The sequence below is a fragment of the Dermacentor variabilis genome, chromosome 2, assembly GCF_050947875.1.
Source record: "Dermacentor variabilis isolate Ectoservices chromosome 2, ASM5094787v1, whole genome shotgun sequence".
In the NCBI taxonomy this organism is placed as follows: domain Eukaryota; kingdom Metazoa; phylum Arthropoda; class Arachnida; order Ixodida; family Ixodidae; genus Dermacentor; species Dermacentor variabilis.
In genome coordinates this window covers 180,294,018-180,366,106 of record NC_134569.1, presented here as the reverse complement: position 1 = coordinate 180,366,106, position 72,089 = coordinate 180,294,018, and the positions used below count along the sequence as shown (strand labels likewise).

The following is a 72,089-nucleotide window of genomic DNA, read 5'->3' as shown; positions in this document are numbered from 1 at the left end:
CCCCCCCCACTCCCTATCGCGCGCCCGCCGCCCTGCGGTACATAGCAGGTCGGGTTGCAGGGTGGGGTCTCAGCAGTGCATCGAGAAAGCGGAGCTTAATGACCGTATTATCAGCCACGACCTCCGCCGTCACCGATATTCCTGCCTCCGTACAGGGCGCGCCCCTTCCTATATAGCAGGACACACCGCCCTCAAGGAACAGTTATCCGGGCACCCACCACAAAAAAAAAGGGGGGGGGTCGCAGGCAAGGCGAGCTGCGTGCGTCACGTGATGTCTCTTCCCGTCTCGTTGCGTCGCGAGCGAGTGGCAAAGCTGATCGCTGTCGCGGAGAGAAGCCCACGTATATGTGCCCCCCCCCCCCCCACCCCGTGCTCGCCCTTGCAAGTGCAAATCGCTGCCGGGGTTCCCTAGTATAGCAACGCGTACCGCCACCTTCCTATGCGTGCGACTCAGCTGCGCGATCCGCTATCGGTCGCAGACATCGCGTAAGTGTGTATGCGCTCTAAGCGGTCTCTGGTGGCAGAACGCGAAGAAATAAGCAGTACAGCTGTGTGCATATGTCCTTGGCGCTTGCGTGCCCTTTCTTTTTATTTTCTTATTTTTTTTAAACAGCGCGCATGGTGCGGAAGAAAAGAAAACAATGAAGGAAGTACTAATACGCAAAGGGGAAAAAAACACTTGGGGAAAGAAACAAAATAATCAAGACCCCGAAGCATTTGTCCCCGTGTGCCGCACTTCTCGGATCACTGGATCCGGAATATTGAGATCGATGCGATGCGTGGCCCGTGCGCATAGTCGTGCGAAAAGCGAAGAAAAAAAAAAAAAGGACCTCGCGGAAGAAGGCCGCGGAGGGCGCCGCGTCGAACCTCTTTTTGTTTGTTTGTTCACGGTTTTTTTAACATAGCTTCAAGGGCAGCCTTCATAGCTTCATAGCTACAAGCTTCAAGGGCAGCCGGGAAAAAGAAGAGAAACGGAACGTGCCTCTCGTATCATTTCATCCTTATAGAAGAGCTTCGAGGATCATCAGTTCGCGTGACAGGCGCTGCATTGTGAGAATGCGCGAACCGCCAACTATTAGGCTGTGCACGTAGAATTCGTGAAATACGGAGATGCCGGTCAATGTTCCTGACCCAATGGCTCCGGCGCAGCACGCCTTGGCACCTGAAGGTAATTAAAGCAGATGGGCGGGAAAAAGCACGAGCGCGAGTCTTTCCGTGACGTCTGTTTACCTACGCGGGTTTATTTATTTATTTTCAACTCTCGCTACGCTCGTCGAGAGCAAGTGCAACCTGATCTCGGCTCTATACCTGCCGTCTTTCAGCGCGCAGGGACCGCGGTGCTGCCAAAAAAAAAGAAGAAAAGAAAGCTTGGCCGATGCCTAATGATGACGGAGCAGCTGGCGACAAAGCCTCGAAGAGCGAATGCAGGCGGCAAGATGGAGTGATGAAGAGGTGAAGCGAGTTTTCGCTGTTCGTTCGGGGACTGCATGCGGCCAATTCCCGCAGTCTCCACCAAATAAGGCCACCTTACGAATGTTACGAGTTGGCCTTTATCGAGGACACGGGCCCTGCGGTTTTCGTCGGCAGTCCACTTCTGGAATCCAGTTACTGCAGTGTTATAGTACTTATGAAAACGGGATGTGTTATGATCTTATTAGTTTTTCACGTGACTGCACGCTATCTTTGTTTACATCGCTGACCGCAAGTTTGGGCAGCGTGTAATAGTTCAGCAAAGAAAGAAGACAGATAACCGGTCCGCGTGGTGGCTGGCGCAAAAAAGCCGCGACTGCCAAGCCACCCGGTTAGCGCATTTGAATCGATGAGCACTGTACATGGTAGCTGGCGCTGGTCTGCTTCCGCAACTTCCTATAGCTTAAGCTTAGCACGGACAAATCGTTAGCTATAAGCTTTAATGAAGAGACGAGTAATGACGTGTTATCAATACAAAAGGAAGTCACACCCAATTGTCAAGCAATCTAAATATCTGGGCGTATCCATAAACGCAGAAAAGACCTCCAAATATATATGGCTCATAATGAATCTGATTCGGGGAGCAGGAATACAATGGGGGGGGGGGGGGGGTCTTCGAAAGAACACCTACGACAGTGAAAGAACTTGCTGCTTTGTTTTTAAAGCTGAGTATTAAAAGCTGAGCTGTAAAGCAGAGTAGGAATAAGAATGGGCTGGGGTGCGTTTGGCAGGCATTCTCAGATCATGAACAGCAGATTGCCATTATCCCTCAAGAGAAAAGTTTATAACCAGCTGTGTCTTACCAGTACTCACGTACGGGGCAGAAACCTGGAGGCTTATGAAAAGGGTTCCACTTAAATTGAGGACGACGCAACGAGCTATGGAAAGAAGAATGGTAGGTGTAACGTTAAGGGATAAGAAAAGAGCAGATTGGGTGAGGGAACAAACGTGAGTTAATGACATCTTAGTTGAAATCAAGAAAAAAAAATGGGGGGGGGGCATGGGCAGGACACGTAATGAGGAGGGAAGATAACCGATGGTCATTAAGAGTTACGGAATGGATTCCAAGGGAAGGAAAGCGTAGCAGAGGGCGGCAGAAAGTTAGGTGGGCGGATGAGATTAAGAAGTTTGCAGGGATAACATGGCCACAATTAGTACATGACCGGGGTAGTTGGAGAACTATGGGAGAGGCCTTTGCCCTGCAGTGGGCGTAACCAGGCTGATTATGATGATGATGATTAATACTGATAACATGGATAAGAACCTAAGCCGTGAGCTTGGCTCACTTAAGCATTCTACATAGTTTATGAGCGAAAGCTTCGATCAATTCAAAAAAGTACTTGGTAACGTACAGAGGGAATTAGGTGAAGAGGGAACATAGTCGGACTTAAAAGCGAGAACAGCCGCCTCTGTAAAGGCTTGCAGGCTACTAGGCATGAACTGCTAGAACTACAGCAATACAGTCGCAGAACCAATCTTGAAGTGAAAGGTGTCGCCAGTGTGCCTAACCAGTAACTGTCGGCAATTGTTACCACCATGGCAGCAAAGGCTGCTGCGCAGGTAACAATAACTGTTATTGATGTCGTACACCGCGTTCCAAAAAAATAAAACAAGTCAATTGGACATTATTATCAGATTCAAGTCCTGTGCACCCCATGACAATTTGCTTCAATGTGGAAAAAAAAAGCTTATCTTACTGCTGCCGATTTTAGCCTGACAGAACGTACACCAGGGTTCATTTTTGCTCTCAGAGGTGATTGTCGCAAATAAACAACGCAGCTGGAAATATGCTTGGGTGTCGAGATGACGAATATTAATGAGGAAAGTGGAGAACTCCGATGTACTCCCCGATGTACTCATACAAGGGGTCTACAAGCAAGCACTTGGCCTCCCGCATTACACCAGCACTGAACTCTTCAATCATCTGGGAGTTCACAACACCCTTGCCGAACTCATTGAAGCCCAACAACGCTCTCAGCTTGAACGGCTCACCCTTACTGAAACGGGACGTTTCATTCTATCCGCGCTGGGCTTCACTTACCATCAGCAACAGGTCCCCAAACAATCGCTCCCGACTGGCATCCGTAGCTGGATTTACACAGAGCCTATCCCTAAAAACATGCACCCTGAATATAACAGGGCCCAGCGCAAAGTTCGGGCCGGAGCTATCATAAAAGCCCTTGCTCACGTACTTGGCGCCACATTTGTTGATACAGGTCAATATTCACATGGCACACGATTTGTGGCCGTCGCCACACGCGTTGGAGTCCTACACCACGCCTCGAGCGTCGCTACCCCCACTGCCGAGACGGCTGAAGAAGTGGCCATCACCATGGCCATTGTAGATCCCACCTGTCACACCATCGTGTGTGACTCTCGCTCAGCCGTCACTAACTTCAGCAAAGGCCGCATTTCTTCTCAAGCACTTCACATCCTCTACCAGGCACCACACCCTAAATACAGCATGATCTCCCTGACATGGATCCCGGCCCATGCGGGCCCTGTCCACCCACAACTCCCCAACCTCAACGAGGTCATCCACTCCATTGCGCGAGGCCTAGTCAACCACGCCGGAGACTCTGGAGACGAGTTGGATACCAGGGACAATCTGACCACTTATAACGATCTCGTTAAGGCCTTTTACCTCAGTCGCCGAACCTTTTCCCACCTCACCCCAAGTTCAGCTGGGCGCAGGCTACCACCCTGCGTCTGCTACAAACACGTACCCCTCACCCTCCCTCCTCCACCTTATATTCCCAGACGTTTACACTGCCCCCAACTGCCGATGCTGTGGCAGTCACGCGGCTACGCTTCCGCATATGCTGTGGGTGGGAGTAAACACACACACTCACACCATGATCCTCTCGTCGAGGTTGCATGAGGCTCTGCGGAGCTCCGCCCTCAACGAACAAACCTGGGCGACCCAGCACGCCCATGGGGCGGCGGCGAGGCAAGCCCTCGACGTCCCCTCAAGGGAGGCTTATGGCTGGTCATCATAAAGTGCGGGTTCTATAATAAAAGTTTTTGCAAACCTTTATGTCGATGGATGACAGAGAGCGTGCTGAACCCAATTAAAGCGCGAGATTTTTGGGATATTTAAGTAAAACAATATCGAGGAAACACGTACAACATTAATCAATATAAGGAGCACAGGAACAAAGCCTTGGCAGGAATGCGAGTACAGAAGTTATATTACTATACTCAAATCATCGCGCCATCTCAAAATCTGCGGATATTATGGGCTACCATAAACTCTGTTACTTCAAAGCGAATTATCCCATCGATAACTACAGGATGCAATGCAATGCAATGGAATCGAAGTTGGGCATGCAAAGCAGGTTCGAGCCATCTCTGCCTGCTTGGAATTCATGTTCCTTTGACTGCATAAATATTTGAATCCACGAAGTTATAGCAACTACAAATTTATTAGACAGAGGAAATGCAGCTGGTTTCGATGGTATTGCAGTGTCCGCACAGAAAAAAATGTAAAAATCATGGCGCCTGCTATCGCTGCATTGTTTAACAAACCTTTTTACACGGGCACATACCCGGATGTATTAAAAGTAGCAAGAGCCACGCCTATTCATAAACGTAGCGATCCTAGCGATTTAGGTAATTATCGACCTATATCACTACTGAACTGCATAAACATACGTAATCTTTTGCAAGTGTAAGACATGGTACAATATCGCGATAGTGATTTTAAATACGAAAGTTAGCATCGACATAAGATAGGCAAAACGCTAGATGATATTGCAAAATGTGGGTGCGCAAAAAACAGAGACACGGAGGCGAGACGACAAGGACGAGTGCTGAACTTCCAACCACTTTTATTGTGAATGGTTCACGAATATATACGCGTTGTCCGAGCCAAGGGTCGGAGAAGAAGCAAAACGCGTGTGACGCGGGTAATCGCCGATTCCAAACAGATTTTTAGATTCAGGGAGGGATGTGTCAGCAAGGCATCTATCAGGCTTTCAGACAAATAGCTGGAATATTAACGCCTGCGCAGGTAACAACACTTGACTCGGGCCGCATGTATATGTTCTTGAATCATTCACAATAATTGTTCTTGGAAGTTAAGCGTTCGTCGATGTCGTCTCGTCTCCGTCTGTGTATTTTTTTTTTTGCGCTGCCGCGTTCTCAAATATGTACCAACCCGCCCAATTCACTGCATTGTATAGATATGGATGTAGTAAAACCTGATTTAATCAAGCAGGCTGGAAAACTATTTGTCCCCGCCGAATTTCAAAGGAGATGTCAATAAACATCATCATCATAAGTTGTGCAGGACAAAGCAGGCAACTCGAAGGCGCGCGAAGGTAACTTCACTACGCATATCTCCACTTATATCTTCGCATACAGACGGTGTGGCAGTCGAACTCTTGGAAGCGATACCTCCGCTTTTCGGGTGCAGCGACGCGGAATATTAGAACCATGGGAAGTTATGAGAGCTCGCGTGGTGTACCGAAATGTTTCCTTGTGAATTCGCAATGTTTAGCGTGTGAAAGCTTCAAAAAGGACCATCGGGTATTCACCTACCAATCCAGTACAGGCAACAGCTGCAGCATCACGAGCGGGTACACTAGACCTTCGATTCAGGCAGACTCAAACAGGGCGTATACAGGCCACCGCGCAACGGGTAATGTCCATCACTACACACTAAATAGACGACGCAGGGAGCGAACAGCTTGCGTGGGGGCGGTGTGTGGAATGAGGGTGTGAGTTCGACGCCCCTTGACGAGAGACAAAGGGAGGCCAGATTATCGTGAAGAGTGACTAGCTCTATCTGTACCAAGCTCACGGGAGTATTCAATGCATAGAAACTCTTCTTGTTAGCAGCCTGTGCAGGAGAAGAGGGTAAACCAAGCAGTGCCGAAACGTAATTAGGCATCCAACTAAGCAGTTGAAGTCTAGTTTCTGAGTTGCCGTATGAGCAAGCATGGGTGTGGTTGCGTTCTCGGAAATCGAGGCACGTTTAGGAACCGAGTGAACGCACGCCAGTGACTCGTTTTCAATCACTTGGCAGTGTCCTTATGAGCGGGACTAAAATTTTATCCACCAAAGGGACTGATGGATTCACGTAATTCATTAAGGCTGCGGCCACGGCAACGATACTGTCGTTCGGGTTGTGAACTTCGTGTGTTTGATAAATGAACTCATCAAATATGTCACGTTTGCTTCGGCTTGTTGTCTCCTGACCGACGTCAGCCCCGTAGTCACGCGCATGGTTCCGCAACTAAGGGTTTCTACGTTGTGCCCATTACGCTTTGATGATACGCTGGAACTCTGCTTGACGTATCAATCGAGGCTGGACTATAGCGAGAAAATGGCTCCTAAGCAGTACAAGTCTGAGCCAGAATAGAGTAGACTAAGGAAGGCAGGTGAACGGGGCATGTTCGGTGTCGAAACGGGTCCAACATTTTAAATTGTGGAGTTTTACGCACCGAGCCACGCTATGAGTACGAGGCACGCCTTATGTGGGAGAACTTTAGATTAATTTTGACATCCTGGTGGATGTTTGACGCGCACCCGATGTCCTAGACACGAGCGTTGTTGCATTCCACCTAGATCGGAATGCGACCGCCGCGGTCGGGATCGAACCCACGACCTCGAGCTCAACAGCCCAACGCCATAATCGCCGGGCTACCGCGGCGGTTCCCCTCAACGTTATACTAATCCAAATCAGAACACTTTCCTAAGGAGCAGAATATGAACAAGCCCCAGAAAACCCTCCCCCAAAACAGCCGCTTTCGTCTCGCGCACTCGCCCTTTTGGTCAAAAGCGATGCCGAGTAAATTTATGATAACATCGGTGCAAGCACAGTCAGAAGTATACATTTTGAGCTCACGGCACCCAGCGATCATCTCTTCTCGGTTGGACAACAAGAAAGGGGTTTAACCGATTGCTACCAAATGATGGGATAATTTTCCTCGTGCAATGCCATCGTGCGTGTTTTGTTTGCCGCAATATTGAGCACGTGCCCCGCTTTCTTGCCGCGTTCGTCCTCCGCGTGAAGCCAACAGGCGTGTCGAGCGAGTATATAGCTTCGTACCAGTGCTCTGACATTCGCGAAACAGAAACAGGCTGATAATATCCATCGAAATGAAGAGTCCCGGCACTGGTGGGACTTTGCTGCGTTGACTTGCCCTCTACGCTATGCGTGAAGGGCTCAGTGATTGCTTGGGGCCCGAAGGCACCTGGTTAGGTAAGGAAAGTTGCTGGTAGTGTTCGTGTAACGAAGCCTTCTCACCAAAAAGCAAGGGAAATGCTGCGACAACGTCTTCCTTCATCATTTCTCTTGGTTTACCTGCATGGTGCTCGGCGGCCTGCAAGCCCGAGTCTTCAGTAGCAATTTTACGTATTGCTTCGCTTTTAGTGCCTAGGTCCGGCATAGCCGCCGCGGTGCCTTAGGGGCTATGGTGTTGCGCTGCTGTGCACGAGGTCGCGGGATAAAATCCCGGCCGCGGCAGCCGCATTACGATGGGGGAGAAATGCAAAAATAAAACCCTCGTGTATCGTGCATTGCGGACACGTTAAAGATCCCCTTGTGGTCAAAATTAATCCGGAGTTCCCCACTACAGCATGTCCCATAATCAAATTGTGGTTTTCGCACGTCAAACCCCCAGCATTACGGGGTCCGGCATCTTGCTCATTCGGTTGGCGTGGCCTCGAAAATTTTGAAATCTTCAGCGATGCAGTTCACTCCACGGATCGCCGAGCTCGGCGATTGCTCGACACTTGATCGGCGGGCAAGTTGCGCATACAGCACATCGGCACTGCAAATAGTTGAGATACGAGCACCTTGCAACGACAGAGACACCGCGTACTTACATGTGAAGCCTCCAGCCCGATTGCGCAGCCTTAGCTGCGCAATCGCGCATGCATGGGCGCCGGTAAGTCAACAAGGTTTCAAGATGGCCAAGTTGGTGCGTCACTGCGCGTCCTTTCACTACGCAAGTTTCCCAAGTCACATGTTAACACGTGTGAAGACTGCGCTGCACCGGTCTCTGTGTAACGTGCCCGTAAGAAGCAAACATCCTGTGTCCGACTGCCAAACAAACAAAACACGCCCTTATTTTGACTGTGCCTGACCTTAGCACGACCGTGATCATTCCAACCCCGCCGCGCAAACACACCTTCGCTTTCGTTTTACAAGAAGGCCAAGGATAAATGTTGCTAGAGTTAACAATATCGTCAAAACGAAAAAAGAATGTTTGGTGCCAAATATCTTCAATCTACTAAATATGAGAAAATGGCTCCACTAGTTGCGGTCGATAAGTTAGCTGTGCCTCAAACAATCGTTCGAGTACAACTACGCGACTTTGTACGCTTCGGCGAAGTTTACACCTTGCAGGTGTATTGTTGTGCTTGCGCAAGTTTTCTTGAATACAATGGTGAGCGCAATGGTGAATGCGTTTAGAATCAACTTTTTTTGGTTCTGTTTCCTTAAAGCCGCGGTTCTCTTTCGCGTATATTGTTGCAGAGAAGCGCATTCTGACTCACTCTATCTGCAACATTGTTGCGGTTCTTTGTATTCTTTTTTTGGTTCTTTCTTTACATTTAATTTACTTCAGGTACACCTGCATAGGGTCGACTAATTTTCCTTGTAGCACTTTGAAAGTACTCAATTGTTTTGGCTTTGAAATAAAGCAGCGAATTCCAGTATGCCTTTGAGACGCTACAAACTACGCATTCTCTGGAAGCCTGTGCGCTCCGGCCAACAACACACAATTTTTGCAAATGCATCATGTACAACGTGATGTATTTCTACCGGTGAGCGTTATCATCATCGATTGAGCAATTGTTCAAATTAACTCTGTGGATATCTGTAAACATTTTGCGCAGTCTGCTCTCGCGTAATGAGCATGGCCACCTTGCACACAATACGTCAAAGGACACTTCGTGAGCGCTGAGAAAGTAATTGAGACCAGCTTGCGTACAACTTGCAGATTTCTGCAGACCGTGAAGCGGTAACCTTCTCGGGATACAGTCCACCTAGTTCCTTCTCTCCCTCTTCCTTTGTGGCGTGGCTTCATTGTATGGCCGCCGGGTCCGCAATAAAAGCGACGTTTCTAAGTGCATCTAGCTGCATGTTTGCTGCGTCGATCGTGTCGCGTGCTCTAGGCGGGTGGGCCTCCCCCGAAAACAGGGAAAGAAAGAAACGCTTTCGCGTCGTCTGCTACAAGGGCGCTCAACAGTAAAACCAAAGCCACGACAGCAAGAGAAAAGCAGACGATATATAGACACCGCCGCGGGACATTCATCGTCTGCTGCTCCGCCACGCAGGTTGATTCAGCCGCGTATCGAAGCGCCGCGTGCAGCATCGCGCAGCGTCATTTCGAAGCCCTAGACGAACGCAATTACGGTATGGCGGGGCCCTCTTGTTGGTTTTCGCTGGAGGAAGAGAGATCGTCCGATGAGCGCGTGCAGCAAAAGGGCGAATCTACTAATACGTGCGCGTGCCGCGCTCTTTTGCGGCGGGCCGCGATAAACGGCATATTGCGCCCTCGGGTGCCTGTCTCGCGGTGGGCACAGCCCCGGCTGATCGCCTACCTTTTTATTTTTTTTCGTTCACTTCAAAGCGCTTCATGAAACACCGCTGCCGACGCTATAGACCAGCGCTCCCTCTAAGAGTCGGGGTCATCCCGCTCTTTATCTCGACCAAACGCACTTCATTTTGAGTCCCTTCATCTGCTTTCGGTTTCGGTTTTGTGCCATCGCTTCGCAAGTCAAGTGGTAGTAAAAGAGGACGGTCGCGGCCCTTTCTTTGTTTCTATAAATGGCGGTCGCACCGCATGCCCGCGATGAAACGCAATTAGCGTCCGTTGTCGTCTTTCCTCGACCAAGGGAGGCGTGTGTTTGTGCGCGATCGCGCGCACGCTTGTCCACTGAAAGTCAGAATAGGCTAGACGTATTTTTCTTTCTTCGTTTTCTTTCTGCTGCTCTATCTGTATGCGCCGAAAGCGGCGCACCTTGTAATATGAGGGCACAAGTTTCACCACATCGGCCGACCGATACTCGTTGGCCTTCTCTGAACGATGTCGTCTTTTCTCATTGATCAGCGCACATAGGTGAGTCCTCAGTGACTACTGCATCTACGGGAGAACAACTCGAGAGTGGGAAGATACTTTTTTTTCGGTGGTGCGAATTATGCCAGGACTCACCGCCTGTGGCTATTTGACGGACTGCAGCGAGTTTTCTTCCTCGGCATCAGGTGGAGGAACACTTCTAGGTACAGCGGTTCATTTGTATCTCCGTCCTGGCCAATAATTCTGCTTGCACGTCATAAAGCCTCACGTAGGTACGCATTTAGAGCATCGTAATCAGCCAAGGTCAGGCGACCGCGGAGACGTCAGTATCCGAACAAGAAAGCGCTGTTATATGTAGTAATCAAAAAGTGCCGGTCATGAAACTGACTACTTCGAGAAGCAGTTCTGCAGCGATATTTTGCAGTACCCCCTATAATGCATCGTTAGGCGGATGGAAGCTGTACTCATTGTGCAGTAATAGCCAGGGTTCAAGTACGATGACTGAAATTTGAAAAAAACATGCTTTCGCGCAGTATGCATACAAACGTCGAGATATCATCCGAATACACAGGCGACCTTTCTTTCTTTGGGAACTGGTTTACCTAACGTTACGCTTTCTTAAACCATGTTCAATATATTTAGCTAGCATACACTCCTTACACTCCAGAAAAAAATAAAATCTTGTTACGAAGTTCAATGTGGGAATTATCGTGTATCGCTTATCCCGTATTTGAAGCCTATAACCGACGATTCACTTACAAACGCCAAACTTCTCACGCAAGAAGTTTCCGCTATGCGCATGTGGGTCTGAGAGCTGTCAAGCCATACTTTCAAACTGTTCTACTATTAAGAAATCCTTTGCTATTGCTAAGGATGCACCGTGTACACTGACAGTCTACACACCTCCACAGACAACTAGCAACACCAGGTGTCAAGATCCCAAGCAGAAAGTCTCCAATATCATTGCCTCATGCGAGGAGTGGCCACCATTGCCATGGCTAGACCATCCAGCTTAGCAGCAACATGTAGCGCACTTGCCGAATCATGCTTCACCTCCAGACATCAGGCAAGACGACGACGAACAAGTAGTCCCCATGACAAGGCCCTTATGACCATGCTCCGAGTACTACTGAGTGTCATAAACACTCCGGCAGTTCGAGGTGCACTTCAAATACTGGATACCCTGAATCAAGTACTGTCCAGTCTTGAGAAGCACCATGGAAGCACCTCGGAACTCTTTCCTTAAATAAGTCAAGGAAGCCTCTATCTTCCAGTCCAATCATCGTCATTTGCTAACCAAACATTCGGAGCGCCATCCGCTTATCAGCATATGGAGCTTTCTTGTATGAAACCTGTAGTGACTGCACCAAAGTCATCGTTCACGTGATATGCGATTTCACTTATGTTTTACCCCCAGTAGCACCTGATGACGACAATCACTACGTATTCTTGGCTATACAGTGCAAGAACGTCGCACTCATGCTTGTAGGTGCCCACATTTCATCTTCCAACCGATTTAACAACGCGAAGCTGAGCGCAATTTTAACAAGAACACTTGGACCATGAATTATTACGGACGATTTCAATGCATATCATCCGCTATGGAGAAGCCTAAAGATGGATTGCTGGGGAAGACGTGTGCTACCCTCCACGTCGAACCATGAACTCTGCAGCGTCGTCGACGCAGTTCATTTGCCGGCCTCCTGCCATCTGCCGTGAGCGTCTTCGACACGCCTAAACAAGGAGCCGCTCCTAGGGCAGCGCATAGCAGTCCACTGCAGTACTACCGAGTTTCAACCACGTTCGGAGGAAAAGCGGGAGAAGATGTCGACGAGTGGCTCGTCCACTACAAACGAGTGAGCAAGTCCAACGGGTGGTATGCAACCACTCAGCTCACCAATGTGGTATTCTCCATGACCGTTACCGCATTAGCGGGATACGAGAACCACGAGGACACGCTTACGACGTGGAAAATTCTTGTTGACCGATCTAAAGGCATATTTTGTGGATTCAGTCGGCAAAAATAAGCGGGTTGAGCACCCACTGTCGCAAGGGGCGCAGCTACCAGGTGAGACGCCTACCACATATATTGAATAAGTCTTAAAGTTGTGTAAGGTGGTCAGTGCTGTTATGTCGGAAGAAGATAAAGTCGGACATTTTCTGAAAGGAGTAGCTGAACTCGTGTATAATTTTCTAATCGGAAAAGAAAGCCAAGTTCTGTGCCCAACGTCATTCGGCTGGCAAGTGTTACGACGGTTGCCAGTGTGGACATGAGCCCTAGCCTCGACCTTACTTCGACCATGCGACAGATTGTCTGCGAGGAACTTTCTCGCCGCGAAGAGGTGTCGCGTTCAACAACTGTCTACCACGGCGTGTACATGTCACATGAGGCTATGACTGCACCGCATTCGGCTCCTTGGCAACCGATGGTTATAGCAGCGGCCTTGGAGTACAGCGCAGCCCCACATTCAAGGATGACAACCCGCTCTCCGAGTCCGCGCTATGACCGACGTGCTCAGCACACACCTCCTTGTCGGCCGAGGCACCGTCATGACACGCACGATGAACGAACCCACTACACGAGTGACAATGATAATATTCAGTTCATCTATGCACAACGATGGTTTCGACCTCTCGTGGTGTGTTACTCCTGCTGTGTCCCGGATCATATGTCGCAGTTTCGCAACCACCATATGACCCAATGGTGTGGCCAGCCCTCAGAGTTTTCACGACCCTGTTAATGGCCCCACGGTGTCCCGTGGTCAGCACACGTATCGTCTGGCGACGAGTATTGGCCAAGCAGCTCCCGGAATCACTCCCCGGCATCTGACAGAAGTTGGACGCCCCACCGCGTCCTCGTGCTCCCTGTTTTCCCTCACCGCTGCGTCGCACCACGTCCTGTTCATCACCGGAAAACTAGCCAGCGTGGCCGATGGAGGTGAGGTCACTGGAGATGTGCTGCTGAGAGAGATATTACAGGTTTCTGCGTTGATGCTCAGAAACAAAGTGCGCATTTTGTTTGACAATGTGCCTGTGATGGCCTTGGTGGACACACCTGCAACAATTTAGGTTATGAGTGTTTATTTTAAAGAGGTTTTAGGGCGAAAGGTTCTGCTTAAGTGACAACCTTTTAAAGTTCTATGTATGGACTAAGTGACGAGCCGTTGCTACCTATTGGTCTGTGAAGTACTGACGTGTTTTCGGGATGCCATGCTATTACGGCAGAGTTAGCGATTATTCCCCGGGAGACCCATGATGTTACTCTGGGCATGGATGATGTCAATTGCCGCACAGGGAAAGTATTCATAAATGGTAGAATGCCGTCAAGACTCCCGGAGAACCCTGGAGCTCACAAAACTACAGTGTGTGTTTGTGACGATATGGTCGTACCTGCGTCATCTACCGTTTCCGTTCCCATGGTCTGTTGTGGTGCCGCTTCCGACAACTTCGATGCCACCGTAGAACCGATACATATTAACTGTGTGAAGAAGAATGTGCTGGTTCCACATTGTGTGATATGGATCAAAGGCGGACGCACTGGCTCATGGACTGTAAACTGTTCTATGGAGCCCATGATACCACCAGAAGGCTTGACATTAGCCTTCATCCAGGAACATGCGTCCTTATCGGTGGCTGAACTTACAGATATGCCGGAAGAATCTGATGGCCGCATTTAGAAAACGGCCCTTTTGTCAATAGTAAAAAAAGTCGCTATTGACACGTGTACTTCTTTATCTTTATCGGGCGACCACTTCTCACCGCCTAACAAATGCTATCGCACAACGCAGGACGCGCCTGCATGTAAAAGAAGTTTCTGGAATGTTATCGATGGTTCCATCCGCTGTCCTTCCCCGAAGTTTGTGTAATCTGATTGCATGTATGCGCGACGGGAATAGTGTAGAACTTTGTGGAAGACACACGGGTCCCAGCGGTTACTCTGGAACATTCGACGACTGATCTATAAAAGCCGACGCGCTTGACCCGCTGATCAGATTTTCGACGATCGCCGGGTGTGTTCGCCGCTACCGTTGTTCTTTGAGTATAGCCTGCTGTTGAGGGCACAAGTTCGCCCAATAAAACGCCACTTTCTAGAATCACAGTTTGCCTGCCTTCTTCACCGTCACTACTACGTGACATCTGGTGGAGGTGCGATGTACGTTCATGTACCGGACGCCCGCGACAAGCCGTAATTGAAGCCCGGACCGCAAAGACAACACCAACGTCATCCAGGAACATCGAGCAAGCCGCCGGCCACAGAAGCTGCTCCCGGAACACAGAATTCTACCAGAGACGACCAAGGAGATCGTCCGAGAAGATCGTCGAGAGACGACCAAGAAGACAGCCCCAATGGCAGCCTCAGCGGCACCAGTAGTTCTGAAGCAGTCCAGGGAACCACCGACGTTCCGTGGTTCCACATCTGAGGACCCGGAAAACTGGCTGGAGACGTATGAGAGGGTCGCTACGTATAACAGTTGGGACAGCAACGACAAGCTGCGACATGTCTATTTCGCATTGGAAGACGCCGCCAGGACCTGGTTCGAGAATCTAGAAGCCACCTTAACGACGTGGGAACTGTTCCGAAGCGGCTTCTTGCAAACATTTACTAGCGTCGTGCGAAAAGAGCGAGCCCAAGCTCTACTAGAAACCAGAGCGCAGCTGGCAAATGAGAAGATCGCGACCTTCATGGAGCAGATGGCCCGTATTTTCCGGCACGCCGACCCGGAAACGTCGGAGAAGAGAAAAGTCCACTTCCTGATGCGGGGCGTCAAGCAAGAACTGTTCGCCGGACTTTTTCGTAACCCACCGATGACTGTAGCTGAGTTTTCTGCAGAGGCATCGACGATCGAGAAAACTCTGGAGATGCGCAAGCGGCAATATAACCGCCAGGGGGCTCACGCCGCAGTACGCCATCCAAGGAATGGGTTCCAAAGACCTTCAAGGTCCTGCCTTCGTCGCAGCCTCAAGTGGCCTCGGTCGCCGACATCGTGAAAGATGAGGATCAGAGATCACTTGGTATTCCTGAGGTGCAACCTCAATTACCGCAGCCCCAGCCAGAAGCAATCAAGTACGCCGCCGTCGCACGCCGTCATGGCCCCCCTCCGCGACCGCGCTAGGGCCCTGCAACGCGGCAATTCCATCGTTCGCCGTCACCACCGCCAGCACGCCCACCCGTCGCCCAGCGCACTTAGGCAAGGAAGACGGACATTTGTCGAGCCCCGGACCACCACCCGCTCTGCTATCACTGCGGCGAAACCAGCCATGTGTACCGCCCATGCCCATACCGCGACTTGGGACTGAGAGGGTTCGCCGTCAACGCACCGCATCCACAGCTTGGGGAGCGCCCACGTGACATCGCCGATTACCTAGCCGCCACTCAGTGGAACTCTCGACGAACGTCCCGTTCGCCGTCACCAGGCCGCTACCTGTCGCCGCAGCGCCGTCCATACACTGGTCCAGCCCGGGGCCGGTCAGCGAGCCCATATGCGGAAAACTAAAAGGAGCAACCGATAGAGGTGCGGTTGCTGTTGGTCGAACTGATTAAGATCCTCCGCCGCCGACGAAGATGCCGAAGAGACCATTTCAACAACATAATAACGACATGCCGCCGTCCCGACGAAGTCAGGAAGCCAAGACTACACCGACGAAAGACGACGCGACGTACCAGCTTCAGTTCAACACGACCCAGCCGTGATCCGATGCAAAGGCATAACTGCAACGCCAGCCAAAGAACCACCGACCTCGACGTGCTTCTCGACTGGCACGCAGTTACCGCCCTAGTGGACACAGGGGCCGATTACTCCGTAATGAGTGGACACATCGGCGCCCAGTTGAAGAAAGTTAAAACTGCATGGGAAGGCCCTCAAATTCGGACCGCTGGAGGGCACCTCATCACGCCGACTGTAATCTGCACGGCAAGAATTACCGTTCATGACCGGACTTACCCTGCCACCTTCGTTATCCTCCAACAGTGTTCACGAGACATCATTCTCGGCATGGACTTCCTGAACCAACGCGGCGCAGTCATCGACCTGAAGTCGAAATCGATAACGCTGTCGGAAGACCAAGCGATACCGCCGGCGAGGTCTCGTAGTCGCCAAACCTTGAGTATGCTCGAAAGTCAAAGTCAGCATCCCGCCTCGCTCCAGCATTGTCATTTCCGTCGGCACCAAAACACCAGCCGACGTGGAAGGCGTCATCGAGGGTGACCAACATCTACTGCTCGACTGTGAAATTTGCGTCGCAAGATGGATCGCTCAACTCCGCGGAGAGAAAACGGAAGTGATGCTAACCAACTTCAGCCAAGGGTTCAAGCACATCAGCAAGGGCATGACAATCGCGTACATCGAGGAAATTATGGAAACGAGCAATGTCTTTGTCCTCCCAGATTCCGCCGCATCTACCCCACCGACCATAGTCCCCGAACCAGACTTTGACGTAAGTCCAAGTCTCCCCATGAGCAAGCAGCAACAGCTCAGAAGTCTTCTCCGACGATACAAGGACTGCTTTTCGACGTCATCTGGGATTCGACAAATACCAGTTGCAAAGCATCGCATAATAAAAGAAGAGTGCGCTCAACCACTCCGCCAGAGCCCTTACCGAGTTTCGACGCAAGAACGTGAAACTATTAGGCAACAAGTCGACGAAATGCTCCGCGACGACATCATCAAGCCGTCGAAAAGCCCGTGGGCATCTTCTGTTGTCCTGGTAAAGAAAAAGGACGGAACCATACGTTTCTGCGTCGATTATCTTCGACTGAACAAGATCACGAAGAAAGAAGTATACCCCTTTCCACGGATAGACGACGCACTGGATCGGCTCTGCAACGCTAAATACTTCTCGTCGATGGATCTCAAGTCTGGCTACTGGCAAATAGAAGTCGACGAGAGAGATCGCGAAAAGACTGCCCTCATCACGCCAGACGGCCTGTACGAGTTCAAGGTCATGCCATTCGGACTGTGCTCGGCGCCTGCAACGTTCCGGCGCGTCATTGACACGGTGTTAGCAGGATTGAAGTGGCAGACATGTCTTGTTTACTTGGATGACGTTGTCGTCTTCGCCGTAAATTTCGACGATCACCTCAGGCGGCTTGCGACAGTACTAGAGGCCGTAAAATCATCAGGGCTCACTCTGAAGACAGAAAAGTGCCGCTTCGCTTACGATGAGCTTCTGTTTATAGGCCACGTTATCAGCAAATACGGAGTCCGCCCCGAACCGCAGAAAACAGCTGCCATCGCAAAGTTCGCGCAGCCCATCGACAAGAAAGCAGTGCGTCGATTCCTTGGCATTTGTGCCTACTACAGGCGCTTTGTCAAGGATTTTTCACGCATCGCTGAGCCGCTAACGCATCTAACCAAATCTAATGTCGAGTTCAAGTGGCAAACGCCGCTGGCCGACGCATTTCAAGAACCAAAACGACGCATGCAGTCACCGCCGGTACGTGCACATTTCGACGAAGACGCCGATACCGAAATCCACACTGGCGCCAGTAGCCGAGGCCTCGGTGCCGTCCCACTCCAGAAGAAAGACGGACATGAACGGGTGATATGCTAGCCGGTCGCTGTCGAAAGCGGAAGGCAATTATTCTACGACTGAAAAGGAATGCCTCGCCATCATTTGGGCTACAGCAAAACTCCGCCCTTACCTATGTGGCAGGCCATTCAAAGTCGTCAGCGATAATCGCGCGTTGTGCTGGTTAGCTAACTTAAAGGACCCTTCAGGACGGCTGGGAAAGTGGAACCTCAGACTTCAAGGACATGACGTCACGGTAATCTACAAGTCCGGACGAAAACACTCAGACGCCGACTGCCTATCACGCGCCCCCATCAATCGCCCGCCGGAAAACGACGAGGATGACGACGCCTTCCTCGGAATAATAAGCGCAGAAGACTTCACTCAACAGCAACGAGCAGACCCGGAGCTAAAAGGCCTCGTCGAGTATTTGGAACGGAACACCGACGTAGTACCTAGGGCATTTAAGCGCGGATTGTCTTCGTTCACATTACAAAGCAACCTGCTAGTAAAGAAGAACTTCTCACCAGTCCGCGCCAGCTACCTTCTTGTTGTTTCGTCAGCGCTGCGTCCAGAAGTACTGTACGCCCTACATGACGATCCAACCGCTGGGTGCCACGGATTTTCCCGAGCGCTGTCGAGGATAAAGGAAAGGTATTTCTGGCCGCGTCTGACCACCGACGTCGCCCATTACGTCAAGACATGCCGAGTCTGTTAGCGACGCAAGACACCTCCGACAAGGCCAGCAGGATTACTGCAGCCGATCAAACCTCCTTGCCGACCATTTCAGCAGATCGGGATGGATTTGTTGGGACCGGTTCTGGCGTCAACATCCGGAAATAAGTGGATCGTCGTGGCGACGGACTATCTCACCCGCTTCGCTGAAACTAAAGCTCTACCGAAAGGCAGCGCAGCTGAAGTGGCGAAATTTTTCGTCGAGAACATTATGCTGCGGCATGGTGCCCCAGAAGTCCTCATCACCGACAGAGGAACAGCGTTTACAGCAGAGCTCACCCAAGCCATTCTGCAGTACAACCATACAAGCCACAGGAGGACAACTGCCTACCACCCGCACACGAATGGCCTCACGGAGCGCCTGAACAAGACCCTCGCCGACATGCTAGCAATGTACGTCGACGTCTTGCACAAGACGTGGGATGCGGTTCTGCCGTACGTAACCTTTGCTTACAACACGGCGGTGCAAGAAACAACACAGATCACGCCGTTTAAGCTGGTTTACGGGAGAAACCCGATGACTACGCTCGACGCCATGCTGCCGCACGTCACCGACGAAGAGAATCTTGATGTCGCGCCCTGTCTCCAGCGCGCCGAAGAAGCCCGACAGCTCGCCCGTCTACGGATCAAGAACCAGCAGCGTACCGATAGCCGACATTACAACCTCCGGCGACGCTTCGTCGAGTACCAGCCCGGTAACCGTGTTAGGGTTTGGACCCCTATACGCCGACGAGGACTGAGCGAAAAGCTTTTGCGTCGCTATTGCGGACCGCACAAGATCATCCGACGTGTTGGCGCACTGGACTATGAGTTCGTGCCAGACGGTATTTCGGTATCACAGCGGCGCCACTCGCGACCTGAAATAGTCCACGTTGAGCGACTCAAGCCGTACTACCAGCGTTAATAAACTTCGGGACTTCGCGTAACTGACCCTTGGACTTTGTTTCTTTTCGTTGTTTTGTTACTTTTGTTTAATAAGTGTCCTTTTGTTCTTTTGTGTTTCGCTCTCTTATATTTGTAGCATCGGGACGATGCTTTTTAAGAGGGGGGTAAGGACACGTGCACTTTATCTTTATCGGGCGACCACTTCTCACCGCCTAACAAATGTTATCGCACTGCGCAGGACGCGCCTGCATGTAAAAGGAGTTTCTGGAATGTTATCGATGGTTCCATCCGCTGTCCTTCCCCGAAGTTTGTGTAATCTGATTGCATGTATGCGCGACGTGAATAGTGTAGAACTTTGTGGAAGACACACGGGTCCCGGCGGTTACTCTGGAACATTCGACGACTGATCTATAAAAGCCGACGCGCTTGACCCGCTGATCAGATTTTCGACGATCGCCGAGTGTGTTCGCCGCTACCATTGTTCTTTGAGTATAGCCTGCTGTTGAGGGCACAAGTTCGCCCAATGAAACGCCAGTTTCTATAACCACATTTTGGCTGCCTTCTTCACCGTCACTTCTACGTGGCACTATTTTAGTCATTTCTAATCAATTGTAGTCGTTACAAGTTGTCGTTAGACATATTGGTCATTTCATGGTCATTACAAGTCATTTCAGTCATTATTAGTCATTACTGCTCACTAGTAAGCAATTTAGTCATTTGTAATCAATTGTGGTCAATAAAGGTTGTCGTTCGACATATCGGTAATTTCGTAGTCATTACTAGTCATTTCAGTCATTATTAGTCATTACTGTTCACTAGTAAGCGTTTTAGTCATTTGCAATCATTTGTAGTCATTACGAGCTGTCGTTTACATATTGGTCCTTTCGTAGTCATTAGTGGTCATTACAAGTCATTAGCGGTCATTTTAGTCATTACTACTCATTGCTAGATATTTCTAGTCAGTTTTAATCAGTTGCGGTCATTACAAGCCATCGTTAGACATATTAGTCATTTCGAAGTCATCAGTAGTCATTACAAGTCATTAGTCATGTCATCAGCCTTTTTGGCGAAGGACTCGGTAAGGGGTTTGGTGCACATCCTTCTCGGTGAATACGTTGTGGTACATTGGCGCACACAATTCATAAATCCATCTCTAGAGACCGACTGCGGCGGGTTGAAGCATGGCCAGATGTTCAGTGATTTATGCACGCAAAGATTCCTTGTTGCTGGTGTATAAGCAGTGGAGTGTCGGCACATCATTAGGTGTCGTAAGGGAAGTCGAGGTGGCGTGATAACGCCGCCAGATTATCAGCTGCCTAGTTTTCTGAGATACAAAATCTGTGATGGCATCCACTAAAACACCAGTGTTATCTCAGATACCCCTCTATGGGCCCTCCTAGAAAGTTCACGTAAAGGAGAAGAGTCAGCGTTGGTGCTGGACAATCGGCTTAGAGCTCCGCGGGAGTCAATTAGAACAGTAGCCTTTGGCAATTTAGTATTTAGGATTATATGCTTCAGCGCCATACTGATCCATTGATGTCGAACACGCCTTATAATCTCAAGATACGCTGCGCCCAATACAGACAAGGATGAAGGCGTATCGACGTGGACAAGTGCAAATTTTCAACTGGAGAACACATGAAAGTGGCTGCCTTGTCTGCCTTTCACGTGGCATCATTTTTAAGCGTTATGAACGAATTGCCAAAGAACAAGTTTCATTGAGCACCGTATATTTGGCTAGAACGCTGTGCTGCGAGATCTGTATGATAAAATGCAGCGCTTCTACAGTCTTCGTGAATAGAGGCATCTCTGTAAAACTCGGTAAAATCTGAATGTGGGTTTTCTCAAAGGGATGCTGTCAGATGCATATTGCTATTTTCTTTCGGACCCCTAGAATACTTATGTGGAGGAGCAATTGAAAGGCGTTGTTTTCTCACTCCAATGGTCGCGTCAACCCCAACATTTATAATTTCAAGAAAGGCAGACATTTTACTTGTGCGCAGTTCCAGTCTACTAAGCAGTCGCTGAAAAAGCAACCTGCAGCCGTGATACTGACAAAAGCAATCTACGTGCTGTAAGGCCCTTCGATCAGCTTATCGGTCAAGAGATACGTAGTTGTCTGGCTTCGGCAAATCAAGCATTCGGTTGTGCGAATCGGGGAAGGTCTACAGGATTGCTTGCAAAGCAACTCGAATACCCATCAGTAAATATTAAAAATTGACCAAAGAATAGCAAGGAGTACTCTTCACAACCCTATTGCTTGATAAACTCGCACAGAAGTTGGTTGATCGCAGCCATTTCCGCGAGCTGTTAATGCTATCACATATTTTAGGAAATAGCGAGGTGATGTGTACACAGACCTAACATCAGGCCGCCAGCTGATGAAGTCATCAACGGTTATACCTACATATTGATGTTATTTTACCTATGTTATGGAAGAATCGTTAAGTTAAAAACGTTTCAAGCCGGGTCGTTGTCGCTGTCGATGATGGTGAGCAATAACTGCCGACTTTGACGGAAAATTTTGAAAGCCGATTTTACCGAAATATTCTGCTGTTGGATCCAGGGCAGCTTGAAACGTTGCACTTGTTTGTTGTCCAACGCTTGAAGGGCCAGTAATACCAAAGGCATTATGATTTCGTAAGTAGCGATGCTTTCCAGGATAGTCATCTCGGTCAGGTGAACAGCGACGGAGACTACTAAGTGCACAGTTGGAGAAAAATGAAATGGGGATTCAGTGTTAAATACGAGACGAATGCTTTAGCATTGCGTCATACCTCTTCGAGGTGCCGAATCCACGATTGAAGCCACGTTCACCACATTGCAAGATGCCTGGAAATAAGTCATTCCTGCGAAGTATATTAGTAAGACGTTGATTTACTATGGGTTCTCGCAACTTTCCATCATGTTATCGGAGAGAGACGGGACGACAAGACTCGATATGGTTTGCCGCACGTCCTGGTTTGCGCAAGGGTATGACGAGGGACGACTTCTGGTCGAGTGGAATCTTGCCAGAGCGTCAAGTCTGTTTGAATACATCCGAATTGCGGCGATTGTACGGTTCGTCAACATTCCTGAGTTGCTGATATGTTATTCTATGTTCGGCTTGAGCACTGGCCCGCTTCGACAGCTGAAGTGCACCTTCAAGGGTTTCAATATAGAAGTCCGCGTTGTAACTTCCCTCTTTGGTGCTTTCTCCCAATGGGCGTCGTGAAACTATATCTACACACTGCGTAGCCGTAGGTGCAAAGAAAGATGCGAATCTCTCCGCTAACGCTGTTGTTGACTGATATGCAGCGATGCGCAGCGTTACTGTAGGATTTCAGCAAATTTCGGAAGGTGAAGAATGCGGAATATCATCCACGTGTTCATTGAGCCGCTGTAAGCTTCTGGTGTACAGCCAAAGCATTGCACAAAAAAGTTTTTTGGAGCTTCTAGGAGTCCTTTCGAGTGGCTGCTTCCGGGCGGTTATAAACAGACCAATGATATGGCCGCTGTATACCTTGCCCTACCAGATGTGAACGCCACATAGCTGCCCGAAGTTGTAGAACCTTTAAGACAACAAAACTGCGGCCTGTTAGATACAGCTCCTTAAGTGGGACAGTAAGCTATTTTGTATAATATGTTCAGTGAGCAGCAGCCGGAATCTATTTCCAGTCCTGAACCGAATATCTTCTAAACTAACACGCAAACATTTGCGCTGGAGTGGGCCATATAAGATGGTGATCAGAACCCGAAGTGCCAGGCTTGCTTGACCATACCTGTTGTATGTCTTGTGCGACGACAGCAAGGTCTATCGTTACGGCGTCCTTCTCCGACAAACAAAAGTCGGCAAGCCACTGTTCGGGCATGACAAGGTCACGTTTAATTATAAGTTCATCGATGCCCTCATCTCGATTATCAAGTGAACGCGTACACCGCGATGGAGGATGTACGGTAAAGTCACCGCATACTGTAAAAGGGTTACCATCACGAGCCATTAAACTGTCCAAACTACTAACACTCCATAAACGTTTCGATGGTGGCGACAGCAGTGGCAGCCGCTGCACCCAGCAGCCTCAGAGGAGCTCGTCAAAATTACGGGGAGGTCGGGTATAGAAAGATTCATGTTAAGACCGAAGAAGCACAAATTTATGTAGATATTAAACGTGCTACGCCACCGCACTGGAATCCGTACGACGCTAACGGTGTCGTCAAAATGTTGGAAGGGACACGTGATTACGGTTCAAATACAAAAAGTTACTTGGCTTCACAGAACGGCTCGTCGTGCACGCCGATTATGCAGACCGGTCTTACAGCACGTGTTCAGCTAGCAAAGTTGTTTCTGCATCACCCGCTCGCTCGCAAGAATCTCAAATATTTGCGGCAATATATATCCAGTAAAATGCATAGATTGTTCGGCTATTCCAATAATTCCAGCTATCAGATCTCTCGAAGTTGAAACGAAATAGCAGAAGTGCATATTCTACCAGTTCTTAGGATAATTTCCTTTCCCAGGAAAAAAACTAAGCAGGAATATACTTCAGCAAGGAAGTTGCACTTTCTTGTGCTGGTTGGAAAAAAAGAATTTAAATACGACACCTTCCGAGTCCTTCTGTTTGGTCTATTTCACCGCTCTCTAGGCTTTGATTGCACCCGCCGAGAGTTAGGTAATATTCTAAGAATGCAAGAGCAAATCTAATTTTCCGTGGCACCTTGAAATGGCTTCATCGGGTAGCGCATTGCATAAAAATTATTAATGAGCACGAGCTTGACAAGCGTTTGTTCTTAACATTGAGCTGACATGTGTCTCCGCTTTGGTTATGAAAACAAAAGAAGATGTCGCCATTGTTTCGCTATTCACTACCTCCTTAGAGGGAAAAAGAAGTGTAATAGGGTTCTCAGGAAGAAGTCGTCTGCTTCAGACCAGCTCAGATAATTTGCAGCATGAGCCCATTCAAAAGTATAATTAAAGTAGTCCACCTACTATTTACTCGCTCACACGTCATTGCCGGTTTCACTTGTAAGGCAAGAGCGCTTAAGGTATCTAATTTATACGGCTCTCGACTGCTCCTCGCCAAGATTTGGGCAGTGGCTTGCGAGGCCACTGTCACGATAACATCTCGTTTCAAATTACTGGGAGCACATCAAGTCAGGCCGCTGAGAAGCTTCTCGCGACCTTTTCAAGCCCTGCGGGTTCGTTGTCCGTTGATCTAAGCCAGCGAAAACCTTCCCGCATCTTTACTTGTCCTTTCTAGTCTATTAGCAGTCAAACTGGCTTCTCACAATTGTGCGGTACTGCCATGGTTTATAAAGAAAGTGCCGAAAGGCGAGGATAGTCCAGTTGCCCGTTCGTGATTCGTGCCAGTCCTCTACAGGCTGCGCTGGGAACGCAAACGGCGAGCGCGAAGCGCTTGCGTGTGGCTGTCCCGAAACGTCTATCACTGCTCCACAGGCCCACTTTGGTCAACATGGGCCGACACCGCAAGAACTGCTCCTTCTGGGTGACCCGCCCCCCAGGGCACTCTCTCTCTGTCTCCATATCGGCTTATCCACGGCTTCGCCGGTCACTCTCTTCTAGTACGAAAGGATCCATTGTTCTCTGCATTGCTGCCCACGGCACTCTCACGCGTGCAGAGCCCGAAACGTCGGGCAAAGCGCCTCGGCCTTTTCGCATGCCGCGCGCACCCGTAGCTTCGCACGCCAACTGCCTGCACAGGGCCTCTGGTGCGTTGCCGGCGAATTTAGCGTACGCGCAGCTGCACTCTTCGTCCTAGCGTGAGCTCCGAGCCTGAGAAAAAGGACTCCCCGCTATACACTGTTAACCGCGCCCGCCGTTTAACGTGTCCGATATTCCTGTTTCTGCCTCCCTCCTTTGCATCGCGGATTCGCGCGAAAGTTTCCCGGCTCCTTGATCGCCGGTTTGCTTCGATGTACCGGCACTGCGAGCGTGATCGGTTGCAAAAAAAAAAAAAAAAAGAATAGAAGGGCGTGGGGAAGGGGGTTAGGCATAAACGTGCCTTTCGAGCACTGCCAGTGTGGTCGGTTCCCAGAAGGGAGCTGGCGTGAGCAATAAATAAAAAAAAAGTTAGCTGGCGTGCGACGCTGGAAACAGGAAAGTCGGTTCCGCGTTCGATACGCTCCTCGCACGGCCGATCAGGTGGTCGGCCAATGGCGATCGCTCTTTGGCGTGGTTGCGCAGTGCTCACGTTAGGGTTTCGTGCTTCTGCTTCGCGTTAACCTTCGTCGGCGCTCTCATCCCAAGAAAAGGGCACGGCTTCTATACTGGCGGTTCGCCCCACTGCGTAGCGCCGTGTCGTACGTGCGAGTGGTTAACGCAGAAATGATAGAGGGCGTCGAGAAACAAGCAAGAAAGGCGACAGAACACAGCGAAAGCGTGCGATTCACCACGCTTTTTTTTTTTTTTTTGCACAGCGAGAAGTCGATAGAGCACGCGATTTGCCGCGGACTTCGAGCTGTACGCTTGTAAACGCTTCCTTGTTGCGCTGTCAGATCGTTGACCCCTGCGCCTTAGGTGTACTTCTATAACAATGCCGGCTTCGATTTCCCGAAGATGCGAAGAAAAGTGTTTAAGTGTGATACTCGATCCCTAAATAAGTAGTTCAAAAGGGAGTAAACATTGTCAACGGGCTATGTGCGACTGAGGATATAGGTGATTCGTATACCACAATTTTTGTTTATAAAGGCAAACTTTAAAAAAAACCGCCTTCCTCCCCTCTGAGATGTCTGACACTGTCTGATGCCAACAAGCTTCGCGCCACTAAATCTGTCATGCGCGCCAATGATTCCAGCTTGATTCCAGCTATTATTTTTGTGCTGTCGGAGACACCGGCAGCAGCGTTTCCAATAGCCACTGCCTTCTTATCGCACATTCGCACTCTTGGCAGGCCTGGTCGCAGCAACAAAGAAACCTAGCCTCTTGCGTCGCTTATTGTTTCTATTTGGATGCGGCATTTCCTTTTTGTACATTTCGAAAGCGACACGTAGGAGCGCTTTCTTTTTCTTCTTCTATTTTGTGCTCTCGAAGGGCCTATCTCTTGTCCTCTTCTCTTCTCTAGCGTGAGGTGAGATTAATCCGGAGACGTCACGTCACTTTACTGAAGAACTGAGTCAACACGAGGACTATACCCGAAAGTGCAACCGCAAGGACACACAGGAGTAGAATATCCTGGAAGGGCCGACTTTGTTTCCGTCTCCCTCCTACGTGATTAAGATAACAGATTCACCGGTTATCCGGTTATGGTCAGATCAAAAACATCTTTTAAAGCTGTAGAATAGCGCAAAAAAAGAAAGAAGATACGGATGAGAAGGGCAGGGCAGTCGATTACTTCAAACTGACTTTATCGCAGGAAATGCACACAGATGAAATATACATGCGCGCAAGTAGTGAACACACACACAGACACACACACATACATACACACACACGCACACACACACGCACACACACGCACACACACACACGCACTCGCACACACACACACTCGCACACACGCACGCACGCACACACACGCACACACACGCACACACACACGCGCGCGCACACACACACACACACACACACACACACACAAACACACACACACACACATAAATTGGCAACCATAGCAAGGTCCGGTTTCATATGGTCTGTCTAAAGAACCACATATAAATGCTTCTGTTCCCGAAACACTTTTTTCCGAAAACTGGCACATTCTGCTCCTTTCTTAACGTGTAGTGCCTGCATTATTTATTGGGCAAGTAGATCACGGCTCCTCCCAAGAATTTCCCTGTGCCCAGGAACCTTGGCGTACGTGAGCATTTCAACGGTGTATAGACAAATGTGACCCGGACCCATCCTCAAAAGAAAGTTCTTGTTCCGGTAAATCGTCACTAACTGTCGGCTCGATCTGGACGCTGCAGCAGCTCAAAGGTATTTCGTGAGGGGGCGGTCACGGTCCCTGAACACACCAAAATACACACTATACACACAAATACAAACGCTCACTACTACATAAAAGCGCATAATTATTTAAACATGCACAATAGTTATGCATATACATAAGTACATATACGCTTGAACTATCTCATCATCATATCAATCAGTAGCAATGATTTCAACATCGAGTCACAGCTGCTTTATCCTGACCCGGTTCACATTAAAAGTATGAAACAGCAATTTTTTACTGGTAGCCCATTCGTCGGCATCTTCCCAGACTCATTGTATAGGGGAATCTGCAAAGAGATACAGACACCGCGTGTCGTGGGCTTCACACATCGCTCGATGACGTGGTTAAATGCGGCACGGAAAGGCGCATAAGCTTCCTACCTCACGATGACGGCTTTATCCGAGCTACATTGGAGCTGGAACCCCACACTTACCTCTTGTCGGCGACCGCAAAGTAACAGGTATATACCGCCATTTCTGGCCACTCGAAGCGAGAGAACTTGCGGGTCAGTCGTACCCTATTGTTTGTCATACTTTTCTTTTGATGACCAGGGAGCGACCGTTGCGATATTCTTAGGCTCAGTTCGATGGTGAGCGTCCTTTGTTGGAAGCAAAATGTAAACCAAGAAAAGAGTGTTCCCATCGTGATGCCGCAGTTTCAGGAGTAGAAGCCAGGGGTTGTATTCAAAAAAAGAAAGCTTTCTTTCCGTAAGGGCTCTTTGCTATCGGCGTACTCACGCCGCCAGTAACACGTCCAACGTCGCGATTGGTCAATGTCTGCTCTTACGAACAGTTGCGCAGAAAGAACGCTTTGTGAATACGGGTCCATTTTCTATCTCCTAACTTGCGGTTACCTCGAGCATACGTAATTCAAGCGCGAGTGACTCCATTAGGAATTTGCCCCATTGTCCCGTAACGGTTTCGGCTAGCCGCATCTCTATCAGCATCCCTAAATATGTTCTGTTGTTGTTTTTCTATCTTGCGCCTCTATTTATCTTTCTCCAATAAAAACAGTCATTCATTCCCCGCGTCAACACGTTAACCTCACGTTAGGTCGATTTTCTACAGTCAAACAGAAGATGACTTAGCGTGAAATCCATTCTTCCAGTTTTTCAAGACCGTTTCGTATCAATAAAATGAACGACTACAATGACGACACAGTCAAAATTATTTATGCGAAAAGGCATGCTGATAGAGCGGCCCAGTCTGATGAACTAAATCCTTCTTTTAAAGATGATGTACTCCTTAATTGGCGCAATGTATCATTTTTTAAGGTTGTCGCTCTTTATTCCATTTCTTTGTTGCTTTCTTTTGTTCTCTGTACTTTTCACCCCCCTCACCCCCCCCTACCCATTGTGGCCAATACCTTCGTGGGTATGAGCCATGATATGAGGCCACAATAAGAACAACAATTTAAAGCGTCAATGACGACCACAACATCATCAACTGTTCATCGCTTCCTTCATTTCCCCGTCTACAAGTGGAAAGATTAATGAAATCATATGTAACCAACGGCAATGCGCACAATTCATCCTGTTCTGCTTGCAATCTCGAGCAATATGTTTATCTGCAGCAAAGGCCACAACATGACCGCAACACTTTTGTTTACGCACTGCACCCCTCACAACATATGTCGAAATGTAAACACAAGCCCAGGCGCATGCACGTGTTTTCTCTGATCTAGTCCATCTGTTCTTATATAGGAGCGTAACCTTCATAATAAGCTACGTCGACGATTTCTACGTCTGGTTGTGTTCGCAAGTGTACGGTAAATCTCCTCCGGCCGCAGAGTGTGTGTGTGTTTCCTGGACTCCGCACAATGCAATCGTGCGAACTAGATGTTATACTTAAGCTTTCTCGTGCCGGACCTTGCAGTCGCACCTAAAAATTACACGGGGCCGCATCGTGTACGCGTGAGACACACTGCCCTTCGCCACAGAAACGGTGGCGCTCCAGCGAAGCCATACCTTAGTATTGAGACCTGAAGTTTGGGGGCCGATGCGGATTTCTATTCATAGGACGCAGTCACGGAAACAGAAAACTGAGTTGCTGGTGGCAGTTTTCCTCTGGTGCGCTACAGCGGCCACAGGTGTGGTTGTTCCCAAAGTGCGATATCGAAAGCACGTTCAACCGTGCACAATGTACCTTTGTTATTCCGCGAAAGGTATTTTCACGAAATTGCATCCGACGTTTTGTCTAATCGTTTTAGAATGTAACAGAATGGAATATGTCTGCATCCGTTGCGCTGGATGAAGAACAATTCAGTAGCGCGCGGCCCTGTTACCCGAGTGGCTTATGAGCGTCCTTGTTTCTTTTTCTTCCACAGAGGCAGCCTGTATTAATGCCAATTAGGTTTATTAGCCGTACGTCGTTCACAATCATGTAGACCCTTTGCACCCGCGATGTGGCAGCAGTGCGTTCATGACCCCGGAGAACTTCGTGTACCGGTTTGGTCACAATGTCGTTTCGCTGCTTGTGCTTTAGCAAAAGTATGTGCCGCGCAAACAAGATCGATGCTCCACGCTTATTAGTCGTGCGTGACGTGTTTGTTTTCTTAAATGGAAAGCCTTGAACCAACGTGTGCAGACACCCCGGCGTGCATACAGTATCGTTTTCGAGGCACGTTACCTCAAGCGACAACGTATAGGCAAGACAACAGGGACCGGTTCGTGCCTCGGTGACTAAGACTGGTCTGTATAAACGAGGGATTGGACACCGCCGTCGGTGCTTTCTATTACAGCTTGCCGCCTGTGCAGCATCGAACCAGAAATTGCAATGCGAGTGCTATATCGATCTTTGATTTATATTGTTTTTACTAGCTACTACTCGTAAAATCTGATTACAGCAAAGTATGCCTTTTTACAAATTAGCGTAACCGAAGCAAGCAACCTATATAATTCGAATTAACTATTGCACCTCCTTCACAAATCTTTATTTCGAAGGCGTGAACTAGAGAAAGATGTAATTTTGTGAGTGAGTGAGTGAGTGAGTGAGTGAGTGAGTGAGTGAGTGAGTGAGTGAGTGAGTGAGTGAGTGAGTGAGTGAGTGAGTGAGTGAGTGAGTGAGTGAGTGAGTGAGTGAGTGAGTGAGTGAGTTTGATAGCTTTAGAGAGAGAGAGAGAGAAAGCTCTTTATTTAATATGTAGAGTGTTTAGCTATCGTATTTTCGCCTACATGCTACTCTGCAGAGAATGGGACGAAGGAGAAGAAAGGCCCTAGAAGAACGTGGGCAGAAGAAAGAAGGAAGAAAAAAATTTCAAAAAATGCATGTCGTGCGATATTATCAGCAGTAGGGTCGGTGTGCGATGCAATCCATGTAGACGGTAAATGCAAAATGCAATAAAATCACAGTCTTGATGAGACGACGTGCGGGAGTCATATTTTAGACAGAGAACCAATTGAGTCAATATACGAGAACGAGAGGTTGAGGGCTTGGCTCTCTTTCGATGGGCAAGGCCAGGGATTCAGCTTCCGTCTCAGGGTCAAGGAGCCTTGGTCGAGCTTTTCCATGTTCATCTTATATTGATGTCGTTCCCCCGTCTCTGTAAGCTGTAAGATAGCTTTAGAAAGGAAGCGCCATGGGGCAAAATGCGAGAACACCCGTGTACTTAGATTTAGGTGCACGTTAAAGAATCCCAGGTGGTCGAAATTTCCAGAGTCCTCCACTACAGCGTGCTTCATAATCAGAAAGTGGTTTCCGCATGTAATACCCGATAATTTAATTATTCTTTTTTAAAAGAAGCGCTTGGCCGGTATTGTGCCTTGAACGGGCTTGGCGCTAGCAGGCAAAACTGAAGCAATTCAAGTGTGTTGCTGTTGCGACATTCCAGTCAATCTTATACGGCACTAAGTAAGCCCTGAAGCACTGTCTGAAGCAGGCCGCCCTATATCCACCGCGTGTCTCCGTATCATCGCACCTCTTCCGGTGCAACGCCCAGTGGTTTACAATATGTGCTCGCGTACGTACACGCAGCTCTTCTATTCCACGATCAAAGAAGCCACGCCGGTGAAGCGAGTATGCCGTCTTCTTCTTTTTCTCCCCCCCCCCCTCTCTCTCTCTCTCTGGAGCGTGAAGAAGAAACCCGTCTGCTTCTCGCCACTCGTTTCGCACCGTCTGCTTCGCATCGTCTGCTGCGAGCACGTCTACGAATACCGAGGAAAAAGAAGAGGAAGCTGACGTGCATCTAATTTAGTTAACTTAGCGTTGAGCACGACACCGCGGCTTGCGCTAACGTTGGCGGTTGCGACGTCATTCCGGCAATCTCCTAAGAGCGTGCAGGCGGGTGCTCTAGCCATTGGTCACACTGTATCCGCACCACGGCTCCCCCGCCGCATCTTGCCGGCTCTGAGTGAACGGGGAGAAACGAAAACAAAATGGAAGAAAAAAACGAAAGCGCAATGAAAAATGGCAACAAAAAAGCAGACGACAAGATTAAGAGGTAAGCAGGCGGCGAGAAAGGGTGAGGGAGAGAGTAGCAGACGACGGGCCGTGCGTACACACAGACAGCGAGCGTGTGACCCCGCATCGCCGCGATTCAAGAAGAAGAAGAAGGAGGATGGGGAGTGGCGAGGCATTGGACGGCCGAATTGGGTCTTCCTCACCGGGCGGCCCAGAAAAAGCATGGGTGCCGCGCGCGGTCCTGTCAGTCGTACACCGCGCGCGAGATCTCGCACACTGCACGAGTAGCAGCAGACGACGCACACTCAACGCATCCAGAACCAGCGGACGCTTCTGCTTTCTTTTTTTCGCAGCGACCGTCACCACTACCTGTACGAATCCCGTCGTATCCGCAGTCGCCGACGACGCCAACGCATGCAGTAACTGGCCCGGTGCATATACATATTACACGCAAGGACAAACTCGGTGTTTCTTTGGCAGCTCGCGCTGCTTGTGGTGCCGTGTGCGTGCAAACCAGCCGACTGCGCCTGCTCAAGGAGTGATTCGCCGATCTCGTTGACGCCATCGCACCGGTCTCTAGTATTGCTGTTATTCTGCCAGCTTCTGCGCGGAGAAGTGACTGTATTAGGACAGTTTAAGAGAGCGGCTCTGATTGAGTTTCCGGCACTGATTGAACACCCTTCGGACTTGTGACGTGTTACTCGCCGACCAGCTACAGAGGTCGTCGCTGCCATCTTGACCCCTCTCACCCACCCGCGTCAACGCACACCGAGGTAAGCGATTCGACGAGCATCGCTCGTTGTTGAAACATGACGCCGGTGCTATCTTTTTAAGAAAAAGGGAGAAGAGCTTCTGTGAGTAGCAGTAGGGTGGTGAAGAAAGTCGTGGCACATGCTTTATTTAAGTACCCCCTAAGTCCAACGGTGTTTTGTCACGAATGTACAAAGAAAATGGGCTATTCCCGTTCTTTAGACAAGGAACACGATTGGCATATCTGTGCGCTGTCTTTATATCCTAATGGTATCTGAGAGCTCAAGAGCGTTCAGTACTTTCTCAAGACACACACTTGCTCCTGTCGCAGAATGATTCATTTATTTCGTTAACCGCCACTACATCCCAAGGAAGTGGAAACTTTCTTGGCATTTTCTAAAGTGGCACTGTTTTTCTTTTACTTTATTTTTTTGCGCCGAGTGTTCCTGCTTAGAAGAATATGTGTGGTGTTCACTTTGCATATTTAAGCATGACATGAAAGGCTAGAATTCGTTTCGAACAAGTTATTTTCCCTCAACATGCGCGTAATTTCTAAACGTTGCCGTTGTCTAAACGTTGCCCACGAAGAGAAACGTGTTGACGCGTTTTGTTCATTTCTGACGAGCAACGCAAGAATCCCTGGATCCCGCAGGAGATTAGGCTTTTTGTTGGCGACAATGGTACGGAGTTGCAAAATGTTAACAGGTTTGGTCTCAGGGTTAAGGGATTAAGCAAAATGAATTCCATGAAATCTGCTGTTGCCGCCCGCAAAACGATCTAATGCGCCTTCCTGCGCATTGACGCGTGCCGCGAAAAAAAAAAACACTACTGCTTTATTCGGTAAACCTGGAGTGCTACTAACTACTAAATGCATATGTATAACGCTAAAACGTGCCAGGAATCTCGTTCGTCTCTATCGCATGCATTACCTTCTGGTAAAGGCATTCCTAATTATGTCGGGACACACAAACATAGCGCAGAACAAGGAAAGGTCGGGTCGAAACCGCTCCCTTCACGTCAGAGCGCTGGGAAGCGAGATAACGATTTTAAAGCAAACAAGAAATAACAGAAAAAAAATAATGAAGCACGCTTGAACATCACGTAATCATAAAAAAAACCCGGCCTTCTTGCGCAGTAATGGAGATGAACATGCGCCTGTCTTCATTTCTGGTTGGTTTTTCATCGTATAGAGGTAACAGAACGATTTCTGAGCCCCCGGCACTTCAAAAATGGACCACTGAAAGTATCAGCATTCTTTACCTGCTCGCACGTCCTCCTAAGTGATTACGCAACAACTTCTGAAGGGCGCCAAACAACAAACAATTAAAGAAAAAAAAAACACTGACGCTTACGATATATATACTCCCTAATGCGAAATTTGAGCGCAGGTCTCTACTTGATTATATTTCGCGATATGCTGAAGCAAAGAATTTTAGAGACACTTGTAGCAGAGTCGCCGATCGTCGAAAATCTGATCGGCGGTTCAAGCGCGTCGGCTTTTATACATGACTGGGCGAAGGTACTAGAGTAACCGCTGGCGCCACGTGACTTCAGTAGGTACTACACGATTCGAGCCGCACGTATACAGCCACATTACGAAACAATCGCAAACCATGACAATAAACAAGTGCGAATGAGAGCAAACCAATCTAACCAAACAAGCGCGAGTGACAGCTGACGCGAGCAGACGATAGTACGAAACGAGCGGCCCGGCTGAGACTAGATACGAGTACGCATCGAGCGGTCGGGCGGGTCCGCATGACACCAGTTTCCCGCGTGCACGTCACTCAAGGGACCGCTCTCACTGGTCTCCGCCATTCGCGGCTAGCGTCTTTAATCTCCCGGTATGCGTTCGCTCTTTCATCTTTCGCTTTGCTCGCTAGCTCGGTTACGCCGCCAACGCCGCCGCCGACACCGACGCTCGCCGCAGGAACGGGCGCCTAAGAGCTGCGCTCTAAAAAAAGTCAAGTAAATATAGCTATGTCCCATCGTGTCTTTGATGCTGAGTTTCGCATGGGTAATAAGGCACTAACCATTAAAATTTAAAATCATTACGTGAGGAAACAAGCCGCCTGCAAAGAGAGACATACACATGCTTCGGATAGAGTGGAAAGCGCTAAACGACGACGCTGTTACGACATGTTCCTCACGATATGCAAATTGCGTTTCCTTATGCACACAGATCGCTTTTTATTTTCCTTTGATTGCCGATACAGTTTCTTGGCTGCCCGAGTTACGGTCCTGAAAGCTACACTTCTGTGGCGTTAAGGCCAGTACGAGTACATGCAGCTGCAACCTAATGTCCATACAAATGCACAAACTATCTCATCGGACCAGCTTGTGCGGTATATATCTGTGAAAACAGGGAAATAAAGAAGTGCTTCAAAGACTCCGACTGCTTGCACACAATGTGCCTATCTCTGCGTGGAATCAACACTACTGTGATGTAGTCGCAATTTAAATCATGGGCGGGAAGCTCATTTCGGATATCTTTACAAGCGAATCGCGAAAAAAAAGAAGCATGCCTTGCTTTGAATTCGAATGGCTGAATCTCAAGAATATATTTTTTTTTCTCATTTCACTTGTTCTCAATAATTGAGGATGTGTTACGCCATTGCAATATTCGTTAAATAAAGGCACAAGAGGATCACTGTGTATTGCGTACATTTAAGGATGTTCAACGCAGCACTATTTGCCCTAATACTTGCGGTGTCGTACTACAAAATTAGCCAAAACATGTTACAGAAGTAATGAATCGTGAAATTCAGTCAAGGTGCAGGCGCGCTCACTGTAGCGTAGTTGCTAGTGCACATGCGCTGTTTGCCGGTTTCGTCGTAATAATTGCGCCAAAAAACATCGCACGAGCCCAGGGGACGAAAGGTAAACAGTAAGCTCCTTCCAAAGTGTACTGCTGCAATGAGTTCGACAATCTCATGAATGAGTTCGCCTTCGTGCGAACGCTTTTGTTTTTTGCCGAGCTAATGGTCACACTGATTGGCACAAGCTTCCACGTAAGCTCAGGCGACTCTTTAACAGTAAACCTTTCAGCAACCGGCCGCGCTGAGTGTGTGGCTATGACGATCTTTCGCTGAACGAGAGGTCGTAGGTTCAACTCTCGGTCACTGCGTGCGAATTTCGATTGAGGCGGATATCAAAAACGCTTGTGTGCCAAGATGTAGGTGCATGTTAAAAAATTCCAGGTTGTAGAAAATGACCCAAGCAAGCGGCTTTTTCACTTCGTGAATTGATCACACACAACAATTCACTGCGTTACACCATTCAACAATTTGCAATGATCATGCATGCAGGCGAACAGTTATTGCCTTAATTTGTGTCTAAAAATGCCGCTTAAAGATTTTGCAAAGGTAAAGCGTTATGAATAGCACCACAAGAACGTCATCAGCCCCAAGCACGAAGATTAGGCACATCCGTGTGCTAACTACCATTCTCACTGCAGTCAACCGAGCACCGCGGCAGGTAATTTTTTTATTTTCGTCCAGAACTTCATGTCCACCAACGTGGCCGCCGAGATTGCGCCAGTGATATCGGAGGCCCCGGTTACGACGGGGCACTTCTGCGCTAATACTGCTAGAGGAATGTCCGGCGCTGCCACTGTTCCTCCATCATAAGAATCCTGGATATGTACACGTACGTTTCTACGATTAGGGCGTGGATGCGTTGGCAACGCACATCGCACTTTCTTTTTATCCTGCCCTTTGCTTCAGTTGTGTTGAGCACTTGCCTACATGGGTATTTTAGAGCCGCTAAGTATCTTACGTTTAAGTCGCAGGAAATCTGGATGAGAATGAACTATAGCATTCAGCGCGATGAATTTTGCAAGGTATCCTACGCTTTTTATTGCGATAGCAATTATGTGGACGCTCCAGGAGCATTTCTGCCGTCGCCGTGAGGTTCCGTATGAGTAAAAGTACGTGAGGATCAGCCGGCTAACGCGGTTCAATATCGTGCGCGCGAGCGAGGAACGCGGCCCGAATCCGCGCCCTCTCCTGTCGCGCGCGAGGCAAGGGGGTCAGGCGAGGAAGGAGGGGCGCTCTTCTCCGGCGGCTGCTACGGTGCCTCGATGTCCTCCTCGCCCAATGCTCGGTACGGAACGGAGACAACCGCGGCGTCTTATACGGCGTTCACCACGCGAACTGCGGAAGCCGCAGTAGACGCCCTTGGCGGACGCCGCAGGGACGCATTGCCGGCGCTCGTGTGTCTTGAAAGCGATCTGCGACGTGGCCAAAGTGCGCGCCCGCACGGGCCTCATTTTCAGAGCGATCTGCGATGTTTGTAGATTGCGCGTAGTGCCGGAAGCTTCGTATGCGCTGTGCTTTCGACGTTTCGTTCGCGTTGAAACGACAGATGGACGGAGGTCAATTGACTCGCGGCTGCTGCCGCGATTTCGAACACCAACGTTTTCACATACTGTTTCCGCTGTCATCGGGCGAGATGTGTTCATGTTTACCTATGCGCGCGTGACAGCGTGTTGGTTAATTTAGCTAAAAACGCGCTGAATGGCTAGTTGGTTTGAAACCATGATAGAATGTGTAAGCGCGACTGAAAAAGGACGTAGAAGAAAGCAGACACACAAAGAAAGCGCTGTCTCTGTGTGTGTGTTTCTTTCTACGTCCTCGTTGAATTACGCTTACACATTCTATCATTGTTAACTTAACTAATAAGTGAATGTTTACAAGTTTATACGGCCGATAACACTACTCTCCATACTTCGTACAGCTATCTACTAATTTGCTATCGCAATCGGTGCTTCGCCTTTAGGGCGGAACTGCGATTTGTTTTTCAGCTTTGTCCAATTTCAACGCGAGAAGTCATAAAGCAGTATGTTTGTAATTCAGCACTAATTGTGTGTGCGTGGTTCGCAAAATAAGCTGGTTGAGCTTTGTAACATTCGCGCAAGTAATTTTTTTCTTTACTTTTCTTTATTTAAAGGATACTGCGGTCTTTCAAGACTACGCTGGTGGCGGAACACATTGTTTACAATTTAGCGCACGATACTGACAAACTCTTCAATAAGAAACCAAATCTGAACAGAAGGAAACAAAGCAATAAAAAGTAACGCTAGTTCACTAATAAAGCATGACTGATGGCAAGCAACACACAGTACCAGGATACTCCACTTGCCCTTTTGCGAGTCACCAAACACAAAGGTAATAACAAAGGTAATAGATAACACGCCATGATAACACTTCCCTGAAAATTCTGCAATTAACCTACATACACTTTAAGCTTTCCGCGCTAGTCGCCTGTAACATGACCCGTTTGCTCTTTAAATATAAAATTCCTGCGATCCTTTGGGCGTTCTCTCAGGTCAGCGAGGAAATTTTGTAAGCGTTTCACATAGCACCTGCAAGCGGGCCGGAAACTAGGTTTTTTCACAATTTTCATTCGCACCCTAATTAACCCAGACATTCCCAAATCTGCCTGCGCATTACCGCTAACATGACCCGCATTCCTTCGAAGTATAAACTTGGTGAATAACGGTTTCGAGCGCCTATAGTCCGACTAACAGATTCACTGTAGAAAAAAAATTTGGTTCCGGTAAACTGACGCTCCATTCAGTACGGCCGCCACTTCACTGGCCAAACAGTAATTTTCACAGAAACGTTGCCTCACGAAGCCATGGTCGTGTTAACACGTTGTAGAGTATACCACACAGCAGTTAGGAAACCGCAAAGGGCGACGGGGGGGGGGGGGGGGGGGAGTTGTAGTTCCAGCAGTGGTGTCTTCCCGAGGATAAGAATAAAGAGGGATCAATCAAAAAGCAGCGGTTCTGTAAACCACGTTGTCCGCGCATAAATGGGCATGTTTTCTGCAGGTCATCCTGCGCAATACAGTGCACCGCTTTGCGCGGAATAACGAACTAATTAACGTCGTCACCGCGTTGGAGTTACGGCGAAACTGCAACTCCGTACAGCTGGTTTAGCTTCTCGAGTGACCACAGAAAGGATTCATCAGCAGCGTGTTCTAACACGAACATAGAACTGGAATCAGGGCCCGTATTCACGAAAACGTCTTACGCTGCAATTGTTCGTAATAAAAAATTTAAGCCAATCCCGGTGCAGGACACATAATTAGCGAACGCGGCCAGCCAATGGCAAAGAGCACTTATGAACGAAACGTGAATTCGACCCCAGAAAGCGAAGAATCTCGACTAGGATATTAAGCTTGAGTGAAATCTTATTAAGAGATCCTTCTGTTTGGTAAAGAGAGTTCCAAATTGCATGACACACCGCATGATAATTAGCTAACAAATTTCGAATTGCAGCGCAATCCTTGAATACCGACGGCACCTATACCTGTGACCGGCGAATTGTCTTTCTAGGCTTTCAGTGAACTTACACGCCAGTATTGAAAACCATTCTTCTGTGGGGGTTGTAGGTGATCACTCTCGCGTGATTACACGACGCTATACTCCGTTCCACACACAACAGCCAACGCTGCGGAAGCTACGCAAGAAGTTCGGTCAAGAAAAGTTATCACTCCGCGGCGTTCCGTCTATGCTTCGCTGGACGTCAACAGCGTTCGCTCGCGCGAACAATCACGTGAGGCTCCTCGCGACAGGTTGCAAATAAAAAAAAAAAACTCGAGCAGAACAACAAAAATAAAAATGACCTAAAACAACGCATTAGAAGCAGTGTACCAAAGGGCGTTTGTTTGTAAGGGTTAAAACTTGTTTACTTCAATACTTATAAAAGACAGTTGCGCACAATTGCGGGCAAAAAACATCGAACTATATCCAAGTGCTAATGAAACCACTGCAACATGTCTCTCTCTAGCCTCCACAGCGTTGACTGCTGTGCGTATGGAACGCAGTATGAGCACCGGACACGTCAGCGCATAGGGCGTGACAGCGTTTCTGGCACCGATTCACACAGGCCGGTAGATCGCAAGAAGCGCAAAAGCGCTTGCACGGCCTTCTTCTGTGACGGTAGGTCCTTTCGATGTTGCAGAATTCTTTTTTCGGATAGCGGTTGGTCGTCCAGTTGGTCAAGTTCGTGGCTAAGGCATGCCCTCTGTGGACTGTACTGCGGGCAGAACGACTTTAACTGGAACGCCTTTTGTGCGTGTCTCTCCATGTGTGCGCGTGCGTTTTTTTTTTTTGCGTTTTCCTCTCTGTCATCTTTCTAACCCCTATCCCCCATCCCCAGTGTAGGGTAGCAAACCGGAGACTCATATCTGGTTAACCTCCCTGCCTTTCCGCTTCATTCTCTCTCTCTCTCTCTCTGGCACCGATTGTGCCAAGTTCTGAGACTTCGCACAGTGCCAGAAGTGCTGTCGGCTGCAAATTTTGACGCCATCGACGCCTTCAGTGCCGAGCCTCCCGAAACTGAAATCGTACTATAAAACTATCTTTGTAAAGCGATGACCTGAGAATACCGCTTTTGCAAATCAATATCGACAGTAGACTTGTATGACCCCTGAAAAATCGTGGCCCAATTTTCAGCCAAACACCTTGTCTCGAGCAGTTGCACTAAGAATTCCAGTCGCCTACAATTAGAGCACACGTTTTAAAACACTGCCCGCGCATGACTCACCCGCTTGAAACGATGTACGCCTATCAGGTGTTCGAGTGCTCAAATAAGGAATATCCTTGGGAAAAATTGTACTTCACCCACACATTCTGAACTTCGCTTGCGCATCAGCCATAATGTTTTCCCCAATTAGAACAAATTTGATCTCGTTGGCTGCGGTAGCTTTTCATGTATGGCTAGCTGACTTATGTACCATTCTGAAAACTACATATAGCGTTTTAGAGCGCTTGAATAGTAACTTACCACAAATACCTTAGTGAACTCCACACATTTTCAACTTTGCCTACACATCATGCACAACCTGCCCCATATTTCGATGAAATATAAACAAGGTGACAAGCCCAGGCGCCGAGATAATTATGGCCAAAGAACTTGAGCCGCATAGTCTGCGGGGAAAAAATCTATAGGGACGCCGGATCGCATATGCAGTCAAATATCAAGGTGTTCGGCACCCTTAGGCGCTGTAACGTAAAACTATTCCAAACTTTTCTATTCCAATTCTGCAATCAGCCCACCGCAATTGGTCAAAAACTTTTTTGGACCACCCCCACTTTACCTGTCTGTCACGCGACGTCACGAAAACCGCGATAACTTCCCATCTGATATAACGTGTACACACTGATTACGCATAATTTGACCGAACAAAACAAAAATAGTTATTTCTGATTCGACCCCTTTTTGCCATTAGCACTCGGCTATTGGTCAAGAGCTTTCGGGCTGCACCCACTTCACCTGCCTCTCACGCGATGTCACAAAGCCGCAAACAATTACCGCGTAAAAGCGACGCGTACGCGTTAAAGATGCCGAACAAAACTGAATTTTCTTCTGAATAGCTGCAGGCTGCCCCGTTCCGAAAGGAATAAAAGATGGCTGCCGCCGATCACTCAGGCGCTGGCTACTCGCACCTGCCGGAGAGCATGGGTTTATTTGCGTAAAACAAAGCTTTCTGCATGGCTGTGTAACGTTTTCGAGCACTTTCGGCACGTTTGCGACCTCATTCTACCAATGCTTCTTTGCTGAGGATCTCTTTTAGTGTAATTCTTAAGCTTTTATTGCATGCCGCCGCGATTTTCGACCAGCCATCGCAAGCTAAGTAAGGGAAAGCGGACCAATCGCAGACGCCGGCACCACCCTCTTGATCCGGTTATCGATATTCAGTGCAGTGGCTCGGCCCCATCGTATCCCTCTCCACTTGAGCATGCTCCTCGCCTCTTGTGAGCCAATTAAATAAGACAAGCCGCTCAGAGCAGGCAATGTTATTCGTTTTTCAAGCAAACAAAAGTTACCTCCTATGAACAAGGGGAGCGTTCGATTGGTTTGTTCAAACAACCCTGCGGGTGACCCCCGATGCTTGCGTCGGCGGTTACGCAAATTTGACGTCATGAGATTGCGATAAAAACATATTGGAATAGTTTTACATTATAGGGCCCGCGGTTTCGCAGTACAAAGTACTTTATGGGGCCCGAGGCATGCAATACAATCGAAGGCGCGGGTCGGCCGACTCTGATAGTGCTATCGCATTACAGTAGTTGAATGGTAGAATGTGGACCTAGTTTATTTGCCTCTTTCTGCAGTGTTGACGTCGGTGTCACAACAAGTATGACGTAGTGGGGTGTCTCACACAGCTAGGGCACGAAGAAGGAGAGCACAAAGATCATCTTTGACGTCATCGTAAAGGAGTTCGGAGAGAAAGCACTTACGTAGTGTCGCTGGTTTATACGTCCCAAATGGGGTTCTTAAAGTTCAACGCCACCGAAAAGAGCATATACCAACGAGTTGATTGTTAGGCGCAGTTGATCATAACTTTTGCAATCGGTGCAGGCGCGTTAAACGTCAAGCGTTACGAATAGGGGGTGTGTTGAAAGCCGTGACTAGTATGAATATCCTCGAATGCGATGACGATCGTTCACATCGCTAAACGATTGAAGAAGTCAGTTTAATTAGTGACTTTGCATTGCTTCAATACAAGCAATGTCAGCGCCTGCATGGAATTAACATAGCATCTACATAACGTAAGCAAGGTATCTACATAACATTACATCGTGTCTGCATTAACGTAACATCACACAAGGACAACACATTTAGTACCCACACCAACGACTTCATCGAAGAAACTTCGCGTCCACCAATTCCGGTACACTGAATGTGATATATATATATATATATATATATATATATATATATATATATATTCCTTTTTCTTCTGGGGCCGAATTCACAAAGCTTCGTAAGTGCTGGTTTTCATTGGCTCCTCACCTTAGCTAATATGTCCTACATCACTATTGGCTGGCATGAAGGCTTTTAGCGTAAGAACGCTTTGTGAATACAGTCCCTGGTTCGCATGCATTAACGCCTTCACGCATCGAGGTGCATACTTCGTAACGAAGAAAGTCTCGGCACGTAATTCCAATACGAAACCATGGGACTGATAACTCAACGGGGCCTTCGAAATGAACACGGGCGAGCCAAGACTGTCCTGATGAACCCGGTCTTTCCGCGCACCTAGTGTATGTCACTATCGTCAAGGCGATGCTTAACCCGCTAAGCCAGGCAATCAGTTTTATCACCCCACGAGCTGTACGGCTAGCCGGCTTCGGGAAAGCCGTCAGTCACGTGGAAACATTGGCGTGTGGGGGCTGGATAGGTATAACACGTGGGGTTGAAACAGTGGTTCAATGTCAGCAGATGAATTTGCATCAGCGGATGACGAACAACCCGTTCTCTTGTCTCCTCGCAGTCAATCGAGAATCCGAAATGCGTACACAACGACTCGCTTCGAGGATAAGCGTGGGGCGCGCGATTTCGTCAACCTAGCCCAGAATGAGGCAGACACAACTAAAGGCGGCCATCGTCGTCTGCGTAAGCTGTACTGAATATTGCGCAAGTAAGAACACTAGCTATACACGACTCTTTCAGCTAAACCGCTGGCTTATTTCCGCCCAATTATAGCACAGAGATAGCGACATGCGGTGCATTCAGTGTCATACGATTTTTGCGATGAATACTTGCCTGGTTCGTTCACTATAGAGCCGGAACGTGCGACGTCTGTGACGATGCTACTAAAACAATAATGACAATATTGCTTGCACGGAATGGTGGCGCCATCTGTCACCGATATGGCCAATGGCGTTTTCCACCAGAGGCGGGGCGGACGACGCCCCCTTATAATTGCAACTTAATTTATGTTTTACTGACGTCGCCACAGACGGCGCTTAACTTCGAATTTATTGTGAAGTAGAGAGACAGTACACCCGCCATGGTTGCTTAGTGGCTATGGTGTTGGGCTGCTAGGCAAGAGGTCGCGGGATAGAATCTAAGGCTACGGCGACCGCATTCCGACGGGAGCGAAGCGCGAAAACACCCGTGTACTTAGATTTAGGTGCACGTTAAAGAACCCCAGGTGGTCCAAATTTCCGGAGTCCCCCTCTACAGTGTGAGATGAGATCCTAGTTTTGGCACGTAAAACACGATATTTTTTTAGCGAGATAGTGAGAACCGTTTATTGGAACAAAATGCAGCGAGGTCGGTCTGAGGCACATTGATGTAGCCAGTTAGGCAGCGCTATGGGAAGGGGAAGAGGGAAATAAAGAGCAGTTGAAAGCGCAGTATTGAACTGAATCCGCCGCATACTGCTACTTCTGCGATAAATTCAAACGGAAATCTTCCAGCTGTCTAGCTGAAAGATTCACGTGTGGCACTCCTTCATGTGCAACCCTCAGTATATGAACACGCAATGCAAACGCAGGCAAGACACCTGCACCGCTACATCGAGCCATGAGACAACCCACGTGAAACCGAGCGTTTCCTTTCTTAGCGAACTTCTGTATATGGTTGGTTTGCAAAGAAGTCCGTAGCAAACATCGAAGAGGACGCGTTGCATGTCTTCCACGTTCCAAGATGCTGGCTGCCGACGGGACAAAAGCCGCCGTAACGGTTCGCAGAACAGTGCGCCGCTTTCGTGACGATAACGGCTTGTGCCTTGTGCATAATTACGTGTCGTTCCGGTTGTCCGTCTTTCGGGGTGACCCCCCGGCGGCTTCTAGGGTAGTTGCTTATTATTATTTTTTTTTTTAACCGCGCGCGTGCTTACACGGCTTCGGAAGCGCTACCCGCTGTGTCACACCTGGTCTTACACTCAGTGGAGGACGACGCCGTGGCAGTGAGATTCCTTCGAAGCCGCTAGACAGGCGGACGTAACAGTTTTGTAGTCGTGCTCACTTGTAGGGTGTCTTGAGCTGGAATTTTCCTCGTCAGCCGTCTTTGCCAAGCCGTATGCTCGTAGAAGCCTCCCAACTCGTTTCCATGCATCTCATATATATATATATATATATATATATATATATATATATATATATATATATATATATATATATATATATATATATAATTTTCCTCGTTGAATCATCTACGAAAATGTAAAAGGGCGCTGAGTGGAGAGAGAGAGGGGGGGAGGCGTGGCGTGGCAATTTTGAAGAAAGGCTTTAAGAAATAAATGCTGCAGTGACCTACTGTATAAACGTCGTCGATGTGTCCTTCAACAAATAAGCGGGCTTTCCATTCATTGCATGATTGATGCTCTAGTGATGAGCAGAAATCGAGAACATCTGTTATTTACCTGCGGATACCTTACGCACTGTTCTTTCTTTTTTTGTTGTTTCATTACATATGCCCCAAATACGTCCAGCCGGCCAAATATTTAACTGGAATGCGCGAGCGCCAAATTTTTGGCCTCTAGCGCTTTACGACGGGGAGAAATTACAAGACGGCGGGAGTGAGCTTAACATTCACCATCTCGCAAATTCTCTCCGTCACAAGGTGCTGGAAGATAGAACACTGGGCGCTCGCGTGATCCAGCTACAAATTTGGCTGACTGTACGTACACACAGCCAGCGCCAAACAATACGGGCAGCAAACGGGCAAGGCCAGAAGCCTACTGATTCTCCGGAGACGTTGCTGCTTGGACACACGAGTTACTTGATCGCATATCCCATTTCACTGTTACTTACGTGCATCGTCAAATTCTACGCTTAGAGTTTCACTTTTCTGTGCGAGCAGCAGCTTGGGTCCGCGCACAGTGGCCCTTAATTTTTTTCGCGCCGGCGGTAAATCGAATGGTCATTCGAAGGGCGAGCTCGCGTGCTCGTGTCGCACCTCTTCCTTTCCCGCCAGGCTGCTCACTTCCCTCGATTTGGCACGCTTCAGTTCACGCCCGTTGTTCTCGCGCTGCTTCTCTTTCTTTGTCGCTCCCTCTGTCTCGTGCTCAGTCAACACGCGCACGGCACGCGTACCGGTTTTCTTTCCCAAGCCCCGCTCTCCGGGAGCGCATAGTGAAACGAACGGAGAAAACACAACTCGCCCAAAGAGGAGAGGTCCAAGTGAGGGGGCCAGCGCTGCCCTCTTTTGCCACGGCTCGTTAAGCCAGCGGACGCCGGTCCGAGAAGCGCAACGCGCGGTCGGCCGCGTAAGCGATGGAGCACCGGTGGCGGGGCGTTTGGGATCCTTGCGCAACGAATTACGTCTGCCGCTGCGCATCCCCTCTCCGCCCACCCTACTCTTGTCATCTTCCTTGCGAGTCCAGCTAGCGTCGTCTCAACCTCGCGTAGCTTTCCTGAAAGCGACCCGCGCCTCCCCGTCCAGCTCTCGTTTACGCGACCGAGTGCGCATGCTCGTCTGCATTTCTTCCTTTCTTTCTTTCTTTCTTTCTTTCTTTCTTTTTCTCTTTCTTTCTTTCTTTCTTTCTTTCTTTCTTTCTTTCTTTCTTTTCGGTTCGCTTTTTTACGCGGTGACCGACGGTTGAGTATGAGGATGTTACTGGACACGTCAGTTGCCTCGGGCATTCTTTTTTCTTTGATATTGCTCAATTTCTGGTTTCTTTCTTTTCCTTTCTTTCTTGCTTCCCCCCACCCTTTTTTTGCTTGCTCTCTCTCTTTTTCTTATCTCTTTTTTCTTCATGTTGTCGCGAATGTGCGGGAAAATCGTCAGGCCCACTGGCCACGAGTGCACTGCACGAGTAGCATTGCTTTACGCGCGCGATCAGCAGACCATGTGCAGTGCCGTAGGCGAGCCTCAACGTAGCGTAAGGGTGGCCTCGTTAGTTTCGGCGGCGTGTTGCTCCGTAACAATTGGGCGCTGTCTTTTCTTTTTTTTTTTGACAGTGCGAGATGCAATTGAATATTGCATAAGCAGTTACCCCAGCAATAAAAGAAAAAAAATTACCGACGATTACGTTACTTCCTAATGCGAAATTTGAGCGCAGCAAATAAGCTGTTTCACCTTTTGGATAGATTGAGGCAAAGAAATCGAGCAACACATGTATGCGCTATCACAGAATTTTTTTTTTATTTTTCACACGTATTCCTTTAACAAAGACTCCACTAACAGTTCTTGACAGTCATGAAGGAAGCTTTGTGGTCGGAGAAATAGACTGATATATGTTCGACTTGGTACACCAATGCTTGATTCTCAAAGACGAGATCTATACAAGTGCCTCGCGAGGTTGTCACAGCCGTGGGGGAAGCAGAGGCTAAGCGCCGCCGCCGAGAAGACCCTGCAGTTCGCGCCGCCGAAGCGGAGGCTCATCGCCGGCGTCGAGAGCAACCAGCAGTAAGCGGAAGCGGAGGGGGGCGGCGTGTACACCCAGCGGCAAACGATGGGGGCAGAAGCGCGCGCAGCAAGCGGACAACACGATAAAGGGAGGAGGGAAGAGATAGCAGCGACTGACTGATGCCTTTGACTGATACTCTTTCTGCATGGCGGCGACGGTGTTCTATGCAGTCACGTTATCTTGACTCTCTAGCGGCGTCAGCGGCATCCAGCGGTATCAGTCGGTCGCTGCTAGCGCTGGGGGGATGAAAGGGGGGCGGAGCTGGTTACGAGGCCGACGCCGACGACAACGCCGACGACGACGCGAAACCCAGGAACGGACGCCAAAGAGCTGCGCTCTAAAAAGACCTTGCCAAAGCTTCTTTCTTCTTAGAGGGCATATTTATCGTTTGGGTTTTGTACTCTTTGTAATTCGTTCGAGAACTGTCACTCTAACTACTAGGGGAAATTCTTGGTTTGAGCTTGCTCATCTGCCTTTCAGGAAGCTGCGGAGTCCATCTGTTATAAAACCGGTTAACTTTTGCGAGCCGCTTATTGGCGCGTGTGGGTATCTGTGTGTCCATCGTAGTGCGACCAATTCTTCTTTCTCGGCTGGCGTCAGCGTCGTACGAGAGTCCTTCGATAAGTGTGGTAAAAATCAATTAAAGATACCATGTTTGCAGAAAACAATATTTTATTTTCAGACATCATTCCGTTCCAGCTCCACATATTTCTTCCAGCGGTGCTCCAATTTTTTTTATCCCCTCAGAAAAAAAAGGATCGCTCGAGGCCCTTGAAGAAATCATTTACCACTGAGATGACCTCTTCATCTGAAGAAAATTTCTTTCCATCGAGCCAATTCTTCAGGTTTGAAAAGATGAGAAGTCATGGGGCCAAATCCAGAGAACAGGATGGAGAGGCACAACCTCGAAGTCTAACTCGTGCAATTTGGCCTCAACAAGCGACCTGTTGGACAAAGCATTCTCATGGTGAAAGAGGAGTTTTTTTCGTGCTACCCCAGGTTGTTTAGGGAGCAATTCTTCCTTCAGTTGATATAAGAGTGTTGCATGATATGTCCTGTTATCATTTTGTTATTTTGTAAGTAGTCTACAAAGATTATTCTTAGCGAATGCCAAAAGACACTCGCCATCACCTTTCGGGCTGGACAAACAGTCCTTGCCTTCTTTGGAGCACTTTCATCAAGCCTGGTCCATTTCCTTGGCTGCTGTTTAGACTCTGGAGTGTAATGATGTGTCCACGTCTCGTCAAATGCCACAAATCGACACTAAATGTCCTGCGGATTGCAATCCCGCACCAATAAACACTGCTTCGACATGTTTGCCCTCATGGGCCTTTGGTCGATCGTCAGTAGTTGCGGCACCCAGCATGTACAGATCTTCTTCATCTGCAATTTCTCATGAAGAATATTGTGAAGCCTCTCTGTCGAGATGCCTAAAATTTCAGCTATCTCATGTAACGTCACTCGGCAGTCTTGCATGATAGTTCCATGAACTTTCGATACCATTTCTGGCATGGTGACCTCCACTGGACACCCAGGACGTACTTCATCTTGCGTCGAAGTTCGGCCGCGTTTGAATTCATTTATCCAGCAGTAAATGGTCTTCAGTGATGGTCCAGAGTCTCCATGAACTTCATTCAAGTCGGCTTTAATTTGGGCAGCCGTCCAGCGTTTTAAATAAAAATGCCTGATCACTGTTTGAAATTCACCTTTTTCCATTTGGCGGGAATCATCACACATCTCACTGCCAATGGCTCTCAGAAGCTTACTAACTGTCGGTACCAACGTAAACAAGTTCTGCTTTCATATGAAGGGTGCTTCTTGCGCGCCACCTAGAAGAAAACAGAATTGTAGAGGCATCTCTTGTATTTTTACCGTACTTATCAAACGACCCTCGTAATGTGGTGGTACCGCCCGCTCGGCCACGTTACACATCTGGATCAGCTTAGCAGATGGCAAGCTGTAGACGAGAAAGTTCCGCTTCTTAACAATTCAAAGAACTCTAGAATAATTAGAAAATTCTACGTGACACTGACACACTTAAGGTTTTCTGTTTGCTTCATGATCTTCACTACAATGGTAAACGTTTTAACTATCACATAGGCCAATAGAATTTATTTATACCGAAACAGAAAGACCGGCTCCCACTTCTGCATCCTAATCTCCCACTCTACACTTAAGGGGTACCAAATAGGAATGCAGGATCATCTGCAGGAGAGTGGATAACCGGGCCAGTTCGCATTGATTTATGGTTGATTCGAAGCGCCAATCAACCATGAATTTAGGATGATGGTGACGATGATATTGGTGCGATGCCACTGGTAGACAGCACAGCAACACTGCATAGAAAATCGCCAGGCTAGTCCTGTGTCATGTAAAAGAAAATTAGCATGACCCAAATTGTTATTCTACATCTCGAGCGAAGCCCAAGATCCAAATTATGTCCCCTGAGACTGGCCTGGCATCGGAGTTTGTCAGCGTGGAGGGCTAAGTCCGTCACTTCTCCGTGTAACAAATGACAAATATGCTGAGCGAAGACGGAAATGAAAAGAAATAAAACCAGAAAAAAAATAAGCCAATGAGTATGGTGATGTGCTTCAATCTTAACTGTGATCGCGAACAAACAAAAAGGAAAAATCAATGAGGTAACATAAATGCCATTGCACTTAAATTGTACGACAGCCTTATTACTTACCATTATTTCTTTAAAATGTACATGTTGCTATTTTGTTCTGTTGTTTCAGTAGGCTGTACTGTGTCCCTCTGTTAGGACGCTTACTATATTTGTTTAAACGATGCGTATGATCGCCGAGGTGCCTGCGCACTCAGAAGCATATGCATGATTAGGCGTGCAGAAAATATACTTGTAAAAGCACCTTCATAACAAGAAAACATCATTATTATTATAAAAAATTCACCCATTTCTGATATCATGTTGTTTAATTCATAGTAGAAAAACAGCGCTAAATACACGGACAGAAGGAAGAGCACAGGACCAGCACTCGTTCCGCGTTCTTCCTTCTATCCGTGTTTTTAGCGCTGTTTTTCTACCATGGGTGTATACCAACGAGCTCGCCTTCAGACCCTTTAATGTTATATTGCTGAATTTAATAAAATCAAGTCGGCTAAGTTTATTAAACACAGTGCCGACAAAAGGCAACCTTGAAGCATTGACGGCGTCGGTGCCCTAATTGAGCAACTTTTGCAGAACGTTTATTTCGTGGCATCAAATTAAGCGCAATAAAAATGCGTTCTTCAAACTTGCCCAGAATAAAACGTTTACTATGAAAAAGTGATGAGAAAAATCTCCCCAAAATAAACTTTAAGCACAAGTTTTACACAAGGAAGCTCAGAGGGAAAAAAAAAGGCGGCAGATCCCTCCCCCTGTAGGAATCGATGTTATGCGAAGCAGTGTGCGGGGAGCTTACCAAGGTAATGAAACGACCATGAGAGCACCAAGACGCAGGTGGCTGTTTCATGACCTACATGACACGCATGACAAGACATTCATGTCATGACCTATCATTTATGTTAGACATGAACTCTTGTTATGTTATGCCAATTTTGATACATACGAAGACGTAGGCGGCTGCTTCTTGACATACATGAAACGCATGTCATGACATTCATATCATGACCTATCAGCTATGTTCTTCATACACTTTTGTCATACTATGCCAATTGTGGTGCATACCAAGTTAACGAAACGACCATGAGAGCACCAAGCAGTAGGCGGCTGTTTCATGACCTACATGTCACAAATCATGATATTCATGTCATGACCTATAATTTATGTTCGTCATACAGTCTTGTCAAACGATGTTAATTTTGGTACCTCCCAAGTTAACGAAGCGACCATGAGAGCCCCAACACGTATGCCAATTTTGGTACCTACCAGGTTAACGAAACGACCATGAGAACGCCAACACGTATGCCAATTTTGGTACCTCCCAAGTTAACGAAACGACCATGAGGGTACCAACACGTATGCCAATTTTGGTACCTACGAAGTTAAAGAAATGACCATGAGAGCACCAACACGTATGTCAATTTTGGTACCTACCAAGTTAACGAAACGACCATGAGAGCGCCAACACGTATGTCAATTTTGGTACCTCCCAAGTTAACGAAACCACCATGAGAGCGCCAACACGTATGCCAATTTTGGTACCTACCAAGTTAAAGAAACGACCATGAGAGCACCAACACGTATGCCAATTTTGGTACCTTCCAAGTTAACGAAACGACCACGAGAGCACCAACACGTATGCCAATTTTGGTACCTCCAAAGTTAGCGAAACGACCATGAGAGCCCCAACACGTATGCCAATTTTGGTACCTACCAAGTTAACGAAACAACCATGAGAGCACCAACGCGTATGCCAATTTTGGTACCTCTCAAGTTAACGAAACAACCATGGGAGCAGTGGCGTAGCCAGAAATTTCGCTCGGGGGGGGGGGGGGGGGGTGGCTCACATTGCAGCGCGGTCTCCTCCTTAAGAGGAAGCTTTAGCTCGGGTGCTGTATCTAAATACATGTAGAAGGAGAATTCGTTTTTTTTTCGGCGACCAGTGCACCAAATTTGACGAGGTTTGTTGCATTTAAAAGAAAAACTTAAATTTTACTGACTGTTTGTTTCGAATTCTTCATTTATGTTGCCAGTTCCTTATTAAAAATTCACCAAAATCGCAAGTTCTCAGAAATCTAAACTATCAAGTTTAAAATTATGTAACTCAGCAATGAAAAATGATATCACAATTCTGTGAATTGCACCTAATAGTACACCTACGGCGGACAAAACTTCTATGAGGCACGTGAACCTCCAGAAATTTAGCATTATAGAAATACGGCTTTCGGTGAATCCTTGTACACAACGCAATCGATTCACGTGAGATATCAATTGACAGACCAAATTTGTCCTCTTTGACTGTTATAATAGATGCCGTTTACTGAACAGCGACATGTGTGCTTGACGCAGAGCTATTAGTTTGTAAACGCCGTGCTTTTATTTTTTTTTAGCTTTCGAGTTTTTCTATATATTTAAACAATGTTTAGTCCCTAAATAGAAATTTCGCTTCCAACATAAACTAGAATTTACCTTCTCTCTCAAGTGCAACAAATTTCATTAAAAGCGATCCGGGTGTTATCACGAAGAAGCGTTTCTGCGTTTTACATGTATTTGAATAGGCCGCGTCGCAGTTGGGCGCGAGCTAAAGCTTCCTCTTAAACAATTTGTCTGAGGATCAAATAGATGAATAATAACTGCATTGTAATTACTAAAGATGCTGCAAACAAATTCTTGAACGCTACGCACTATGAATACAAGTAAAATATGTATGTTTTCCTGAAAGAATGTACTCTTATGTGCCAAATATTGTGCCCAACATAACTGATGTCAATGCTTCCATGTTTTTGTCTATTTAATAAGTAAAGAAAATATCGCACGAACTTTAGAACTACATCAGTTCGAAGCCAGCAAAGCAGTGCATGCCGCTGATATGAAAAATGTAAAGGCCATGAAATGAACAAGTTGAGGACAAATATGTTAATGAAACTTTGTCATTCAATGACCTTGTTCCCATTCTTGTACATATGCAACAGCCAGTGAAAAATCTCAATGACGCTCTCATTTGTTCCAGTGTATTACGCAGGAGCAGCTTTCACCGGCCGTGTATCGTGAGTAATTGCACAGAAATTATAGCCACAACAGAGAGCACGTATAAAATGCAGGAGTTCTGCAAAATAAACGAGGGCGAGTCAAATGAAAGTGAGCGAATGCGAATATATGACAAATGGGATACCTTATTTAAAAGTAGCCTCCATGATCATTTAGACATTTGTCCCGTTGTCTAACGAGTCGCGTGATTCCCTTCTCATTAAATTCCTTGGGTTGCTGATTCAAAAAGTCTGCAACTGACTGTTTCACGTCATCCTCCGACACGAATCTGGTTCACTTGAGCTGTTTTTTCAAATCGTCCAAAGAGTGGAAGTCGCAAGGCAACAGGCCTGGGCTGCATGGCGGATGCTGCAGCGTTTCCCACTTGAGCATTGCCAGTTTTGTATTAACCACATCAGCGACATGTGGACGGCATTGTCGTGGAACAAGATGACCAAATTCGTCAATTTTCTATGTAGTTTTTTTTATTGTGACACGCAGCCGATCTGTCATTTTACAATAACGAAACAAATTGATAGTCTCTCAAGATTTAGCAAACTCTATCAGTAATGGCCCCTGACGATCGAAAAAAGAAGTCAACAACACCTTTCCCGCGGAAATGACGGCCTTTCTTTTCTTGGAAGTGGTGAATTCGAATGTTTCCACTGTAAGCTTTGCTGTCGTGTTTCAGGCTCGTAGAAGTGGCACTATGGTTCGTCGCCGATGACAATTGGAGACAAGAAGTCGTCACCCTTACTGTGATACCGGATCAGATGAGTAAAGGCAGCGCTGAACTTCTCCGTCTTCTGGCGGTAGTTCAAAATCTTGGGCAACCATTGCGAGCACAAGAGCGGATAACCAAGATGTTCATCAATTATGGCGTGAACCGAACCGTGACTGATGTTCACACACTCTGCCAGTTCATCGATGCTTATCCTCCGTTCTTGTCTCATCAGCTCATCAACCTTTGCAATTTTGTTAGGGGTGATTGCACGATGGCTTTGGCCCGGCCTTGGATCGTCTTTGCAACTTTCACGTCCTTCATTGATCCGTTTGCTCGAACGCTTCAGAATGACCAATGAAATGCAGTGTTCAACGTACATGGCAGCCATACGGTGACTAATTTCTTTTTGGGAAATACCTCCAGCTGTGAAAAACCTCAGGGCACCACGCTGCTCAACTTCTAGAGCGTCCATTATTCGCGCAACCATGTTCAACCCAGTGTATGAGAGCATTAAACAACCTTCATACTCACACCTGCGTGTCACTTTTGTAACAGAGAGATGCCTCTGTGTCACGTGCATGCCTCGCTGATAATGGACCGAACAATTATTGCGCGGGGTGGGTTAGCTCACTTTCATTTTACTCGCCTTCGTGCATTATAAATGCGAAGATACAATGGAACATACCAATGCGAAGATACAGCTTGATAAAAGGCAAAGAAGTGTCACTGGAAACAAAGTTCCCTGCACGTATACAAAAAACCCCGTAACAAGATATATAAATATACGTAAAAGTCGCCAGTAAATCTACGCATCTAAAAAAGCCACTGTATACAATGCGTCAGACAAGGCAAATAAACATGTTGCGCAATTAGAGATTCAGAGAATCCTAGATCCCACCCCCATTCCATCCACTCCCCCCGATGCATTGCGCGCGACGGAAGGCAGCGCGCGTGCTCCCCGCTTTTCTCTTTTGCGCACACAACACTGAGCCGCCATCGTCGTCTCACCCATTCCAGCCCCCCCCCCATCCCCCTCCCCTACGCTTTCACTCGCACATACAGCATGCGCCGCGCGGTCACGATGTTATCGCCCTTGGACTTTATATGCAACATGAGGGCAACGGCGACGACAGGAATGCGCCTGGAGTGTCCACATAATTGCTATTTGCAGTACTATATAATAAGACTATCCGGCAACTGAAGCGTCCCGTGGCCCATTACTGTCCGCAAAAGAAGTAACAAAATTGAACTTTTACCATACGACAATTCGCTGCGCCACAACCATGTCTTCTTTTTCTTGTGGGGCCGGGGCACCGAAATGAAAAAGTGCAAAGTATGTTGGCCACAATTGAATGCCTACTTTGGGCACGTAATGTAGCTACCGAAAGAATATCGAAGAAAACGGGAGACGCTTGGTCCACCGAGAACCATACCCATACTGCTCGGTATCCTACACTGGCGAGACAAGACTTTCTGGAGAGGTTGCGCTCAAGCGAACGCGGTGCAATTCGTCGAGTCCCCACAGTGATGGCAGCGAGAGACGAAAGTTTCTTTTTCTCGTCTGCTAGCCAGAAAGTTCCCAAAACTCTGCCAGGCGAAAATTCACTGAAGCCCCATAAGCCCCGCCCCCCTGGCTACGCCCCTGCATGGGAGCACCAACACGTATGCCAATTTTGGTACCTTCCAAGTTAACGAAACGGTCATGAGCGCACCAGCGCGTATGCCAATGTTGGTACGTCGCAAGTTAACGAAATGACCATGAAAGCACCAACACGTATGTCAGTTTTGGTACCTACCAAGTTAACGAAACGACCATGCGAGCATCAACACGTATGCCAATTTTGGTACCTACCAAATTAACAAAGCGACCATGAGTGCACCAACATTTGCCAATTTGGTACGTCACAAGTTAAGGAAACGACCATGAGAGCACCTTGAAGGGGTTTACGGTAGTTCGATTAAAAGACGGGACAAAAGAAGACGCCGGGACACACACAGCGCTACATATGTCAACACATACGCCAGATTCTTTTAATCGTGCTACCGTACACCATTTCAAGCTGCATTACCAACAAGCCCACATTGCAACCCCATGAGAGCACCAACACGCAGGCGGCTGCTCCATGACCTAAATGACACACGTGTCATGATATTCGTGTCATCACCACTCATTTACGTTCGTCATTGCAGTATACTTGGTGTTATATGTAGGTTTATAATGTTCACACGAAATATCGCATACCGAATAAGGCTAGACCTTCATAATTCCTTTTCTACAAGCAAGGCTACTCAATGAGTTTTATTGTTTGAGGACAACGTCAATATGTTCATAGAGGAAAAACTTTATTTTCATACATTGATTGATTGATTGATTGATTGATTGATTGATTGATTGATTGATTGATTGTAACAAGTAAAGCGAAATACGAAAACAAGTGTGACCGAATCGACATGCGCTGAACATGGAGCTTGTCATCACTCCGACTGTATCGATCCGCCGGTGCAAGTCACGTTTGATATAACTGTACACATTGTCTCGAGGTCTCAATTTTGATAAAGGAGGTTTTTAGAAAGTAAATGCAATGCAACAGTATATTATACTCTGCTTTAGTTAACTCCTATCCATTGTAGCACAGGGAACACTGTTCTTCCCGGGACGCGTCTTCAACGTGGCCTCGTTGCCCGAGGAAGCTCCTACATGCGAGACGCACACTTCCTCGCATTCAAACACGTACAATAGCACTGAAGCGCCACTTCTTCGCCGTGGGGCACATGTACAAACACTATCTTCTAAACAAGTAATGTCCCAACGTATCATTTTTGCTACACGTAATTTGACGCCTCAAAATTCTGATTTAGTCGCATGAAACAACGTATAGCCTATGACAGCGTTCTTGATATCCTGGGGCGAGTTTTCAGCAGCAGATAGTTCAGCAAACCAGTTACCAAGTATTTACTCAACACTCTTTTTTTCTATAAGTGTGTGCTCTCTGGCCAGAAATAAAGGTAAACTAGTTGTTCTAACTTTATATTTATTATGTGGGTATGTGCTTTGCATTACAGGGTTAAGGGATACAGGGTTTCGCCTTCCCCGAGTGGCTACTCCGATTTCTATATTAAAGCATACGTGAACAGCATAAATGCTCTCGTTAGATAATTGCTTCTCCCATGAGACTGAAATCTGTGGCATTTTAGAAGGAAAGAGATTGAGGGCGTCTTTTTCTGAAATTATTTTTTAGACCATGCAGAAAATTTTAAAATAGCTTGTTGCAGATAGAGCAATTGTAGTCCATGAGCTGGATTACTGTAAGCGATAGATATTACTCGCACGAGAAATTGAAACGCATGTTCGAATCATTAACAGAAACTTGATAATTATGCTTTTCCTTCGGTACCTTACGACACATATTGCAATTTACGAATTGTAGCCGGCGAGCTTGCAAGGCATGCCCACTCGGGATGAAATGTAAGGATCGTACGGCTTTCGAGATGTGCGCCGCAGCACTTCCAAGAGAAAATGCACAATGTTCCTCTTACTTTTTTTAACAAAGCCCCGTTTCCTGCATTGAAGCACAAAATTAGCTGGAACGCCCACGCATTTCGTGGCACACTTTGGTAAGGTATGTCTTGAATATGGCGCCACCCTGAAAATTCATTCCAAGTGGTCTCACCTACTACAATTCGTAAATTCCAACATATGCCACAAAGTACTTAATTAAAACTTCACTAGACATGTTATTAATTAGACGAATATGTGCTTCAGTTTATTGTTAGAGTAATGTCCCCTCTTTGTGTAATCAAGCTCACTGACTACACGTATGCTATTTGCCAGAGGCGAGTTTAAAAATTCTGTACGGTCTAAGAAAATCATCCAGTATTCTCACCGGCTATAGGAAGCATAATTTTCATTTATGATATCAATGTCTTTTCAGAAATAATGCACAGTAAGTTTCAGAAGCATTGAAGAAGAATGTTAACAAATCCGTAACTCTGCGCCAAGAAAACAGATATCGCAGTTCTGTAAACAGCGTCTGAGACAGCCTCTCAAGCAGACATGGTTTATAGCTACGTGATGTTACAGTGGTCACAAGCCTTATTAGTTGTATTTCATAGTAATGTACAATGAATCAATTTTGACTGCTTTCAATGTTTGAATAGCGAAATGCAAACACACCCGTGTACTTAGATTCAGGAGCACGTTGAAGAACCCCAGGTGGTTCAAATCTCCGGAGTCCCCCACTACGGTGCGCCTCATAATCATATCGTCCTTTTGGCATGTAAAACCCCACAATTTAATTATTGTTTGATTACGTGGGCTTTGCTAGATCGCTGTATAACGAACTGCTGCGGAGTTACGGAGTTGTCAACTTGAAGTATCAGTTTTCTAAACTTTTGCTATTTTCATCAATTTCTTCCAAACATTTCATGGCAGAAGTCAGAAGTCTACTTCTGGCCGTCGGCACACTTTAAGTTTTTCTTTGAAATCCGGCAAGCCTCATCAAAATCGCTGAGGTGGTTGCCGTGCAAAACAGTTTCTCCATTCTTGTGTATTCAGATAGGTGTTCCTGAGGTAAACTCTTCTCTTAAAGGAGCGGAATGGGCCACCAAAAAAATGAACTTCTTGCACTACTCACGCTCTTGCAGGCACGCACAATGCGCGTACACTGGCTGAGTGTGGCCCTGGTGCTGCACTGTTGGCTGCTCCTCATCCTGCTCCTGTCCACCTCTGCGGCGGACTCGACCACGCTGAACAGTGCCGGCCAGAGCATCCACGACATCAAAGGAGTCCCACAGGTGAGAAGGATTACACCTGTCTCGTTGTCGCCAGGTGAAAATCCTTGCGCGGTTACATTACATTTCATACTTAGCAGGCAGCGCTGCAGCGGCCGCACAAGTAGTGCGGTCATATAAGTATCACTGCGCGCATTACGCAGTGCAGTTGTTTTTGACTGGCTTCTGCGGCTTCATGCACTACTTCATGCATTACAGCTACAGCATGTGGACGAAATCTTGCGCCAATTCAATTATTATTTATCCGCGTTTGTTTTTCCAATACGTGACGTGCTCGGTCTTGTTCGCGTACACAAGCGGTGTGCATCGGCCGCTGCTCGCAGAAACTCGTCAGTCCACTCGTTCCATGGTAAATGGGTTCGGATCTGCGATGAAGTTAATGTTATAATTACGTACACTCTTAAGTAAAATTACACCCTTTGGGTCGTATCTTGCCACACAACAATAATCGTCATCTGTCTTTTGCGCACTTCCTTTCTTTAAGGCTGGGGGCCCGGTACTGCCAAGTCACGAACGGCATGCACGTTATCAGCACGACAGAGCATTCTCGACGGATAAGTAACAAGCGCAGCGTTTTCAAGAAACGAAACGCAAGCAAGACAGATTACGATTTTGTTATGTTGCAAGATACGAACCAGCGGGTGTACATTTGTTTAACAGTAGTATTTCGTGACGTAAAAAAATTCTGACAGAACCCATCGCATGATGAATGCCCGCGTCAACGCGATTAGTATGGAAGAAATTTCACGATGCGCTATGTAGCCAACGTGGAAACTTGCATGCAACCAGGCTCTTATCTCGTGCTTCACACTGCACTCCCTACGCCATCTAGTGGTGCGACCATGTAGTCCACACGTTGCACGGGTTCGGTTCCGCAGTGCACGACAAAAATCTCAAAGAATAGTTTTTTGTCATTGAAAAGCGGCGCATGCGCAGTGGCACATACCCAGTTGGCCCGAGGGGTGGTTCTGAGTCCTGCTACCTGAGCACAGTAGTCCGACGCTCAACTCATTAGACCGTGGACTACCCAGTGGACCTAGTTTAAGGAAAAATGGTTAGATACACCGACAGTCAGGAAATCAAACCCTGGAAAGTGTGTCAAGTGTCCTAATAATGCTAATCACATTAAACGTATGACGCCTAATGTTACATCCAATTATATGGCGCGTGCTTATATCGTTCATGTACATGTGGTGCACTATTAACGCGTTACCATTCTTAAGTTACTTCGCATGCTTTCCCACGGCTATTAATCTATCTGTTTGTATCTATGTATCTGTTTGTACGTTTAGATCTTACCACTTCCCGCCTACTTGAGTCACTGAATACGCAGCAGTCGAATGGCTGGAGCATAGGGTTGCTGTGCTGACGTAACAGAGTTCGAAATCAACCATTGGACCAACTTCGGTCACTGGGTATGTGGCAATGTGCACATACGTGCCGCTCTTCAACGAACCTCTATCATGCCGACGAGGGTCACTGTAGACGCGGGGCTGGATAGGTACCGCTGTTCGAAGAAAACATCGACTTTTGGTACTTGGTATCTGCCACCCGATCTCTGATGTTCCAAAGTGAACCTCTGTGATGCCGACTTGACTCAGTGGGTATGTGCCAGTAGGTGTGTGTGTGCCGCTTTTCAATTAATATCTTTGGCGCCAGTTTCGATTACTAGGTGTGTGCCACTGACAATGTGCCACTCTAGAATGACGATAAAGATCGCTTCAGTTTCTCCGATGCTGAGCGTAATCGAACCCGCGCCACAAGGGTTCCTCAAGGACAGCAACCCGACACATTAGCAGACTGTGCCACAAATGCACTGGGTATATGCCACTCTTCAATGTACCTCTCGCCACCTGGATATGTGCCACTGAGCCTGCGGCAAGCGAGGCAACGATTCTCAGCATTTGCAAGCACCGGCGCTACCCGCTTCTGTTCTCGTCTCGGTGCCACTAGACGGCACAGCATGCCCAGAAAGCAGCGTGAGAGAAGAGCCTGGTTGTCGCATGTCGCGTTTCTCAGCTTTCGCATGCACCGCCGCGCCATGGATTGCGGAGTCCATGCACAGGCTACGCAGCGGCGACGCTCGATGGCACTGAGTGTTCACCGAGTGTTCTGCCGTACACGCCTCGTACAGCGTCAATACGTTGTGTCGCTGCATTAATTCAATGCTAACGAATTACCGTCGACAGTCATCGAGAGTTAAGTTCTGCCGCAACGTTTTTCGGGGGAGGGGGGGCGTGGATGCTGAGCGAGATAAGTCTTTAGTATTCGTAGGTTCCATGTTATGGTATGAAACGGAGTAGGCGTGAGCAATTCACAAGCTGCAGTGGTCGACTGAGAATTCATGCTCGTTCAAATCAAGCGGAACAAGCAAGCCTGAGCAAGCGGAACGAACCAAAGAGCTTGATGTCTCGGAGGGGGAAACGATGTACGCCAGCCAAACGTCGTGATCGGCACGGGCAGAGAGATAGACAGATAGTGATCTAAAGAAAGGAAGGACGCTTGATTCTGCAACTCTTGAGGGAGCACGGCGAAGCGTCGTCAGGGGAGAGGGGGTCCGAGCCGCGACGCGACGCGCCTCGCACCGGTCCCCGCACAGCCGCAATGCGCGCGTAGCGCGCCACCTGTCGGGGCAGCGCCGTACATTGAGAGGAGGGGGTCTTCTGTGTTTGCCGGAAGATGGCTCTGCGTGTGCGGAAAGCGCCGAAGAAATGTAGCGGAAACGCACTTCGCTACTCGTGTAACTGCGACTGTAAGTTACATGTTCATAATTGCCGATATACACCGCAGTATAACTTTCTACGGCTCGTTTCTAAGGCAACACCGCATTCACTAGGGGTGCTTTTGTACCGCTTTGGAGCATCGAACTCGTGGCTGAGTGGTAGCGTCTCCGCCTCATACTCTGGTTCGATTCCCACCCATCCCATCTTGCAAATCGTTTTTTATTCATGAAGTGCCTCCTAGGATTTATCGCTCACGGACAACGCCACCGACGCCGACGACAGCGGCTTTTCTGCGACACGAGCTCCTTAACGCTGTCGCGTTAATACCTGAAGTCTCTCCCCAAGCTGCTGATATTTCCCGCGACTCTTCGTCACCGAAAGGGGTGCCAGCGGTACTGCGGTTGATGAAATGTGGATCGGTCTCTGGGCCAAGCGGATTTCCATTCAGTTTTAGCTTGGTATTTCAGAATAAAATTGGTGCCACTTGATGGTACCCTGATGACTTTCCTAGTTTTCGATCACCAGGCTTGCTTGGTATTTGAAAGAGAGGTGCCTATCTATTTCATTACGTTTGACATCATAGCTTATACGCTGTTGCGGTCTGCACGTTGTCTTCTAGTTTCGTTAAGCCAACAGAAGACATCTGACCGTCTTGAACAGTCGTGCACTTTCCGGGTCCCTAAAGCTTCTTGCTTTTCATAATTTCTTGTTCAATGACTCAGCACTGCCTACAAGACATGAACGGCACCTTGTTCCTTGATGACTGAGTATGCGCCCCCTTTCTCATTGTTCGTGGGGTTCGTAGCCAGAGTTTGTCGCAGCCAGAGGCTACACGCCCCACCAAATTCGTATTCGACGAAGTGCTTTGCTTTTGAAAGTACGCGTCTGTGTCCAGCGAGTGGCGGTCCTCTAATCAGCACCGCTTGGTCCTCTGTGGTCTGTTAAGCGGTCGTTCGCTAGGCGTACCGCTGTTCTTCAGCCGCGCATCGCTTCTCTTGTTGCTTACGCTTGACGGTCGCGCATACCTCGTCAGCCGATCGCTTCGCCTTCTGCTTCGGTATGCATCGCATACTTCTGCCTCTGCAGAGCCTTCCACTCCTCCTCCGCTAGATATTTTCGAGGTTTCATTGTTCTACCTGCAAGTAGAGGCCTACGCACAACGTAACGCAACCGAGCCAGGTCTCTGTGGCGAGCACACCCGTACCGACGAGTGGATCGAGGAGAGGATGCGCCAAGCCAGTAGCGGTGTGTGAGAGGGCGTGGGGCATGAGCGTTGAGCAAGGAGAGGCCGATTCAAGGAAGTCACTCATCCTTGGGCCGAATCAATAGCGGTCAGCTTGCTAGTCGCTATTGGTTCAAGCGCGCATCCATGGTCAGCAGGCGGGCACATGAATGTGCGCGCACATCGGAGGCAAGCTCTGTGGCCTTCCACAGCGTCCAGTTTGACTATCGCTCCGACTAGGCAAAGAAATGCTTCGCATTTAGAAAAAATTCGAGATGCACGGAGACTTCGCCTTTCCGCTTGTTGAGCGGATGTCTCCCCCAGATCATATTTTGAGGCCGTACCTGGTATCTCTGTCATGTGGTACAGTATACATTACGTATCGTTAGATCACTTCAATCCCTTCTATGCTGTTTTTTTTTTGACTGGGGGGCACGCAATAGGTCTGCTGTAGGGCACTAGACTAGCCACGTTTCCATGGTGGCAACTCTCTTCCGTCTGTGTCTGTCCGGTACCGGCTACTAGCATTGCCCTTTTTGCTACGTCTAGTGCAAGGTGATGAATGCACCCCCCACCCCAGGCTCTCGAGTCTTTCTGGGCGCTCATCGCCATCAGCAGTTCCACTGTGGGAATCTCAACAGGGGCCCACAGTCATTAAATCTCCCGCGATTTTATGAAACGGCTGTGTCAAACTGGGCCGGTCCGGGAGATGGTAATCCGTGGTTTACTGCTTCTCGCTAGGTCACATGATGTAGGTCTCCGCGGTCGGGTGAACACATTGATAGGAACGGGTGTGTGAGGAAGTGCATGCGAAAACCCTCGTTGTGGGAGTGTGTGGCATTTGTTCCTAGGTGATGGCACCAAAGCGAATTCTGAATGACAAGAAGAAGCATCTTGTCAGGCAGGCTATTCGCTATGTTGCAAAATATGGTCCAAGACACGAATGCGCGTTACTACAAAGCTGTACGGCACTGAACTTCTGCGATGGCCCACCCGTCACTAATGCGCCAAGACAGCACTTACAGGGGCGCCATCCGAACCAACTCTCTCCTCACAGAACCCTCTTCGCGCTCCGCACACGGCAACAAAGGACATCTCCGATATAAGCACAGTGTAGGCTACCCAGACAATCCCCACACCCTTTGCGACTGCCCCCGTGTCAAATGAACCCTCACCCAATCCTTTGCACCTATCCCATTTTAATATGCCCCCGATCCGCGGTGAACTAGCTCAATTCACTGCCGCCATTACTAAAGCTCTACCAAGAAACTCTGGCATGGCATGCCAGGGTGGTTCTCGGCACTTCACAGCGGACCTGACGTATCAGATAATTTTCGAATGCGTAAGCAATCTTGGCGAATACCGCAGCACCATCACGCGAAAAGTATAATGCCATGTATCTGCACAAAAATACATAATTTGCAGACATTAATCATTATAATAGTGTAAATGCAAATGAATGGTAGCTTTATAAGCGATAAGAAACATCTTAAACAAAAAAGAGAATACTCATAGAGATACATAGGGTTCCTTTGAAAGTGCATGGGGAGGCTTATAGGAGTGGTGGGCCAACTGAAATTTGGGGGCGGGCCAACTTGAAATTTTCGGGGGGGGGGGGCGAACTGAAGTTTGTGAGTGGGCCAGCTTAAATTAGGGGGTGGGCTAACCTAAATTTTGGGGGTTGGCCAACTTGAAATTTCAATGTGGGCCAACTGAAATTTGAGGGTTGGCGGTGGTCCAACTTGAAATTTGGGAGTGGGCCGACTTCTATTTTGGGTGTGTGTCACCTTGATGTTTAGAGATGGGCCAACTTATATTTGGGCGTGGGCCTACTTGAAGTTTGGGGGCGGGCCAAGTTGCAATTTCGGGTATTCTCACGCATATACAGACAATTCCAGTGGAGTTTATGCGTTCTTTTCCGTGTGATAGCACAGTTCAATCGTTCATGCTGGACGCTCTTTCGTGGTGCTGAGTTAGCAGTCCCGCGTCACTGTTTCTTTCTGTCTTTCGCTCTCTCTTCTGTGATGGAAGGAGAACGTACACAGCTCCCTGTGCATAGCTTGAAATGAAATAAAACTTCATGCATTATGTGTCACCTCGCATTGTATAAAATACAAATGTTTTCACAAAATACGCTGTATCTGCTGTTTCTTTCTTCTTCTCGCTTCCGAATATCCACTACAGACACAATATAACACCTTTTCTAAAAATATTTTTTATTCTTGCTGTTTATCTTCTCGTTTTAAGGCGACTAATTTATGTGGCTCATGGGTGGAGAAGTCTGTTGTCCGGCGTTAACAATAATTGATCACCCCACGTTTATGTTTTGTTGTATTTCTTATGCTAATATATCAGTGTCACGTTGAATGATGCCCCCCATACTTATGCAATTCCTTGGGTCCCCTTAGTGTCACAATCACTGAAATGAAGTGTCTATTATTACCTGCTCGCAGGCCTATTTATTCCTTCGGAATCCCTCAGTGCTGCACTGCTTCGCTAATCGGGCCCGTGTTCGTACCTCTTCCATATGATAATTATGGATTCAAGACATTGGCTTAAGCTCTTCCATCTACACTTCATATATATATATATATATATATATATATATATATATATATATATATATATATATATATATATATATATATATATATATATATATATATATATATATGCGAGCTAATAAGAACTAACACATGCAGCTTTAGGCTATGTATCGAAAATGTCCCACTTATCATGTTCTTGAGACTCGGCAGTTTTTGTCTCGTTTAAGTGCTTTCTGCATTTTCGGAATGCCAATTATAGTATGTTATCATCCCATATTCTGTTCAATTTTGCATTGTATGTACGTTACCATGATGTGGCCTGGTTTATAGGGGAGATTGGGCTAGTCGAGGCTTCTGTTACTCGAAATTTAATCGTGCTAGGCAAGATGCACAAGCAAATAAGAAGAGGACAGGACAGAATGCTGTGTCCTCTCTGCTTTCTTTCTTTTTTCTAGTGCATCTTGCGCAGCCTGGTTATAAGTATGAACCAACTAGTCCGCAAGATAGTGTTATTGCTTCTGTTACGCAGCTTTCTTTCTCGTGATCCTCGCCACTTATATAATATCTTTGTCAAAGATATACATGCTGCTTCTTCTGTGAAGACCAGGCTTACTACAGGGTTTTTAAGCGAGTCACCAACACCATCTATCGAGTGCCAGTAGTGCCACGAAAACCGCGCCACAGAGCCTAACGACATGTTTGGTGCAAGCGCGCAGTAACCCGTATACTTTTGACAAAGGCTGCGCGTAAGTGTACTTTTTGTGCTGAAATGGAATACCCTGCTCCAACAGCCCGCATATACGGCGCAGGGGACCAAGAAGGGCAACCCGCTGCTGATGCTGATGGAGCCGGCACTGCCGGCGCTCAAGTACATGCTCCCGTTGGTGGCCCTGCTGGCCCTGCCCGAACTGTTGAGCTCGGCCCTGTCGAGCCTCAGGAACATGGCGGCGCTGAACGCCGGCGCGTACACGGTGCAGGCCCGGCGCAGAGGCCGCCGGGGCGTCATGGACGGAGGCCCGGCCCGAGGAGGCCGCGCGGCACCCGGCGGCGTCGACTTCGTGGAGGGCGCCCAGCAGATGATGACCCTGCTGGCTCGGCTGGACGAGGCCGTGCAGCGGTACGGCCAGCAGGAGGCCGCCTGCCAGCTGAAGGCCATGTGCGAGTTCCACCGCTCCGCGATGAGTCCCGAGGCGGGCACCGTGGCCAAGAACATCATCTCTATGCTCAAGTGAGTGGAGCGCGCGCCCACCAGTGCGACGGTGATGTTGCAAGGGGCACTTGTTGGGGGGGAGGGGGGGAGGGGCTGGAGATGCCCGCCTGGCGCTACCCCTGGCATGCTACTGCAGATAAAACTGGTGACATGACTCACTCATACACAGAAGACACACACACAAAAGTAACAAGCACAAGCATACACGGCAACACGCATTTAGAGCGTCTGCTTCGGGCCAGTGTACCGTAGGTTGACTAATGGCGGCCTCGTTGAGTGCAAAGCAGTAACAACACTGCTCCAGAGTCCAAGAAAACGTTGCAGCTGTAAAAAGCATTAGAATTTTAGGCAAGTTTCCTTAGACAAGTTTTCAATAGAATTCTTCTCGTTTAGTTACTGCAGAAGCTTTGGCTACAGCTGGAAGTAGAGTATTTTTCTGTTTTGCTTGCACTATTTACGGTACAAACTAATGGTAGTGAACAAAACAACAAAAGTGTTGTAATTTGTATCTTTACTTTGTGACGTACGTTACACAAAACAACAAAATTCTAACTGCAGCCGAATTCTGCGCTCGAAAAGGATTGCAAACTTGACATGATTTCAACATTTCCAGTGCTTTCAACAAATACATGAAAGGAAACAGGATTGATGAACGCGCCGGGTGATTGTCACTGCAAGCGGCTTTCGACAAGGGACATTTTCTCATTTTCTAACAACAACCACTTCCCGTTGTCCCTTCCTTCAAGTAACGTGTTTTGCTTGTGGTAACTTCCCAAAATCATGAATCACCAAATGGCCTACACCCACGCTCTGCTATGTGACATTTTTTTTTTATATTTTCACTTGGGCAAATCCGAGAGGTGTATTTTGAATGTCTATCTAGTGTTTTCTATGCCCTGGTATTCTCTTTTGCTTCCTCGAAACGAAAAGCACTATGCATATTTAGCATTCTCGGGAAGTATTAGTCGTGCAGGGTTCCTGTCGGCATTTGCCTCGCCCATGCCACACTGTAGGCAAAATTGCAGCGCTCGCAGATTGCAACCCTGGAAGAGTTTTCCTATCCACTCTCCGGCGTTTCCGGCCTCTTCCAGAAAATAAAACAAGGATTGTGTCACCTAGCATCTTAAGATACGGTGCCTTTTAGAAACACTATGAATGTGATGTTTTGCCTGCGCCCAGTTTATTTTCCTTCAGGCCTAGTAGCCACTAATCGCGCCCTCTCCGGAAGAGTCGACAAGCTTGAAGATAGTGCGCAATGCCGGCCACTGCACGAAGCATAGGCACTGGCAACCGGCTACTCCCGATAGTGTGCACACTATTTGCGCATTTCCATGGTCAGCCCCTATGTGAGCAATGCTCATGCGGAAGTGGCGTCAAAAACTAAGCGTAACGCAGCTTTTGCCAATATAAGGCATTCTTAACCTCAACAACGGGGTGGGTCGCGATTCGTTACATCCGACTATCGCCATGTTCATGGTATGATGTTCTGAAACATAGTAGCCAGAGGGGAATTTGATGCTTAGTTGGTCGCACATTCTTGAGTCGGTCGAAAGAAATGCGATAACTAGAAGCGAGCTCGCTCTGTTACCGGCGCTGCTTCGCGTCATCTGATATGCGCGGTGTGCCTCTTACTACGCAGAGCGGACGGCAGGGTGGAACGGTCAGCGATGCCCGAGGACCAGAAGGCCGCACTGCAAGACTTCCTCAAGGCTGCCCAGAACGGACTGCACCAGCGGAACTGCACGCGCATCTACAGCGACTGCCACGAGACCACAACCTAACTAGGATCGCTATAGCTAATTAATCCGCGTATCGTCTTTTCCGTATTGTTTTGAGTTTCGCACCGACGACGCTGCGAGACCAGCCAGCGCTCTTGCCGAAGGCAATTGTGAAGTTTCGGGTCAAGGCATGCGCGTGTTCTGTGCACTGAAGACGGAGGGCTCCAACTGAAAGTGACAGTTGTTTTGTGCACTCCACGACGGTGTTTCCAGAAGGTGCCAGCTATACTCGCCTCTGTCGGCATCATGGAGCCTTGCGTGTGACATGTGTTCGCTTTTGCCGTGAGAGGGGAAAAAGTGAGTGGAGGGAGGCTGGTGTTGATCACATGGGGAAAAGCTTCCACAGCGGGACAAGATCGACAGGAGCACAAGCTCGACTTTTTTAACAGCGCGATAGCAGTTCCGTGCCGGCCAGTGATTTACTGATCACTCCGCGCATTGGTTGAGACATTGCAGAGTCAAGACGCTACGACCAGCGCCCCTTCCTCGTTCCGGATGACACGGGCAATAAGCAGCGCTGTTTACATTCTGACAAAAATAGAAACGCTGCCAACTCATTCCGTGGGACTGACCGCTTGTCGCGTGCTTACGCTCCCTTACGAGCACTCTCGTTATCACAAATGAAACAAATTCAGTTTGTTTAGCAACAGAGAGAACTTGCTGCGTCGTCGACAACGGGAATTTGCGAAATCGGAGTTAAGGATGGCACAAGCAGCTACTCCCGAAAATGCGCTAACTGCACTCCCATACTTCTCAGTGCGCATAATTTCTGACGACGGGAACGACAGCTGGGTGACAGCGCCGTCGGCATATGCGTTTATCCGTCGTATCATCGTCCTGTCTCGCGCAAAGCTACGCAACGCTGTCCGCTGACTATCGAGTGCTAATAACCCTTCACATTGTTCTTAGTTAACGTAATTTCAGGCTTGTGATAACATGCACTCCGAGCCTCGTATGAACAGGCGCTTGCATGAGAGACTCGGATGTGAGGTCGATGGCACATTGGGGGCCACGCATGTCAGTAGCTGACATGTCAGATGCGATCAGTGGAATATGGCTGAACTGCAATGAGCTGAGCTAGCACGATCATAACAGTCATAGTAAGTGGACGAGCGCGCTGAGACAGTTCGAAGGGTACGTCCTTTCAATCTTGTCCCGTTTGTTCTACCTCTCATAATATTTCGCGATGTGTTCATGTCAGCGTGTGGCACTTTTCGCGCGCCATTCTTTGTACTGCGCGCGTCTGTATGCCTCCGCGCAAACCAACGTTCTTTTTTTTTTCTTTAAGAGAGAAATATAGCTGCTTTCTGCAATTGCTAGCAGTTCCACCGACCTTCGACTTTTCTACAGCTCGTAATTAATAGCATATGTTCACGCGGTATACTCGACAGGTGGATCGCTTTGTTTCGGACTGTTCTTTATTTAGGGGAGGCGGGGGGTCATTGGAATGACCACACGAACATTTCTGCAGTACCCGTAATTACTGGCGTTTTCTTTTTGCGACGTTCTGTTCTTAAAGTCAAACGTACACACCAAACAGCGCTAGAAGTGAACAGTACTCGAAAATATAAGGAAAATCTACTTCTTGTTCATATGCATTATCATCGCATTTTGGTCTCGTTTCGAGCTCTCTTGGCGGTGACTTACCTCCACTGCCGATACTCGGCGTGACCACTGGTATCCCCCAGGAACTGTCCTCGCCTCTCTTAGCAGAATTGGACACGTTTTCAAACAGGGCAACTTGCTGCTTTGAAAAGTCGTTCCACAGAAACAGACGACGATCATTGGCTTCACGCATCTTGGTGGCCCTCAATTTTCACAAGCCCACATACGCCATTTTTTTTTGTCACAATGCAAATTAGGCCACGTGCTGGACACAAAGTTGGACCTATGCGCATGCACAACAAATCTCTCAGTCATTGGGCACTGAGACCCTTTTATTTCTCAACTTACCCTGATTTGTACAATCCGTCCGACTCGCCTTGGCGTTCACCGTTAATATGCCTTCCGAGGAGTTTTCCGATGAACCTTTGACAAATTTCGCCCCAAATAGGCCGCGAGAAATCTATATTACAGTGTTTGAACTGTGCTCAAAGCGCATAGCGTCATTTGATTCGAAACATATGTGCGCTCGACGTGTTTGCTTTTCTTGTCCCGTTTGCGAAGCATACTGTACCTCATCGAATTTCCGTGCCGTTGACGACAGTGTGCCCCAGACACTGTCCCAGTGCTATAATTTTAGCATTTTAGCGTGAAGTATCTAAATCAATATCTACATGCCATCTAAAGTTCTGCTGATAATGTACAATTCAAATATTCAAGAAGACTATGACCTAAGCGCAAGCAAAATCTCTGCAGAGGTGACTCGGTTTCAGGAAACGCTTTCCCCTCATAGCCATAAACTTTCCCCCAAGCGCTTGTGTTTCCTGGGCGAACGTAATCCAATGGGTTTTACACCGGCTTCTTTGAATTTACGAGTCATACGAAATGTGTTAGCCATACATATAGTGCAAAAGATATTAAGGAACTACTATTGTTCAAATCAGTACTGAGACGTTCTCTTACGTAAGTTCTTTGTCGTTCTGACAGCTTCCTCTTGAGGGCTGGATCCCCATGAGCATTACTTTTCTTTGAGAAAGGAGTGTACAGCACGTGGACAAAGAGGCAGAGAAAAAAACAACGCAAGTGCTGCATCTCTCAGGCCATTTCTATGAGCCATGGGCTACGTCTTTTCGAGCGGCTTGTCCCATTCCAGCCATAAATGTGCACCAACTTGCGCAACTTTCCATGCTCTTTAACAAAGCCTAAGTGCTGCAACAGGGTCAGAACACAACGAAGCAACCACGGAACGCGAATTCGTGGGCCACTTTCAAATCTAAAGCGCATGAAAATCGCAGTTAAGTGGTGATATATCACATAAAACTGCAATGTCAACAAGCCAGGTTCAATAAATAATAGAAAACAGCAGTGAAAAAACACTGGCAACACAAGACATTCCACGCTCATTCAACCACATGCCGGATTCTCAAGAGATGCGTTCGCAGTTCTTTAAAACTAGGGAAGGTGTGATGATTAAATTACCTGCTCTTGATTGTTTCTACCAAGGAGTCATACATTTGAAAATGTTCCTAATACAGTAATTAGACAGCTAATTATGCTAATTAGAATAGCTACTTATTTACCCAACAGAACCGTGCGATTGACATTAATGGAGTACTTGAATCGGGCCACCCGTGGGCCGCATAACCGTTTCCAGAAATGAAAGAAGCAGACACTGCTAATTTTTTACAGCGAAATAAATTCCGGCCGTTTTCACGCAGACGAGCGAAACTGGACAGCCGAAGACCGCAACTGCCACGCCCTTAGCAGACGCCCATGAGAGACGTGCCCCCTCGCGTCTGATCGTCGGACGAGCACGACCGAGTCTCGACAAAGACGCTCGCTTGCTGCTTGCCCACCTGCGAGGCGCGAGCAGCCTCGTCGATCACGTGCGTCTACTGCGGGCGTGAAAACTGAGCTCTTCAGAATGCTCAGTTCCGCTTTGCTGTGCGAAATCGGCCGGAACTGGTTACGGTGTGAGAATTAGCAGCCTCATTTTTTTTTTTTCAAGAAATGGTTATAAGCTCATCGGACGCCACGCTTCACGACTTCTGTTGCGATCAATTGCGTAGCTCTTTTAGGTAAAAAAAGGTTAATTAGCCTAATTTGCATAATTATTTGTCAATTGCTACATCTAATCATCTTCAAATGTGTGACTTTGTGGTAAAAGCAATCAAGAGAAAAAATCACTTTATTATGTCATATTCCCTATTTTTAGGGAATTTCGAACGCATATCGCGAAAGAACACGGTGCAAACTGTTGCGCTTAAGGTGTCCCAACAACAGTTAGAAACGAATTCTAATAGGTACTTGTCTATCGTATCAGCGACGAAAGGTATCCGAAAACGAACACAGTGATTAAGCAAAAAACGAGCGTTGGTAGTTTACCATCAGAGGTTCCGAAATTGAGAAAAGGCAGTACTACAGCATTGAATCTGACTTCACTGCTTAGGAGGTAATGACAAATAATTCACGGAGCGAGTAAAAGCAATGGAAGTGAGTATGGCTGTCCAAAGAGTGTCTGCAACTTGACCAATTTTCTGCGTCGTCACTCAGAGAATTAAGTTTGAAGCTTTGGCAGGCATGGCGTGCCACGTCTCGAGTATTACGTTCATTGTAAATTTCTTTGTTTGTTCTTCGTAGGCCTACAGTTCTGTGAAAGAAGCCTACTACCGCTATCACGCTGCAGAAAAACAGCCAATTTGAATATTGATGTTAGTACCGCCGAGTTGCATGTGGCAACGCCGTTCATTCGGCTTGTTTAGCCAACTAGCGTGACTACACTTTTTACTTCAAAGTTCTTGCTTCACTGGCAAAACGGCTACGTCGAAGAAGATGTCTCTAAGTGTGATTTCACCCAGAATGCCAGAACAACGCGCAAACGAGACGAAAGCCATCGTGGCGCACAGGCGTTTGGAACTGAAATATTCAGAGAGAGTATTGTTTTTCGTAGGGCATCGCGACAGAGTATGGGCGCTTC

The 72,089-nt window shown here is 47.9% G+C and overlaps 1 protein-coding gene across 1 annotated transcript; it reads left to right on the top strand.

Moving 5' to 3' along the window:
- Window positions 1–32,417: 32,417 nt before the first annotated feature.
- Window positions 32,418–68,785, top strand: LOC142571090 (uncharacterized). Its single transcript, XM_075679382.1, has 4 exons — window positions 32,418–32,729; window positions 57,885–58,034; window positions 65,332–65,750; window positions 67,372–68,785. Exons 2-4 carry the CDS (start codon window positions 57,894–57,896, stop codon window positions 67,511–67,513), a joined length of 702 nt encoding a protein of 233 aa, XP_075535497.1. The 5' UTR covers window positions 32,418–32,729; window positions 57,885–57,893; the 3' UTR covers window positions 67,514–68,785.
- The last annotated feature ends 3,304 nt before the right edge of the window (window positions 68,786–72,089 follow it).

Excerpts from the sequence above, each read along its gene's own strand:
- LOC142571090 (XM_075679382.1), top strand. The coding sequence starts at position 57,894 with ATGCGCGTACACTGGCTGAGTGTGGCCCTGGTGCTGCACTGTTGGCTG. Across the intron at positions 58,035-65,331 it reads ACATCAAAGGAGTCCCACAG|GGGACCAAGAAGGGCAACCC; the intron begins GTGAGAAGGATT and ends TATACGGCGCAG. Across the intron at positions 65,751-67,371 it reads AACATCATCTCTATGCTCAA|AGCGGACGGCAGGGTGGAAC; the intron begins GTGAGTGGAGCG and ends CTTACTACGCAG.